Source organism: Eupeodes corollae, chromosome 1 (genome assembly GCF_945859685.1).
Source record: "Eupeodes corollae chromosome 1, idEupCoro1.1, whole genome shotgun sequence".
In the NCBI taxonomy this organism is placed as follows: domain Eukaryota; kingdom Metazoa; phylum Arthropoda; class Insecta; order Diptera; family Syrphidae; genus Eupeodes; species Eupeodes corollae.
The window spans coordinates 58,577,611-58,649,699 of NC_079147.1; the positions used below are offsets into that span (position 1 = coordinate 58,577,611).

A 72,089-nucleotide genomic window follows, 5' to 3' on the forward strand; every position below is an offset into this window, starting at 1 on the left:
TTTTTGGCCTTTTGATTTTTTTCTATCTTTTCCCTAAGTTCCTGATTTACTTTTATCCGATAATTTGACATCTTTTGATAATTTACTCTGGAACTTCTGTTAAAAAACATGTCAGATGGTTTTCTGCCAGTGACCGAGTGAATTGTATTGTTATATCGATCGACCGATATGTGTATCAGCTCCCTTAGCTTAAGTTCTTTATACTCGGCTCTCAAACATCGAAAAATTTCGAGAACTGTTGAATGAAATCTTTCAACTTGGCCGTTAACCTCGCTACGATTAACGGGTGTTTGGTACATCTTTATGTCGAGCATTTTGATAAAGTTAATTATTATGGGGCTGAGAAAACTTTTTTCATTGTCTGTAACTAATATCCTGGGGACTGTAAAATAGTGAAGTACTTTCATCACTTTGTCCCTTAGATATAGAGAGGACTTGTTCCTAATGTGGAATAATTTAGCAAACTTTGAAAACTTGTCGATACATGATATAAACTTTTCACCCTGGATTTCCATAATATCCATGTGCAATATCTCACAAGGATAAGAGGGAATAGGAGTAGGCTGAAACATAGGGGTCGCCGGATGTCGATCATACTTGTTTGTAAGGCAAATGTCACAGGACTTTACATAGCGTGTTATTAAGCTATTCATTTTCGGGAAGTAATATCTTTCAAGGAGTTGTTCCTTGTTCTCTCGAGCATTTCTATGAGCTCGCTTGTGTTCCTTACTAATGAGTTCCCACACTCGATTCTCGTCTGTGACATCTTCAACAATTCTTTGTGTCAGCCTAATCTTATAGCTGGAAAACGTTTCCAAATATACCTTTTGCAGAAGTTCCATACAAAGTTCAGGAATTTTAATGCCATTAACTATATTGGGCCTAAGTTTGGCTTTAAGGACAGCTGTTAGGGCAACGTTATCTAGATACGGAGTTGAGAAGTAGTGTCTTATGTAACCGGGATGTGGTTCCTCCATCGAATCAAGTTTATTATCTGAAACCCTGATAATAATCTGGTTTCGGAAAACATTCAATGGAGCTTCCACATGAGGAATCAGATCCGTTGAATCCTGCTCTGCACTGTGCATTGTTCCACTGGCCGACACAGTTGAAGCCGATTCGACATCTTGTGATCCTAAGGAGGAAACCTGTTCGAAAGCTGTATCAGTATCGGATCTACCATCAGCGAAATTTTGTTCGGAAGCTGTGTCTGTTGAAGATGTGTTCTGTAACGCATTCACTTCACATTCTGTTTCAGCTTTAGCTGAGACAGTCGAGTGGTCGTTTACAATATTAAGTCTCGATAGTGCATCTGCTACCACATTTGATTTTCCAGGCTTGTAAATTAATTCACAATTATATTCTTCTATCCTAGCTTTCCATCGCTTCAACTTTGCGTTGTAATTGCGATTACCCAAAGCATAGGTAAGAGGTTGGTGGTCAGTGAATATTTTAATTTGTTTTGCACCATATAAATAGGATCTCAGGTTATCCAGTGCCCAAACTATCGCCAACATTTCTTTCTCATTTGTGGCGTAGTTTTCTTCACTTGCGGTTAGTGATCTGGAAATAAAGGCAATTGGTCTTTCCTTACCTCCGTCTCCTTGGGACAAAACTGCTCCAATGGCTATGTTGGATGCGTCAGTAGTAAGAGAAAATGGTTTACTAAAATCTGGGAATGCAAGTACTTCAGCAGATGTGAGGAGCTCTTTTAGGTCATTAAACGCTTGTGTGGCTTTTTCATCAAGTTCTATTGATATTTTCCTTGATTGGTTGGCCTTGACTTGAGCGTTTTCGCCTCTTGTTAAATTGGTAAGGGGTTTAGCGACTTTGGCATAATCTCTAATAAATTTTCTGTAATATGAGGTTAATCCGAGAAACGATTTAAGCTCCTTCAAATTACTTGGAGGTTGTATGTTTCGGATAGCCTCAATTTTCTTTTTATCAGGTAATACACCATTGGCCGTTATAACATAGCCAAGAAACTCTACGGAAGTGTCCATGAAATGGGTTTTTTCAAGGTTCACTTTTAAGTGAGCTTCGTTAAGCCTTCCGAGGACCATGTCAAGGTTTTTTAAATGCTCTTCTTCATTCTTGCTAAAGACTATTATGTCATCGATATAGACATAACATATCTTTCCTATGAATGGTTTAAGGACATCATCAATTGTCCGTTGGAAAATAGCTGGCGCGTTCTTGAGTCCGAATGGCAATCTCAAGAACTCATACTTACCATTCATGGAGGAAAAGGCTGTTTTTTGAATGTCTGAGGGTTTCATTGGAATTTGGTGAAATCCTGACGTTAAGTCTAAAGTCGTGAAGTATTTAGCATTTCCTAGACTGGCGAGAGTGGCGTTTATATCCGGTATGGGATACGCGTCCGAAATAGTCACGCTATTAAGTCTTTTATAGTCGATGACCATTCGATATTGTTTTTCACCATTAGGTTTTGGTTTCTTAGGAACTACCCAGATTGGAGAATTGTAGGGACTTTTAGAGGGTCTTATAATCCCTTCCTCTAATAGGTTTTTAATTTCCTCCTCTACGACTTCCCTTAGGCATGTCGGATAAGGATAGCACTTCGTGTATATTGGTTCGTCCGTTCTTGTCCTAATTTCTGCTTGCACCGAAGTATCTATAACTTCATCAATGCTAATTGGTCCAAAGAGCGATTGGTGTTTGTCAATTAATTTGTGTAGTTCTTGCCTAACGTCGTCAGAAAGATCCTCATTAAAGACAGCGTTGATTTGTCTTGATAACTTTGCCTTGAGTGGAATCTTCAAGTTAGGTTTGATGGTAAGAATGTTGTTTTTCCTATCAATGACAGCTTCCAATTGCTTCAAAGAATCATCCCCAATGATACCATCGAAGGAATCAAGTCCAGGAAGAACAAAGAATTGGAGGACAGTATCATTCCCAATGTTAGAAAAAAATCTTCCCTCGACATATTTCGATACTTTGATACTGCCACCCGCGGATTTAACAGAAAAAGGTTTTTGTAATGATATAGAGGGCTGATCGATTTTGGAACTAATGAAGTTCTTGTTGGCCCCCGTATCAACAAGAAACTTCAACACTACTCCATCCTTTGTCACATACTCTAAGTATGGTACGCTAGATGGCCCTTTGTCATAAAATTTATTTCGTCAGAGGTAGCCTCCTCTGCGGAAGCAGAGTATTCTTCTAGGTCCTCACCATCTTCTACCTCAATATTATAGAGACGTTGCTGCTTGTTGGGGAAGTTGTCAGAGGCTGATCTACGCTTGAATGGGTTGCCTTGGAGCTTTTGGCGGTTGGCATAGTTGACCTGTTTGCTTTGAACGCTCCTATCGACTTCCATCTTTTCTGCAGGCTTTGGTCCGACTTTTGGTGGTTGGACATCTTCGTAATTCGATTGCCAAGCTAACCTGTTATTTCTCCCTATTTGGTTTTGCTGAGGCCTTTTGGGGGGAATATGGGGTCTGAATTCAAGACTCCTGAAATTTTGATTTATTGGAGACGTAATGCTATTCTGAAAGGTAGAGGAATGCACTGAATTGTTTCTATAATTGAGATTCTGTATTTCCAGGCAAGCAGAATATGCCTCTGGAAGAGTTCTCGGTCGTTGAATCATCAACATCCTCGAGATATCGCCGTTAAGGCCACGCACGAAAACATCCAGTGCCCTATTCCTATACGTTTCCACCAAGGCCCGTATAGTTTCTTCGCTATACGATTCAGTTTTTATTTTGTTAACCATCAAAGATAATTGGTGGTTAACAGCAGCATAAAAGTCGTCCAGCTTACTGCCCTTCTGAGCAAGTTGGTTCAACTGATGTTCGAGAGTCCTTAAGTCTCGCTTATCAGCATAATGCAATGATAGGCAGGATTTCATCTCGAGCCAGTCAGCGTCAAAAATATTATAACTTACTAAAGCGGCATCAGCAGGACCTCTGATTTTACCCCGAATGTGTTGTAAAATCGCACGGTAAAGCGGTTTTGATTTAACTATTTCATAGTCTTTAAGGATTCCCTCTACAGTATGTATCCATGATACATATTGAGTAGGATTTCCATTAAAGACCTGAAGTTCTTTAACGCAGTCAGGTAGCTTACTTATTTCCCTGAGATCAGCCTCTGTTTGAGGAGGACTAAGCTCAAAATGGCTAACAGCCGAAGAAGGTGCAGCTGAGGAGGCTGACGAATTTGTTTTTCCTTCGACAGCTTCGATTCTCCTCTCAAAGCTTTTCAATTGGGAAATCAAGCTACTGACTGCCCCAGTCAATTCAACAATTTGTTGGGCGACTTGATCCATAGTTTATGTTTTTATTTTAAAAATCTCTCTCAAAAAATAAAATAAGAATAAAAAAAATGTAAAATGTAGGCTTACCTTAACAGACACTAGGCACAGATTATGAAAGATTATTTTTCACCTTATTAAACTTCTTTTTTCTTTTATATCAAATAACTGCACACACTCACACTTGCACAATTAATAACAATTAATAAATTAAATATGATTATTCTTTTCAAATTAGGAATAATATATATATATCTTTTCTTTGAATAGCTTAATGCTTCAAGGATCACTTTTTCTATAGAATATAGATAAATTATGGGCTCTTTTTTCCCACTCACACAATTATCATAACTTCCTCGCTTTAGTCTTTAGTCTTTTAAAAGATATATATTTTTTGTTGAAATATTTTTCCTGAAAAAAAAGGGTTTAGATTTAGTACTCCCCTTAACCGACGGAATAGGGTTTCCAAGGAACCGTGTTGCGTGGGAGGTGTCGTTTGAATCCCGTTTAGCCGCAAGCAGCCTACTAATGGAACGATCACCATCACCGTCGTATCCTTTAGCCTTAACAGATATTCGCATGTTCCCATGTTTATGCGAAAAGTTTAGTTATTATCCAAAATGGTCAACTGTGTTCCCATGTTAACAGTGACGTTCACTCAAATAGAGCGTATTGGTAATGAACTAGGATCTACAGGCGAAAAGGATACAGTTTTGCAACGCGGTCCCTGCTCGGGCGCCAATTAACGAATCGCGGATTCGTATATGAAAAAAAAGCGAACGCCAACCCCTGAGGGGCTGGCCCAACGGTTCGACTTACGGGATAAATAAACGGTTATTAAATTTGACAATATATTTATTTAACGACTAATCAGGTCCGGGCTCACAATTGAACTGATTAACTTAAAACTAATTCCCTAAAATAACACCTAACGGCGTGCATCGATGATTGCTGCGTCAGCGACCTTGATACTCGTAGTGTCGGTGCATTCACCTCAATGCACCGTTGTCCAGAATATGATACCCACCAATCGTGGGAACTTATGAGAATATGCTGTTATGCTGAATTGGCAAATCATAGTCGCGCGTGTTGGCGCGAGGTGTTAACTGGGTCATATTCATGAACGCAATACGATGAGTTTTGAATTAAAGGGAATTCCAAAGAAAAAGCAAACAAATTATCTCCCAGGGGGGTCATGACCCCTACGACCCCCCTGGATCTGCCATTGCTTCTTCGAACACCATTGGAATGCTGAAAGAAGTAGACGGTACCGTGATAAGTTCGGTGAATGAGCATTTCCGAAAGTGAAAAGATCACTTTTCCTCGGTTTTAAACCGAGTGTTTGCGCAAAACACGTGCAGCCGATACCTTCTGAAGCGCTTGAAAAACTAGTCCCCGAATTCAGACCGCACCTCCCAGTAAAGATGACGTCGTTGCTGAACTTAAGAACAACAAAGCGGTAAGACTTGATGGAATTCCTGCAGAGCTTTTATAAGCAGCGCCAAATTCATCAAGCCAACTGCTTCATACGCTCATAAAAGAAGCCTAGACCACCGAAAGCTTCCCCCATGAGAAGAGGGGAATTATTGTCACCTTGAGGTCACACTCGATGCCGAACAAGCAGGATTCCGCACTCGATTCTCCTCTATTGATCATATCAACATCCTGCGGATCATTATTGAACACTGCGTTGAATATCGATCACCACTGCACCTGCTGTTCATCGACTTCGAGATGGCCTTTGATAGCGTTAACAGGGAGAATATATGGTTAGATTTGCGGAGGAGAGGCATCCCAGAAAAACTAATTGCTATTATTAAAACAATATGTGATGGATCCAAGTGTCAAGTTCTGCATGATGGTAGGTTGTCAGAAGACGCGTAGGCGTAGTAGAGGCCCTATGCCTCTAAAGGTTTTCCCAACGGACTCAACAGGTCTGAGAACCTAATCAAGTAAGTAAGTACGAGTATAATCATTGTGTTGTACAGTAAGTTTAAACAATTTTCACGAGGATCATTGGCGCCCCTCATTTCCGCTGATTGGTAGATGAAGTCATTCCCTCCTTACCCAACCCAAGGCGTACATTTTGCAGTGCGATTCTCTTGGTTCTAGAATTTTTTACTGTGTTTCGAACATCATCCTCTTTTCCTTTCATGTTTTATTCTTGTCCTCTTCAATTTCGCCTAAAAGTTCACCTAAAATTTAATTAGTCAACCCTTCACCAGTTTTGTCTTGCCCCTTCAAAAACCTGAAAAGTATTCCTCAATATTAAATCCATTTGTTTGTATTAATAAACAAAATTCTTATGAACTGTAAACATCATCACTAGTCATGGCATCATCATTGATCATTATTTCAATATTTTCACCCTTTGTCCATTTGAAGAGTTTGATTTCTAGAAAAAAAATTGGATGTTTTAACTCTCACCCAAGCATTTGCACAGCTTTGCTCGTATATCTTGTCCGACTTTGATTGTGATACTGGTGGCGTGAAGGTTAGTGCGTATGACTGTCATGCTAGAGGTCTTGGGTTCAACTCCTGTCTGTGCCATATAAAGTTTGTTCAAGGATACTGCCTATTGCGGGGAATTGACAAATCATCCAAGAACAATTCTTGTCATGAAAAGTGCTTTCTCAAATTAATACTCGCAAACAGGAATGATTGAGGCTGTTGTGCTATCTAATGTATGTACCCCTTCTTCTGTTTAACGGCCATTATCGAAAACGGAAAAGCCAGCGTTACCAAATTAAAACCGTATTGAATGATTTCCTATACATAATATTGGAACTTCTTAATTAAGTACTGAAAGAAAAAAATTAGTTTGTACATAATTTTCTTTATTTAACTTTATTTTTATTTTAAATTAAAACTAAATAACTATAATAAATTAACAGATAAACAAACTATAATTTGACGTAAATTAATTGAGCTTCTTATTAAATTTATCATTTATCAATATTCATGTCGTCATGGATTTGGCATGGATATGGAATGCTTGTATAAACTGGAATAAAAACAAACATTGAAATTAATTACAACTTTAAAACTGTACACATTGCATAAAGGTAAATTAAATATATGAGATAAAAGTCATTTTAAGACTATCTATTCAACAAATAGATGTTAACTGTCATAATTTAAAATTCTTTTGAAAATAAAAAGTATTGGTAGTTTTTATTTATGTGTTAAAGTATACTATTTGTATACTCACTTTACTATTTATAATGTTGAGTTTTGTGTACAAAAAGCATAAAACTTACCTTCATTAGCCGTTAGACAAGAATTAATACCATCCATAATGCACTGATTTCCAAAGGTTCTTGTTTTTCCTCCAAATTTCCGCCCACAAACTGGATCAAAATCGTAAGTGCAAATATAACTACAATCATTGCCCTCTTCTCCAGCCCAAACATCTGCTATCTGAAGAACAACGAAAACTAAAGCTACAAAAAGAACTAAGAACTTCATCTTCGATAAGGTTTAAATAGGTAGAACTGTGTGGCACTGAATGATAAAAACTTCAAGTGGCATAGGCTTTTATGTCTTGATCGAATGGAAGAAAAGATCTTTAAACTTGTCTGACGCAATTTTTAGTTAGTATTTAGTAACTGATATTTAATTTAATTATAAAGTTATTAAATGTAAGACAACAACAGTTTGGGACCATATGGATTTTTTTTTCAAAACCCCAGAAATTTGTTTTCATTAACAGATAAGGTAGTGTGAAAACAAAAAGAAACATTTTTAAAAGAAACCAAGCATAAGAAAAAAGTAATTCGGAAATATTTTTATTACTCGGATATTTTATAGATCGTTTTATTTTCGCAAGGTTACTCAGACTAGTTATTTGAAATATTAAAACACATCTATTAAATAGTTGTGTTTATTATAAGCTTAAAGATAATTATGTTTATTTTGTACAATTTGGAGAAACGATCTATGACATTGCTAATAATTTGAGAGCACAATTATTATATCAGGCTAACATTATAAGTTTAATTAGTTTTTAATGATGATCAGTAGCGGATGGTGTAAGCCTGAGCAGTATCATGTTTCCTTGGATAACATCTATTAATATGTACTTGACCTAGATTTTGTTCTATGAGAATCAAAAAGAAGAAAGTGTCAATCAATTTCCTAGTTCGACAAACTTCACAATTATTGTTGATTTAATTTAACCTTAAACTTTTATCGTTTTTCAAGGTGAAATTGTATCTCGTGTGTTTATAGAAACACAGTTTCTATATGAGAATAAGAAATAAATAAATAAAATAATGCTTTTTGGTTTATTTCAATTATTTTCCTCTTGGAAATGTACTCCAAGCCTTTTTTATTTCTTTCGTTGCCTTAGTAATTAACCAAGTGCACTACAAGAATGTTCAGTATTGAGTAATAGTCAACAACCTATTTGTACGGCTTAAGTCAAGCAACATCATCGTTCTGGAAAAAATAGTTGTGCAAAACTCAAGCTACGAAAGTCAATTTTTTGGGGTGATTTTTGATCCCGTCGGCATAGGTAGAGAGTGGAAGAGAAAATACAACGACGAACTGTACGGGATGTACGGTGACATTGATTAAGTCAGAAAAATAAATGTCCAACTGCTTAGATGGCCTGGTAATGTTGAGCGAATGGACATCAACGCTCTAGACCGAAAGTTCATCCCATACAATGCAGAAAAACGGCACAACAGAGAAAGACCGGCACTCAGGTAGGAGAGGACCATAACTTACTTGGCATGTGATAGCTAGGGACCAAGCTGACTGGAGACGCAAGTTGGCTAAAGTCCAAGCCCGTCCCTGGCTGTAGTACCACCTTAGTTAGCAAATTTAAGTGGCATAAACTTATATTGGTAGCACTATACCTCATAAAGAATAATAGCTTAGGACTTATGACTTAAAACACTATGGGGATTAAAGGGACCTAGAATTTGTAGGACGGACGTCTTAATTAAAAAATCACTTTTAATGTATAGAATCGAAAAGTGTGTGAGATTATTGAAGTTTTGGGCGGTGTTCGTTAACGTCGGATGAAGCCATTCAAATGTCATCCATGCTCCATGGGAACGCGAATTCCATCGTAACCCGAATGTCATATGGGTGAACTTATACAACCCAAAAGGCGTGATGATTTCAGTTTAAGGTATGTAGGAGGGGTTGATAGGTACCTGATGGAAAGTCTTCTGTAAATCTATTTTTGAGATGATAGTCTTACCGCTAAGTATGTTTGTGAAAAAGTGATGGAACGATTGCGAATAGCGGTGGGGAACTGTTATTGTGTTGAGACTCCTGTAGTCTCCATTCGGCCTCGACGAACAGTCTGCTATTCGTATCATATGAAGTGGGCTGGACCAATTGGATTTTGAGGGACTACATATCCCAGCACACCTAAGCAATTCGAACTCCTTTTTTTCTGCAGCCAGTTTGTCTGTCATTCGTTTCAATGAAGTGCAGAGCTTTAAAGTTGGCTGATGCTCCTGGAGTAATATTTGGAAAATTCAAAATGATGTCGGCGAATGCAAGTTTCGATGTATGAGCTGCGGAGATTGGTAATTGCTGGTAATTGGTAATTGCTGGTTTCGCAGCGGAATATTACTCTTTTACCAAATTGTCGATGGGTACAGCAGTCGTAGAACTGCTCGATGGAATGATCGCGTGTACGCTGGCTGAAAGTTCGAGGCTGACCTGCGCGTGGTGGAGTGAGTGTACGTTGTCGGGAAGGTCGTTGGTGCTTTGTCAACAATTTAGAAAATTCTTGCAATAAATAAGCGACTTCAGACGAGGTTGATGTCGTATCGGCGGAGGTGTGGTGGTGAGATGCAGGGTGCAACCGCATTAAGCTGTCGTTATTTGGCGTTTTTCATATAACGGTGTCGGTGATTCAAGTTTTTTTAAGTGGCAGACGGAAAGCCTATAAATCGAGTAGGACGGCTCCACCTAATGAGTCCTTAGCTGCCTGAACCATCTCGTAGTAGAGCTGGCTAGGTTTTTAGTCGCCGAGAGGCATATCGTGAAGTATTCGGAGTAGTCGTTTTTGCTGGCTGTCGGTAAAATAATTTATGATTTCAGTGCGAATGTATTTGTACTTCTCGATATGCTGGGCTGCATCAATTGTAGATCGAAGCTCGGTAAGCAAACCGTATCGAATCTGCGTCCATCGTGTGCAATACCTGCTCGGAAATAGAAATTCAACAAATAAAACGAATTGTCCACATCCGGCTCAACAACATCAACAGTTTGACTGTCACCGTTTTCAACTTGTTCATCGTCGGGTATCACGTCGAGATCGGGGGTAAAAGTAATTTATTTAAGAGATATGTTTTGAGAAGTGATCTCGTAGTCGGTTACTAATAAAGAAACAAACTGATTTGTAGTTTTTTCATTGCTTGAAGCTAAGCCACATTTGCATCTTCATTAAACATTTTTAGGCGTCTTCTATGGAATCTCGCAACTGAATTTTGGTTTTCCAGTTTTAGGTGGCTTTTGTCGACTCTCGACCGGCGGCGCAGCGTTGCCAGAATTATTCACCACAGACGTATAAAGCATATATTTAAGGATTCTCTTGCTTGGATAACTACTGTTACTTTATTCAGTAACCGCTTGGAAGCTATTTTTAGGACTCTATATTGTAATATTTTTTTCTTTTTTTGTATTCACAAGCACTCAAGGGGTTATTAGTGCCCTTTATATGTGCGAGCGTTAGGAAAATAGGGAAGGATTTAAAAGGAGATAACGGTGCACATTGGCATTGGTCTTAAAGTTCTGAACATCAAAATGGGAGGGAAAAACAGAGTTGGCCAAAGCATTCCACATTCTCGATGTGCTATTAAGGAAAGAATCTCTGTACTTGACAGTACGCCCGAAATTGAACTCAAGGGTAAACTGATGAGCATTCCTAGAAGTGCGAGTATTACGGCTGAATTGTTTAAGGGGCGGAATGCAACTGGCTAATTCGACAGAACATTGTTTGTAAAAATATCTATAAAATAACGAAAGGCATGAAACATTGCGACGGTGTTCTAGCGATGTAAATGTTTCGATTATAGTTCTGTCGCCTACCATTTTTAAAGCCCTTTTTTAAAGCCTTTTAAGAAAGATCAATGATCCATGTATCAAAATGAATTCTTCTTTTAAATTTGGTGAGTTATCTGTTGCTCATATTAATTTCGCATAAAAGTCAAAGTTTTACACTTCATACCTTTGTGTTAAACTGAATAAAATATTATACTCCCTCCATATGACACTTTTTGGGTTTTTTTATGTGTGTTTCTATAAAAATCAACAAAATATTAGAAAAAAGGCATTTTTCTCAAAGTGCTTTTTAGCCACAAAAAAGTATACGCACCACAAAATCAGCTTTATAAATAAAAAATAAAATAAATTTACTTATTGAGTAAATATTATTTTTTTAAATTTATTTTCAAAATATCAAATTTATTTATATTGTTTATTCCAAATGACTCATGGCCATTTTGTTTTGTTAACTCGTACTTATGTATGTATCTTTATAAAAGGCTGATTGCCTTTACCTGAAACATTCGCAATATTGCAGAGTTCAAGAAAACTAAGCAATATGAAATTTGTATCTATTTTTCTTGTATTGGTCCTTGTAGGCATCCAATTGGCATACAATTCCGCTTTAGACGTGGAAGAATGTATGAATAGAGTTTCGTGTATTTTGCAAAATTCTCCAATTTGTGGAGTTAATATCAGCGGCCAAAAAATGTTTTCAAGTCCGTGTGCTATGGAAGCTGAAAATTCTTGTCTTCCACAAAATGAACGTAAGTACTTTTGTTTTTTTTTTTTAAATATAATATTTATTTCTCTATTACAGAATACAAGAGGTGTAATAATTAAATTGAATACAAAATGAGACTTCTTTGACTTTTGAGAATCTGTTTTTCATTACATTTAAAATTATTTTTGTTTGGTATTTTTAAAGTCTAAAAGTAATAAAATAAAGGGAAGTTATTTTGTTTTTTATGTCATTTAAGCATCAGTCGTCAATGCTTTTGAATATAGAACCAATAAATGAAATGCTTCAGAAAGAATTGTGAAGTATTATTTTACCTCAATTCCAATATCGATGCATTGAACTTACAAGTCTAAGAAAAGCCTCTAAGATCTTAAGGAATATATCAGTGAATCAAAAGCAGCTTTAAGGGCTTTGAACAGTATCACGCACAACATGGCTGTTAAAATATTGAACTTAAGAGGTTGTTATTCACGGTTATATATATTTCCCTAGTGTGTCCTTAAAATAGACGTATTATATCGTCGCTATAACCATAGTCCCACTCATTATAGTTCTTTAGTTTTTCTTTTTAAGTTCCGAAAAAATACTTATGAGTCACCAACAAATATATTGAAGAACTTCTTAAAACTGGCAGAATGGCTTTTGTAGCAATAAGCCTATCATATCAAACATACCTTACCGGGTGAGTGGACTTGATATTTCAAAGGTTTGCATCAAGCTCTTTTATTGATAGTATTGATGAATCTCTTTTCTTCATTGGATTATAAGGAACCTTTCTTAACTTGCGATACAAAAGTTGGATGGGTCTGATGTTCACTGGTCTCCATATTGCTCCCGGTTCTGTTCTTTTTGTTCATAAACGATTTCTTTTCTGGGACCTCGAACACAGTTTATTGTTTCGATGATGAAAGTACCATAAGGTGATGATATTAATTTTAGAGCATAGATACTGCGTGTAGCAAAGTGGCTAAGTGGTTGGTACGGGAAATTAGTTGTTTAAATCCCATTAAAAGTGCATCGGTGAAAAATTCTCTACAGTTTTGTAAAAATATACAAAACCTAGTTTTAAGACCGGGTGAAAAGATGTTTTCGTATGATGTTGTGTCTCTTTTTCCGAGTGTGCCTGTTGATGAAGCTATTAAGGCATTAGATGATTATCTTATAGAAAATAATGTGCCAAGTGAAAAAAGATCTGTTTATACAAAAGCTGCCAACATGTGTATGAACCATAGTTTTTTCCAGTTTCGCAGTGAATATTTTAAGTCAACAAAAGGTACAAGTATTGGTAACCCACTAAGCCCCTTCATTGCTGAAATTTATATGGCAAAGCTTGAAATGAAATTGAAAGCTGAAGGTAGTTTACCAGAAGTTTTTTATCGGTATGTGGATGACATTTTTACAATTTTAAAAGAGTCAGAAAGTGATAATTTTTTAAATCTTTTAAATAATCAATGCGAATCAATAAAATTCACAAGTGAAAAAGAAGTGGATCAAAAACTAGCCTTTTTAGACTTGGAACTGACAAGAAAGTTGGACAAAATTGATGTGGCAATATACCATAAGCCAACTAGTACAAACAGAATAATAACTAGTGATTCTTATTGCCCTATTCAACATAAACACGCGTCGTTTCATTCCATGGCACATCGTATTGTCAATCTCCCACTATCTATAGTAAATTTTAAAAAAGAATATGAGTACATACTTGATGTAGCTATTTTAAATGGTTATTCCAAGACTCTTGTGGATTCCATTATAAAAAAGCATTCAATGAAAGTGTACCAAAATGAAAAATCAACTTTGTTTAAGAAAAATTGTTTGGATTCCAGGAATGAAATGAAAAGAGAAGTCTTTAATTATGTTCCAGAAATAATGAACAAATTTAAAAACCGTTTAAATAAACATAACATTTCACCAGTGTTCTCTAATAGCCAAAAATTAAAAAACATTTTTGCATCTACAAAAGATAAAGTTGACCAAGAACAAAAATCGGGAATTTACGCTATTGAATGTGGAGTTTGCAAACGACGTTACATTGGACAAACAAAAAGAAGCTTGAATATAAGATTTAAAGAACATTGCAATTGCATCAAAAAGAAAAAACAAAAACAATCGGCTTTTGCCGATCATGTAATTGCGGAAGGTCATGGTTCTGATGAGAGAGAGCACATCATAACATTACTAAAAAATGTAAACAACTTTAATAGACTTGATGCTTATGAAAGCTATTTTATTGAAAAAGAAAACAACAATTTGAATGTGGATGGAGGAGACATTCAATCACCTTTGTTCTCTCTTGTATAGTTTTTACTTACAAAAAATGTAACTGTTTCTTCTTCGCTCTGGATTTACCAAAACTAATAATTGTTTGGGTCAATTGAGTTAGTGCTGATGATGAGCGCCACTGAAGCGTCCGAAATGCATTCACGTGTAAGTCATTTATAATTAATGTTTAATTTGTTTTTTTCGTTAATTTGACTAAATCGTTTGTGTGAAACAATAAGGTGTTTATTTGTAATTTTTGTTCGCAAAGTTATATGTTTCCACGAAGTTCGGATATAATGTCGTTTTTGACAAAAATGTTTGAATGTATAAAGTATTTTGGATTTTTTTGGTAAAGGAAGAAATTTCTGATCTTTTCTCATTTGGCTGTAATCATGTATCCTAAAAGGCCTTCATTTGTCAAGAACTTTTGTACAAACCATATATTTGGACAGGTTACATTATTAAGCGAATTAGTCTTTTGGACGAAATCCAGAAAAGGGTTTGAAAATGATACACAATATAACTATGAACGAATTTCTTATACATCGCTTTAATACGCATTCAATGTTCCATTACGTTTATTGTTTTATCGATATTTTTCAAAAACAATATGTTATGGAATTAGAGACTTGCAATGGACAATACTGCAATTTGAATTGTTTCTTCAGGAATGTCAATCAGTTTACCTTTGACGAACTAGGAACTATTAGAGGTATAATGTAGGCTTCCAAATCACAGGCACCCGTATACTTTTCCTACTACATTCAACTAAACACTTTGATTTTATTGGCTTTTACAGTAAACTGGTAATTTCAGCCCATAAGCTGTATGACAACATCTTCAATTAATACTAGTTCACAAGAAATGTAAAGCTGCACATCACCGGAATACATGTGCAAATTAGCTTCTCAAATAATTTGAGTAAGATCATTTCCGAATATTGTAACAAGCTGTGGACCCAATATAGATTCCTGAGGAACTCCATTTCATAAATGTTTGAACTTTGGTCCAGAATCTTAATTTAAAAACACTTATTCATGTTTTTTTTTGTTGATTTTTATTACGTCCGATTTTTCCATAAAACTGACGATGGTAGATCTATCAAGTCTTTTGGAGTAATATAATTCTTTAGCTCGTTGTATTTTGGAATTAACTTTTTTACGAAGTGGTCTGTCCCTACAGCGCCGTCCCTCGGAATTGGATTTGAAAACCTTCCGAGCTATAGCGTTGATGTCCATTCGCTCTACATGGCCCAGCCATCTTAGTTGTTGGACTTTAATTCTGTTTACCAGATCAGTGTCGCTGTACAACCCCTTCAGTTCGTCGTTGAATCTTCTCCTCCATTATCCATCTATGCAGCAGGATCAAAAATCATCCTAAGAATTTTTCTCTCAAAGCATCCTACTACGCTCTCATCTTTTTTCGACGCGATGGTTTTAGATGCTCGAGAGAAGACTTTATTACACAATTGCCTTCTAAGTGCAAAGAAGCAGCGATTTGCAAGAGTTATTCTTCGTTTGATTTCAACGCTGGTGTCGTTGTTTGAGTTTATAGCAGTGCCTAGGTGGACTAAGTCCTCAACAAACTCAAAGTTATAGCTGTCCGTGGTTACGTTTTGTCCGAGTCGTCGTTGTTCAATGTCCTTTTTTGATGACAGCATATACTTGGTCTTGTCCTCATTGACCACTTAACCCATCTTCTCCGCTTCCGTCACCATGATCAAAAACGCTCCACTGACATCACGCTTTGATCTTCCAATTATGTCAATATCATTTGTGTATCTGAGTAATTGGATGGAACTTTGGAAGATTGTGCCTCTAGTGTTAACGGTTGAGTTTTGCACAATTCTTTCCAGAACGATGTTGAAGAAGTCGCATGACAGTGCATCGCCTTGTCTAAAACCTTTGTTGAAATCAAATGCTTTGGTGAGATCTTTTCCTAGTTCGATAGAGCAGCGTGCATTCTCCATCGTCATTCTGCACAAACGGATAAGTTTAACAGAAATGCCAAAACTAGACATTGTTCTGTAGAGCTCTTCCCTATAGATGCAGTCATACGAAGCTTTAAAATCGATAAAGAGATGATAGGTATCGATTTGAAGCTCCTGGGTTTTATCCAAGATCTGCCGTGATTTGAATATTTGGTCAATGGTGGACTTTCCTCGTCTGAACCCACACTGACCAGGACCTATCAGGTTGTTGACGAACGACTTCGGCCGTTCAAATAACACGGCAGAGAGGATCTTATAGGCAATATTAAGGAAACAGATGATTTTGTGGTTGGCGCAATTAAGAGGGACTCCTTTCTTATGTATTGGGCAACTATGCTGAGATTTCACTCATCGGGCATGCTTTCTTCCGACCATATTTGCAGATAAATTGCTTTAAATAGTTTGACAGCGATGCCATCAGCTCCAGCAGTTTTGTTGACCTTTAGTATCGATATAGCTATCTTCACTTCGTCGAGGTCGCGTAGGCGGAAATGTTGACCTGCGTCGCCTAGGTTGAGTGGTTCTATCTGCCTTACAGCGGAGTTCGGTTCTTCATCGCCATTATATAATTTGGAGAAGTGGTCTTTCCATATTCTCAACATCGACTGCGGTTCTACTTCGATGTTCCTCTAATCGTCCTTACAGGCTTCGGTTCGCGGCTGGTACCGTTAAGAGTTTTTTTTTACAATTTGGTAAAATTTACGAACCTCATTCCTATCGTGACATCTTTCTATCTCCTCGGACGCGCGCTTTTCATGCTCCCTTTTTCATCTAAGAAGCCGTAGTTTCTTTCTCCTCTACTGTTTGATGAACTCAAGAACAGCTCCTTATGTGCAGCGCCGTTTTGTATCCTTAGCTGCGTGTGCTTGCCGGCATTCGTCTTCAAGCCAGTGGTTTCGCTGTGAAAGGAGATTACTGGAATATATAGTTGATGAAAATGTCTAACATTAGCACGGTCACTTACAGAAAGTAGGATGATTTGGCTTTCCAACATTCAATTGACATAGATTAGTTGAGAGCATAAATAGGGTTTCAATGTATAAAGTTTTAAGGTTCCTACAGTACTCCCACCAAAGTATTTTTTCTTCTATTCAATTTTTAAAAAGCAATATTCAATATCATCTCCAGGAGAGGATGAAACAACTTCTGTCGTATATTTTTTGTTTCTGATGTATAGCGACTCCGCCTTCTGAAAAAGTTTAGGCAAGGTTAACTAGGACGAATGCATAGTCTGTCGTGATACCACATTAATCTAAAGATCTTCCTTACTCCTTAAACAGTTGGTTGGCATTTCTTAGATAACTAGGACCATTATTGATGTAGTTAAAGTCTTCCTGACACATTTCTTTTTTACTGAAATAAAAAAATAGATTTTAGCGATTGGTTCATGCAGGATTATGCACCTTGCCACACAACAAATCATGCTAGAAGCCGTTGGTCAGCCTCACTCTATGCCCTGTCATTTGGATTCGTAGCTACGATATGACTTTTTTCGTAGAACCGTTAAAGACAGATGGATGTTATGCCAACAATCCGGAAACGATTCAAACCACTTGAGGCCAATATCATCCAAGCGATCTCCAAGCTACAGCCCAAAACCATCAACATGTTCTTTGAAAATTGTATATTGACAGAGAGTGCTCCTCCAATACCAGGCCAAAACGTGATTGTTAAATTGGATTTTTAAAAAGAAACTTCTTTTTGGCCCAGTCTTTACAAAAGAAAACGGGCATTCTTACTCCATCTTATAAATTCCCAACTTTACATTCTTCAAAAATAGTATTTTATTTCATGTAGGCTTTTAAGGTATTTTTGCCAGAAAAAAACCGCATACCCCAGCAACATATCAAACTTATTGATACACCACCATCACCATAACCCTAACCATCAGCATCACCTTTATGCACTGCACTCGCCTCGAACTGGCAGGACTGTATTATTATTTTCGAAACAAACAATTCATCTCATTGTCTGGCATTGCATATACAAAATTCTGAATGGATTCGACTCGACCTCAGGTTTTATTGTCATTCCCGACGATTCCCGTTGCAACGAAATTCAAAGCTCCCTAAGGAGTTATTTCTTGATTAAATCTACCAGAACAAAGCATTTTCTCTGCAATTTGCAATCCTACTTGATGGTGGCGTGAGTGCGGTGGCCTAGCCAGTGCAGCACCACCACACCGCACTCCGGGAACTCAGAGGCAAGTTTTGGTCTAAAGGTAGGTAAGGTACTACACTTCCATTTCCATTACCATTTCCTTACCATATGAGTTGGTCTGTGATGTTCTCTGTCGGGAGTGAGCGTGAGGCTGCCGGGCTGGCATGGCGGCCTGCCGTTCCGACCACCAACAGAATGAATCAAAGCAATAATATGAATGAGGCATGGCGCATGCCACATCACATGGGTTTTTCATTGGTAAATTATTATTGTTTCTGATGAAGGAGTCCCAACTCATCCTTCCTTCATCATCATCATCACATCACATCACACATCATCCGCATCCAGGTGAGTGCTGATGTTTTGTTGGAATTAAGCATTCGAATTCAACTGAAAAGTAAATTTTTGTTCATAAACGAATATGGAATATTATGAATATTATTATCAACAGAAAAAGCGTTGTCCGTCGTCCGTTTGTCCGGCTGGGCACGGCGTCCGTCGTTGTGCTTCATGTGAATCAGCCGTCAGCCGTCAGACGTCAGGCGTTACTCGTCCTTCCTAAAGCTTTCATCATATAAATATAATACAATGCCATCAATGCATCAAGAGCATTAACAATTGTGGTAAGAGAATTTATTTGGCCATCATCATCTGTGGCCATCGCCAGGTCCAGGCAAGCTGCTAAAGCTATATTGCCTTATATTATTTTACCTACCATACATATAGTATAGGAATTATATAAGTGGGTGGTGGTCCTGCTGTTGGTCAGCCTCACTTGGCTGGAAGCCTTTTGATCTTTTGTTCTTCTTATGTCATTGTTAACTCTCTTATAGTGCGATGTATTGTTCCGAAACGTTCATTGTTCTGTTCTCAAAATGATGAACAACTTTATGAATATTATGTTAGTTGTCATGGGTGAAATGAATTTTGTAATAAAATGTGGTCGTCTTTTTTGTGAAAGGTGCAGGAGGTAGGATATGTTTTATTAAAATTGTCTAAGATAATACGCAAAAGATGAAATTATTGTAGAGTTTAAAATAATAGACGTATCCTTAACAATATAGTAAATAGCTCTCTTTTCATTGAAAGCATGTTTCATAAAGGTAGTCAAAATATGCAAAAGTGCATTACCAAAATGTTAGGATAAATGTTAAAAATCTGTTCCTAACTTTAATGCCTTTTTGTTGGGAAATCTTAAACCTTTTCAATTGAAAATTGTGATTTGCTCGAATACTTGCTTCCTTAAGGTATTTGGTTTCAGAGTTTAGGTTTGATGTAAGATATCTTGGATTTAATATTGGAAAAATCCCTGCTTGAATAAGGAACTTGAGCAGCAATTTGTCATTTTTGTTGCTCATTAACTCTCGCCATTTTCCATAGTTAAATCTTTTAATGTCGAAGGCGCACTCTATCGGTCGGCATGGATCGCTATACAGAAAAAGGACAAGCGTTTGGCGTTGATCTCACCGATGAATTTGACGTGAAGAAAGGTTTTATTAAAGGCGATGCACTGTTGTGTGACTTCTTCAGAATTATGCAATACTCAACCGTCAACTGTGGAGAATCCATCCAATTACTCGGATGCGACGTAAATATTGACATAATTGGAAGATGAAAGCGTGATGTCAATGGTGGTTTTTGTCAAGGAGGGCAAGACCAAGTATATGCTGTCCTCAAAAAAAGACATTGAACAACGACGTCTTGGACAAACCCTCGCCATGGACAGCTATAACTTTGAGGTAGTTGAGGGCTTTGTCTATTTATGCACCGCTATACACACCCCACCGCCGAAATCAAACGAATAATAACTCTTACAAATCGCTGCTTCTTTGGACTTGGAAGGCAATTTAGAAGTTAAGTCCTCTCTGGAGCACCTAGAGTCACCATCTATAAGACGCTCATCATCCCGGTTCATATTTACGGCGCTAAGGCTTGAAAACTTGTGAAAAAAAGATGAAAGCGTGAGGTGATTTTTGGTTCCGTCTGCATAGATGGAGAGTGTAGGAGAAGAAACACAGACGAAATGTATGGTTTATACAGCGACTTAAGCACTATTCACATGAGCACGACCAACGACCAACGAATGAACGAATATTCGTCGATTTTGACATTTCTTTCACATAAAAGTTTTTAATTCGTCGCGAATGAAGTTTGACAAGCCAACCACCATTCACCACCGAAACCAAAACAAGAATGATTTTTTTATTAAATTTGTTTTCTTAAATTTATTAATATATGATATTGAAAAGTAAAAGTATGCATCATAAATTAAATAGAAACCATATCGCTATCGATTTGTTAAGAATTTGTGTGGAAAAATGTCTTCAAACGTATATATAATTAGCAAAGCCTATAATATTAATAAGCTAAAGAAGGTTCAGAGAACAGCTTGCGTGGGCACCACAGGGGCCATGCGTACTTGCCCAACGGACGCCTTAAACGTTATTTTGGATATTCTACCAATCGACCTTTTTATTAAATACATAGTTTCCTGCAGCACTATTATAGGCTGAAGGAATCAAATAGCTGGTTGTCAAAACCTTATGGTCACAGCAACACTACGAAATTGATTCCCTCAGATATTATCTCGGTAGACACTGACTACTGCACTTCTACTTTGAACCTTAGTAAGGGTTTTAAGGTTATTTACCCATCGAGAGAAGATTGGGAGGATGACATCGTGTCGATAGGTTTCGACACAACCATCTTTACTGACGGCTCAAAGGTGGAGTGCGGAGTTGGTTCTGGGATCTTTTCTGAGTCCCTAAATGTAGCCAAATCCTTTAGGCTTCCTGACTTTAATAGCGTTTTTCAGGCTGAACTGCTGGCAATGAGGGAGGCATGTAAGATGCTTAAACAAAACCCAAACCAAAACCGAAATGTGGCTATCTTCACAGACAGTCAGGCAGCTGTCAAAGCCATTAACTCTGCCATATCCTCATCTAAATTGGTCCAGCAATGTCGCGATGAGCTTGCGAACCTGAATATTAACCTCGGTGTCACCCTGATCTGGGTTCCGGGCCATAGTGGTATCGTGGGAAATGAACGGGCTGACGAGGTAGCCAGGCAAGGATCGGCCCTTCATAGCTCACTTGCGGAAATGGTTAACATTCCTCTTGGTGCTACGAAGGGTAAAATCGTTTCTATCTACCAAATTGAATCAAACCGAAGGTGGAGCAATTTACCCAACTGCATTATATCTAGGAAGATATGGACCACCTATAACAAAACCCGTACAAACGATCTTCTATGCATGCCAAGGCAAGACATAGCCAGTATTGTTGCGGTTTCTACCGGACATTGGCCTATAGGTGTTCATGCAGAGAATTTGGGTATCTCTTACAACACCTATTGCCGTAGCTGTAGTGACCAAAGAGAAAGTGAAACCATAATTCATTTCCTCTGCAAATGTCCTGCTTTGACAAACACCAGAATGAAATGCTTTGGAAAAGCATTCTTTCAAGAACTTGATGAGCTATCTGAGACAAAGATTAGAGACCTAATCTTTTTTCTGAATGCGACAAAATGGCTCTAACATAATCGCTATGAAGCTTCTCTATCAATCTATCCCTTTCAATCAAAGGTCAAACGAGTTTTTGGTATCAAAACGGCGCACTACAGCGCTATTTGGATCTCAGGCTAGGTTGCCTTGAGATCGCCATTTCTACCTACCTACCTATATAAATTCAAATTTTGTAATTCATTCGTCGTTCGTTGGTCGCGCTCATGTGAATACTACTTTAGATTGCTGCGTCATGTAGAGTGAATGTACATCAACGCTTTAGCCCGTTTTCAATTCAGAGGTTGGGAAGTCTACGACTCCTCAGTTGGCGAACACAGGTGGGAGAGAACCTAAACCAATTCGACCAGAAACTGGAGACAGGTATGTATCTAGGGACCGAGTTGGATAGAGGCGTATGTTGGTTGAGGCATAGTTCCATCCTGACTGTAGTGTAGTAAGTTATTTCTGTGTAGAAGTACATTTTCGCGCGTTCCTCGCAGGGCTGAAAACATCAAGAGAGTCCGTGAATTTTTAGTCTGGGGCGCAGAGACACACGTCTTCTTTGAGTCTCAAGAGGCAACAAGTGCGTACAATTTTAGACGAAGATTAAAAATTTCATTCGAAAAAACTCAAGGTGAAAAAATACCGACAGACAATGTTTCGAAAATGGGCAGATGGTGAAAACAGTTTGGATAATGTTTTAATGATACGCAAAACTTCAGGTATTGGGCTGAGGATAGCCAAGTCTTAAATAAAGATAGATAGATTATTGAATTAAAGTAAAATTTACATTACACACAAAAAATGTTTACAAAAATCATTATAGCTTGGCAATTGCCGCCTGCCAGATTGACAACAAAACACAATTAAGGAAAAAAGCCATCAATACAATTACATTTAAATATTAAAAAAGGTATTTAAATTTATAATTTTTTTGCTATAAACAGTTCAATATAGATGACAAATAATTTAAACAAAACATTGAATATAAACACAATCAAAATTTTTCGTTCATTATAGTTCATAAGCAGTAGTACCCGTAGCATGATGGTTAGTGCGTTGGACTGTCATGCAAGGGGTCTGGGGTTCAATCCCTGCCTGTGCCACCTTAATTTAAAAAGATTATTTTTAGCGAGTACTGCCTCTTGCGAGGAATTGACAAATCCTTCAAGAGTAATTCTTGTCATGAAAAAGTGCTTTCTCAAATCTAGCCGTTCGGAATCGGCCTAAAATTGTAGGTCCCTTCCATTCCTGACAACAGTACTCGCACACAGGAATGGTTGAGAGTTGTAAGTCACTAGGCCCTGGTTCACAACGGACTGTTGCGCCACCCCATTTGATTTTGATAGTTCATAAGCGGAGTTTTGCAAAATTCGTAAAGATTGACAACATTAATTTCATTCAATAAACTTATCACTTGATCTTCCTATAGAAAGTCTTCCTGAATACATTCCTTCTGATTTCTCTAAGAATGGGGCATTTTCCCAAGAAGTGGAAAGTATCCTCTTTTTCGGATTGGTTGCACATATTACACTTTAGGGGTAAATCAAGTCTTTGTGGAATGAAATTTAAATGTATTAGTTCACTACGTAGTTTGACCATTATAGAATTCACACTGCCATTATTGGAATTCTTAAAAAAGTTGTTCTCTGCAAGGTTATTATATAATCTGCAGTAAGCTGTTCTGTACAAGGAATATATTCAGCCCTACATTTCTCATTTAGCTTTAAAATGACTTCATACAAGATGTTTTTAGCTGTTATTAAATCCTTAATTGTTTCCAGGTCATATTAATAACAGATTTTACCTTAACCAATTTCTCCTTTAAGTATCCATATTTAAATTATTTTAACAATAATGCCATGATATTTGTATTCTCGCACACATTCAATATTTTCGCAATTATAGATCCATTTTTCATTTGATGCATTACGTCCACCACCACTTTTAATAACCATAACCTTCGATTTATCTATATTTACTATTAAATTCCATAGCGGACAATACTGGTAAGCCCTGTTAACAGTACTTTAAAATCGATAAATAATACATACAGTTTTTTTTTGTTTTAAGAAATTCTTTGCCAAGCCTCTGAATATAAAAGTGGTATCTGTTGCTGAATATCCTGCTCTAAATTCAGCCTGCAACTTCCTGAACAAGTTTCCATTCTCAATCCAACTAACAAGACGCTTATGCATCATCGTTGTAAATATCTTGTAAGATGCATTTAAAAAGGAAATCCCTCTGGAATTAGCTGCATCAAATAAGGATCCTTTTTTGGTGGATTGGATATATAATAGCATCTCGAAATTCATCTGGCTACAATTCTCGCTCCAAAACTGTATTAAAAAGTTTTATAAGGTGCTCTTTGAGAACGGCAGTCCCATATTTAAAAAAATCCACTCGAATACCATTCGATCCGGCTGATTTTCCATCTTTAAGCGTGTATAGCGTTTCTTTGTCGGAGTTTTTACAGGATTTAAAAGATCCTTGAAATGGGAAAGCATTACATTAGAAGACAGTTTTGTGGGGATGGTAAAACGTTTTCCATTCAGCTAACTAGCCAGTTTGCAAAAATCAGCGGAGCTTTTACAAGGTGCTCATCATCGGCCTGCTTGTTTTTCAGCGTATAATTTTGTTTTAGTCTTACAAAGCTCTTTAAACTTCTTATTGGCCTCTATGTAAAAACGCTTAAATAATCATTTCTACGAGTTTGTGGCCTTTTTATTTATTTATTTTGTTTGAGCATTTAGAGTATTTTTATAATATATATAATAGTTTTAACAGTTCAAACAAATCTAAATCTGAAAACATATTACTCTCAAAAACAAATAATGCTTAGTTGATCTTATACTTAATCAAGCAGAAAAGATCCGTGATCAAAACAAGATCCTATGCTTAGCTCTATTTTCCATCAAGGTTTGTCACACTCCTTCATGAATACAGCAAAAGGCTAACAGTAGACTGGATTCAGTAGATAAACATCGGAACTTTTATTTTCCTACTCTAGTAAAACGTTAAAACATAGTAAAATAAAATTTATTTCAAAACATGGTTCTAACATTTTATGAAATCGTTAAAAAATTCTGGGCAATAGTAAATAAAAGTAATAAAAGTACCCTTAGCGTGATGGTTAGTGCGTTGGACTGTCATGCAAGGGGTCTTGGATTCAATCCCTGCCTGTGCCACCTAACTTTTTCACAGGTACTACCTCTTGCGAGGAACTGGCAAATCCTCCAAGAGTAATTCTTGTCATGAAAAAGTGTTGGTCTCTTCCATCCCTGACAACATTACTGGCACACAGGAATGGTTGAGAGTTGTAAGTAACTAGGCCCTGGTTCTTCATGAACACCTAATTTATTTATAATAGTAATAAAAATAATAAATCTCGAAATTGACATATGTGTTTAAATTGTATTAATTAATTCCTCAAACCATGAATTATGTATGTTAAACAATTCAAAACAACATATAAAGAAAGTAATATGATGTTTTCTTTGAAGTTATTACTTACGTATCAGCAGCCAGAGCAGTCATTTGTAGTGCGCCCTTCCTCCAGTGTCGCAACTCTCGACTTGTGTATTGTACGATAGTCTATTTCCGCCCATCGCTCCCCTAAAAAAACCAGTCATTTCAATTCCTAACCGAAATAGGAAATAATATATTTTCTATACCTACACAAAAAAAAAAAACAATAAATAAAATAAAAATAAAAAGATGACATTGATGTGGAAAGGGATTTCTTCCACGTCGTCGATTCACTCTTTTATAGATAGATAGATAGATATTGATGCTTTTGACCATTACCAGGATAATAAATCATGCGTAAAAATCAAAGCAAATTTTAAGAAACAATAAAGCCCAGGTTTTCAATGCTGGTAGGATACACACTAGTCTACCTATACCTACCTACCCAACAAGTATTTATGTTTTCGCTTTTAAGATGTTATGATATGAGGTCCTTTTACTAAGTTTACTGAAAAAAAAGGATATTTTCAATGAATGTGTTTAAGCGTGTGTGTTAAGAGTTCAAAGGTATCGGTAATAGTATTGTTTTGTATTAGTTATGTTATGAGTTGGGTATGAAGATACGTATAATATAAATAGTTACAATTAATCTTTTTTAGGGATTTGTTAGACATCGACGTTAAAATTCAGTTTCCTCCAATGCGATTTCTTCATAAGTGTCTCCGCCGCTCGTAGACAAGTTACATATTGAAATATTTGTTCTTAATCTATGGATCTGGAATTTCGTTCTAAAAATACAAAAAAATGATAATTAAATGCTCGAGTCGTTTCCGGATTTTTGCCTTAACGTCGGTTCTTCATGGTTTCACACAAAAAAGCCAAGAAGTCTGCTAACTTAATTTGTTAATTTGCTCCATCTTACATGAAAAACAATGTTTCAAATTCATTAAAAAAATTCATTTCTATTCGCTATTTTCATAAAGAATACTCTAGAGATATGAACAGTTGCATTCCTCCCCTCAAATAATTCAACCGGAATACCTGTTTGCTCATTAGTTTATCCTTGAGCACAATTTCAGGCGTACTGTTAAGTACGGGTATTCTTTATTTAGCCACACTACACGAATGTGGCAAAGTTGTTTGCAACTTCATTTTTTGAGAAAAATGTTCAAATCATGCCATTATTTTGGAAACCGTTTAAAACTGTTATTGTCTCGAAAATAACATACGGGTTCTTGAAGCCTCTGGATGCGGTAAATATACGAGAATGTACTTCGTAAGAATTGATGAATTTGTTCCCTTTATCTCGTTATCTGATTTAATTAGCTCCAAGGCACCTCGTTTAAACGAATTGTTTGAATTCCACTCAGGCTAGTGCGTGAAATATTGAGCTGTTGAGATCGATTGTGAATTGAGTTTATTGTTGTTGGCTTTGTAACGAAAGGTACAATGACGGCACTCTCTAGAACTTGCAAAAAATGCACATGATTTGAGTTTCACAGCACTTACCAGTACTTACCAATCCATTTAATTGCCATTGATTCAAATGTAAATGTTTCGATATTGTTTCTCAATATGTTCAAATATGAGAATGTATCCATCGTACCACTTATTCTTAGCAACGGGCCCACATCAAACCAAGAAAACTCTCCTCAAACCATCATCACAGTGCGTCGAATGTATGGAGATGGTGGACAAAAATCCGTTTTCCGAAACATAAGTTTTTTGAAAATAAGTCTTGAAAATTCATAAGAAAGACAAATTTAATGAACACCAACAATTTAAAGTGATAAAGTAGGATCAGATCGAAGCAGCAAAACAGTCATTAAGTCTTCGCTTGCAAACTTTCGGGATGATTTTCTAGTGTGAGCTAGGCGGTCCTTTAGATATTTTTGTATGGCTTGCTTCTAGGGCTTTTTCTAAAAGTTGACCAAAAATTAAATTATATCCAGGTAATGAATTAAAAGCTTATGAACACCGACTGGCATAAAATACCAACTATAAAGTTGAAGATAGAGATCTCTTATTTCATCGAGCAGAAAATTAAGAAGCCAAGACTCTTAAAATAATGGAGAACTTTTTTTATAAGCCGTTCATTAAGTCCAGTGATATTTGCAGTAGTCTCTGAATCTTAAAAAAAACGTCTTGCAGTGTTTCCATCATTTGTTGATCCGAATCCTGGCTTAGGCTTATCAACGATAAAACCGATTCTAAATTTGAATGATTCCTGGATATATTTTTTTCTTTGGGCATATATAATTTTATTTTCTGAGTCACGCACTTGCCAGGTTTTGAAACGAATCCTGTAAGAAATGTGCAACAAACATTCAAAGCATATTATCCAAGGGTGAAGGGTGGATAAACCAAAACGTTAGTTTTCATCTTTTGTAGGCTTCTGGTTTTTATTACCGTACTTTAGGAGTTGCACCGCAAATATAGCGTTGTGCTGAAGAATTTGTGTTTATTAGACTCCCCATCTTGAACAAGCTTTTAACATTCTTTCATAAACATACATTGTCTGGGTCTACAACTGCAATAGGAAGTCGAAAAAGAACGGAGATTTTTCCATAGCTCAATACGAGTATTGTCCTCGACAAATTTTGAAGCGCAGAACACTGTTAGAAAAAGAAATTTGTTTTTCTTTTGTGAATCAGTAAGGACTTGTTTGTACGGACTATGCCCAGAACTTCCGTCGAAGCCCTACTTGCAGATTAACGTGGCAGTTGTTTCATGTTGTATTTGGGAAATGTCTGCTATACTTTCCCCAGTTTTATTTAAAGTCGTTTCTGTTGCTTCCCTCTTGCTGGGAAGCTGGGAATACTATCTATTCTACCTTTTTTGGTTTTGTGTGTTTTTTCGGTCTTGCGCGACTGCTTCCAGGTTGATCGGCAGAAACCCTACTGTCGACAGTAATTAAAATACCCGAAGAAAGAGTGAAGTCACTTTTTAACCACACGTTATGCTGATTGAAAAGTAAAGCACGGCTTCTTGAGCATTGTTTCCAATACCTTTCAATATTTAAGTCAAACTTAAACTTTTAATTTAATTTGACTTTTTGGTTCAAATCATTTTTATTTGAACTGCAACAGTTTGCTATATTTAATTTATTTAAATTAAAGTTTGTAACAACTGTAATTCTAAAGCTTTGAAGAAGAGAATCCATTTCTCAAAAATTTCTTAATTTTTTGAGGTTTGATTTTGTCCTACCAAAATTTAATTATTTTAAATGTTAGAAAAAATTAGCAATGAAAGTTATTTTATTTTATAAAGTACAATAGTAGAGCATTACAATGACATAAAATAAACATAAATAGTCGCTTTCAAGCTGCTCTCGAGAGCGATCTCGCAAGTGGACATAGCCTGGAGAGTAGCTCGAGGAGAGTTGACTAATTACTATCTATATTCGATCTTTCTTAAAGTCCCTTACAAATGGAGACATGTGTTTACCACTATCCGAGATAAGCTCGTGGAATACCAACACAGTTCTTATTTACTAGGAGCTGTCGAGAATAAACATGACAAAGCAATGAATATTGGAGGAAACCAATCTGCTGTATGAATCAACATTTAAAAATAACAAATAACATTTATTTAGCATGTTCTTGTGGAACTCCAAATCATTGGAGCTTTAAATCTTATATTTCCTTTTTTTATTTTTGTCAACCTATCTCCTTCGTTTTTGTCCTTCTTCAAAGTATACTTTGCATTGTAGGCTTTACCTCTAGAGCGATGTCCTAATGTTTTTCTACAGGTCCTTGATGTTTTTCTTAGATAATAGCGGCTTTTTCTTGCTAATGCATCCAAGTATTTGAGCATTATTGAGTCGCCTTCTCGAAATGTTTAAGTTGAATTTTTCATTGATTTCTGTAACGATGATTTAAATGAGTCGATAATCCTATCAACACGCGTAGATCTTTTTCGAAGAGGGGTCTTTAGAATTTTATTTTTTACTTTTAACTGGGATTCAGCTTTAACCGAATCATTTGCTTTGCACACCATTCTCGTTTAAAATTTTATCAATTTCGAAATATGGGTTTCAGACCATATTTTAAATCAACCTTCATAATATTCATAAAACAATCAAAGTGAAGAAGTTTTTTGCGTTGTTTGTCCATTCCTAACTAAGCTGTAAAAGACATAAAAAGGCAACAACGAAAACCCGTAAGTCATAACTAATTGTTGTTTCAATTGCTGCCAATATAACACAACAAAACAAATATTCAAAAAACATTTACTGTGACTTAAATTTTTGTTTCAATGTTTGTGCTATTTCTCTGTCCAAGGCTGTTTGTGTGGAGTCAAATTTGTCAAATAAAAAATAGTTTTAGAGTAATTTGCACAACGGTATATTTAACCCTATCTCTTCCCCTCAGAAAAAACGCAAACATTTTGCGTTTTTTTAAATTTTCGGTGTTTGAGAATTTTTTGAACACAACCATGCTCTTCGATCTTAAAGCCAATAAATTAACTACAATTTGAACCGAACATTTGTGTTGTGTCTGAAGATGCAACAGTTTTCAGAATACAAAAAATCGACGAATTAATACTAATATATCAAAAATAGACAATTTGCCATTAGGTATAACTCTGGAGTGAAAAGATTGGACCAAAGAGGAAAACAATGCTATATCCCCTGTTTTAAAAAATTGAACTTACCTCCAAGTAGTCTTTTCAATCCTAATGGAATTGTATCTTCACCATAAATACCAATAAGCACTTACCGTACTTAATTTTGACAAGAAATAAAAACCTAAACACGAAACTACTTTTGAAAGTTGTTAAAAATTGATTGTAGACTTGTTAAGGATTAAAAATAGGGCCTTCAAACTTATTTCGATAAAATTTAGTGTTTATCTCGAGTTTAGTGACAAGAAAGAAAAATATTGGCTTAAGTCCTTTTTTGTCTTACACTAAATTACTGTCTAATGACAGTAGTTTGTATCTTAAAGATTAGCCCATTCTTGACTTTGAACGAAGTGAAAAATTTTTTAAATTGTTTCATAATTTGTCTCGATTTAAAACACAATGTTCCTAGAAACTATAAATCCATCAAATTTCTTCAACATAAATCCAGTTTTTTAGAATTGTACATAAGATGAACAAACAGATTGGTTTATGGAATCCGAGACCACTTAACTCTAAGTGGTTTCTACTTTTCTAAAACAAAAACTTATCGTTTTAAAATTGATGCTAATCCTATTCCAAAACCTAACACTCTAAAATAAAATGAGTCTATTTAGTTTTTAAGTGGAAACGTTCTTTCTTTATGTACAAAAGCACAACAAAAAGGCAATGAATTAATTGAAACAAGAAAAGAAAACATTTAATGCTTTTTTCCCCAAGTTCTTTTTCTGTCTTTTCTTATGTGCCCCTTGCAAAATACAAGACTCCTGAGTATAAGGATAAAGCTTTTTTTCAAGAAGTATTCAATTCACCCAACAACAAGTACTTTATTAAATCTAACCTATAGCTTCTTGTTCTTAGGTACTTCTATGTGAACAAGAACATAAAACATTTCGCTACCACCATATACATACATTCAAAAATATCTATGTACATCTACATATCTACGCCTTGAGAGCACTTTATTATATGTTCAAAAAAAAAAAAAAATAAGTAAAAGATTCAACTTTTCGAGTGAACACAAATCGCCTCCCATGGATTCACATGCGTTTTGGTGAAATTCCATTTAAAGTTAGCGAAAACTGCCGCAGGCGTTCATTTAATTTGTTCTATAAACAAAAGTTTTTCCCTACGCGAATACGCGAAATAATATGCGGGTATTTTTTTGTTTAAACTTAATTTTGTATTTTGTTTTGTTTGTTGCTCCTGTTTTTTTTTTTTGTATATTTTTTGTCTATATAACCTCCTGTCTTTTGTTTATGGCAGTGTTCATGTTTTTCGTCCTTTTGTTTCTATATTTAAAATAGCTTAAAATTCAATGTAACCTTTTGTACTTTATCTACCCTCACAATCTATGTACCTTACCTACTGAACTTATATACAAAAAAAACTGAATTATCTTCATAGAGATACAGAGGTGGCAAACCTTTGTGCGTTATGAATAAAATAGATAAAATCTGCATTATTATTTGAGAGTATTGAGTTCTTTTAAAAGTCATAATTGACACATTAGGCGTCCATTTTAGTTTTAGAACTCATATACATTATGTCGATAAGCATCTACGGCTTGTTAAAAAAGAAAATACTTAGTTTGATTACTAATATAAATAAACTTAATGAAAAATTGATTTCTTCTCCACCGCCACAGGTCCCGCAAATTTGACCTTCAATTACTTCAATTGCTCTTACTGACCAACGCGACAGTAATGAGCCTAGTTTTGAATTTTCTGCAGTAGATAGTGCTGATGTAGTCGAAAGTGTTCTTTCCATTTAGTCAAAAGCTGTTGGGCTCGATATACATCCGACCTTTTTGTGTATGATATTGCCAGTTGTATTGCCATATATCACTTTTGGTTTCAATACTATTTTGACGTATTCGATAAACCCTAAATCAAGAAAAGTTGCTAAAATCATTCCACTTCCCAAAAACGCTGAAAGAGATGAATGTACACTTATTTAGGTATTGCCATTTTTGTCGAAAAGTTTTGAAAGGATCAAAAGCAAATTAACGTTCTTCTATCTACTAACTAACTGCTCAGCCCTTATCAAACTAGACTCCGGAAGAAACACAGCTGTGTTACCGCACGTTTATTTCCTTATGATTTTGGATTTCGTTGATATAAGAAGATATCTGATTTTTTTACCTCGCACTTACTAGACATGCCTTTCGAAAAATATATAGAACTTTGTAGTTTAAATTTGCTTTCCGACATATTTATCGCACAACAACCACATTATTGTTTTGACAGAGTAAAAAGGGCAAACTTTACCAGATTTCATCAGCTAATTATCCCTCCTTTCTCATATTTAACATCGGAACGTCAAATTTTTATTTACCTCATAGTATAAAACAAAATCCGAAAGCAACAATCATAAAGATATTACTTAGATCTCGTTTTTCAATATGAACATTTTTAATAATCATTGAATTTTTGTATCTTATGAGCATTTTTTTGTAAAATACGCCTGAAGCTACTTTATAAGATTTCAAATCTTACTGTTGTTAAGCAATTACGATAGTTAAATAAAATACAAAATATCGGTACTTAGATTTTCAGCTGAATTCAAAGGTATAAACTTTCCAGAAGACTAATAACCTTCGTTTTTCTTTCACTTGATTTATTTACATTGAAAATGCCTAATTTGACTATGCTGTTCGTTTTTTAAACCATCCATTATCAAAAATAACACTTCACTTCAAATAACAGCTGAGTGTAGTGTCAAATGTCAGTGCTTACGGTTTGAAACCACAAGTTACAGTGTTGGACAAAGTTTCCTTACTGGCAATAAAATTGCAATTTTAGAATTGATTTGTATGGCCTTGATTCAAATCCGACTTTAAATGAATGCCAGGTTTTTATTTTCTTTAAAATCTGAACAAAAAACGTATAAAAGGCTTTTTGAGACCGTTCCAAATGGTATTTTTCCAAATCTATACATTGAAGTGCTGACATGTTCTTCAATTGGAAGATTTGTATAGCTTTTTAATTTCAATCCAAATGAATTTTGTAAACTTATATTAAAAAAAAATAAGATTGACCAAATACATATTTAATGATTTATTAGTGCTGTTTTTTGTTTACTCAAACTATTTGCGAACGCGAAGTTAGAAGTTCAGGTGGCGGGTGCCTCCGTATTTTTTTTGTACAGACAATGCTACGAGAAGCATACTTGTGAAGTTCTATTGCCAACTTTAGCTTGTTCAGATTCCTCAATAAGATTAATATTTTCATCATTTAAGTAGTTCGGTAATTGCAAGACCAAATTTTAGTTTTGTTTGTTGCAGAAATATTCCTGAAAATTTCTTTTTGAAGGACTAGGTTAGAGTTAAAATTTTGTTTGTAGTTAGATTTTGGAATATAAATTTGAGGGAACCATGTTTTAAAAATAAGTTGCTTTGTGTAAAGCTTCTTTAAAGCATAGAAATAGGCAATATGGTTACACACAATACCAACTAAATGAGTACAATAAATAGGTTTGAGTAACTTTTTTTTATTTCATTTATTTATAAAATGTAATCTATGGTAGCATTTATTATATTGAAAAACAAAAACATTTACATAAAACTCATTCATTTGTTTTCATTATTAGCAGCATTTTTACTAAACATACCCTTCAAACAATAATAAGTAAACTTGAACTTTGGTAACTAAACATTTTTAAGGAATGAATGAAAATTGTATTTTGCGTTAAACTGTGGGAATTCACTAAAAGAAAGTTCTGTACGTCAACAATAAACATTCATGTCGATTACATGATCTATTGAATGAGTTGTGCATGGATTCAGACCGATTTTTTGAAGTTTTCATTTTGTGATAAAAGTCAAAATTTGCATTTTATTTGTTCTGATTTTATTCAACAAGTTCGCTATAATCGTTCTGATTTTTTTTTTAAATATTTGTGTTCCTTTGAAGCATAATTTTTTTGGAATTGAAAAATAGTTGCAAGCTTAAATCATTAAAAACAAACTATAAATATATTTGGATTAATTAAATTGATACAGATTTTAATTACTTGCAAAAACAATATTAGAATTCAATAAATTGCGCTCGCACCCTTAACTTCATGGTTCTTCGAACGCATCTTTGATACAATAATCCGAAGTTAGTTATGAAATTTAAAGAATTTCGTAGTGATTCATGTAAATGAGCAACAAGGTTCTATCTCTCATAGACCTAGCAGTAAAATAGATTGGTATTAATTCAAGAAGCGATGGACATTTTATTTGGTAGCATAGCAGGTCTTTAACAACAACTATACTAAGAATTGTTTTTCTTGATTTTAAAGACTTTATTTCGAGTCATTGGAATCTAGCCTCATAACTAGGATAAAAGGTTCAATCCATTATTTTAAATGTATATTTCGTGAATCGTCTTTGAATTTCTCATTCTGATTGTAATGAACTTTAAAAATAGGACTCCAAATAAAATCCGCTTATTTCAAAATTGATCTCACAAGAGATGTAAACAAGGATAATAGTACGAAAGGATTTCTAAAATCTTTTTCACTACGAACTGGCCTTAGGAATCAAATAATCAAAATACATTTAAAAAGAAAGTTGGCAATCAAGAATAACTCCTAAGTTTTTAATTGAAACCCTGTCTAAAGCCATTAATTCAATTGCATAACAGAATAATAAAATGTGAGATTTCCTGGAAAAAGAGATTGCGTTACACTTTTTCATATTCAACTTGAGGTTATTAATTTGGCACCAATTTTATGGGAAATAATTGTCAAGCTGTATAAGTTGATAATCATCCCAACTCGAAACTTTTGAAAATATTTTCAGATCACAGCATATAATAAAAATTCAAAGTATTTAAAGTTCGAGACAATATCATGAACGAACATTATGAAAAGGAGTGAACCCAGGTGGCTACCATGGGGGGCACCTGATGTGTACTGAATTTCCATTTTACGGTAGACTTTTCAATGTTTGGTAGACAAATTTGTAACTACCTTTTCAATAAACAATTAACAAACATCCGTACTTTCGTAGGAACGCAAGGTCGGACGAGAACTTCGCCGCGGTCAGTGACTTCGCAGACTTCAACTTGTATAATTTTGCGCTGGGACTTGGGCCTACACCCGTACAAAATCTAACTGACCCAGGAGCTCAAATTTCATGAGCATAGACAACGCCGTTTGTTCGCTGACTGGGCTTCGAATCTTTTAGAAGGGACCCCAATTTTTCCCAAAAACCCACTTTAATGACGAGTCACATGTTTGGATGAATAGCTGTGTTAACAAGCAAAATAGTCGTATATAGTACGACACCAACCCATGCGAGGTTCACCAGGTGATAATACTAATGGATCCTCAAAAAGTAACCGTTTGGTGTGGATTTTGGGCCGGTGGTTTAATGGTCCGTACTTTTTTGAAAACGACGTTAGTCAGGCGGTCCGTCAACAGCGAGCACTACATAACTATGATAACTAATTTCTCATGGCCATAATTGAACCATATGCGCTTAGCCGACATGTGGTTCCAGCGCGGCGGGATGGTGCTACATGCCACACGGAAAACGCCACGATTGACATTTTGCATGAACGTTTTGTTGTAAGGTTATCTCTCGCAAAGTGATGTGAATTGATCACCAAGGTCATGCGATTCGACCCTGCTAGACTTTTTCCTGTATATTTTCTTGAAGCGGCATGTCTATTCAAATAAACTACAACTGACCGATCTCTCAAAGGTGCATATAAGACAGGATATCACACAGCTACCGTAAGAAAGCATACATCAAATAAAAAAAAGACGCTGGAATGCGACCCACACTGATAACTTCCCATCCCGTCTGTCGATTTGTCTTGCTTAAAAGTTTGTCTATATGTAGGTACTCGTATCATTTTTTACCAAATTTGCGTACTATTTTTTATGAAAAAAACGGACTGTTGGATTTTTATATAAAAATTACTGAATATCGAAAACAATATTTTCTGTGAAATAAAATAAGTTTGAAGTCAATATTTTTAATTTTTGAAAAGCTATTTGAGTCGAAAGTAAATTTTTACCAAATTTTAGTGTTGTTTTTTTTTAGAGTTTTATTTTTGTAAAAAAAACTGTCAATTTGATTTTTTTCAAAATTTAATCGAATTACGAAAACAATATTTCTTATAAGATAAAAGTAGTTTAAAGCCAGTATCTACAATTTTTGAAAAGATATTTGAGTCTAAAATCAATTTTTACCAACTTTTGTTAATTTTTTTCGGTTTTTAATTTTTTGGACAAAAACTGTCAATTCGATTTTTTTTTCAAAATTTTACTGAATGTTGACAACAATATTTTTTTAAAGATAAAAGTAAATTAAAGCCAATATCTCAAAGTTTTGAAAAGATATTTGAGTCGAAAATCTATGTTTACCTACCAACTTTTATTATTTTTTTTTTTAGGTTTTTGTAAAAGAACTGTCAATTCGGTTTTTCTCAACATTTTCAGAATGTTCAGAACAATATTTCCTATAAGATAAAATTAGTTTGAAGCCCAAATTTTAAGTTTTTGAAAAGATATTTGAATTGATATTCAATTTTTACCAACTTTGAGTAATGTTTTTTTTGGATTTTTATTTCTTATAAAAAAAACTGTCAATTCGATTTTTCTCAAAATTTTTATCAGATGTCAAAAACATTATTCTTCGTTGCACAAACATGTTTTGGAGATGAAATCATATTTTAGTCGTAAAATTTTGGAGGTGACAATTTTTTTTTTCAGTTTTTTTTGATTTATAAAAAAAAACGTTAAATGGATTTTTTTCAAAAAATATACTTCTTTGATATCACGTTACAATATATAATATACAGTTTAATTTAAGTCTCTAGCGTCATTGGTTCGTGAGACATTTAGTGTTAACCAAAAATTTCATTGTTTTTTTAACTCAAAATCAAATGGGGTGGCGCAACAGTCCGTTGTGAACCAGGGCCTAGTGACTTACAACTCTCAACCATTCCTGTGTGCGAGTACTGTTGTCAGGAATGGAAGGGACCTACAATTTTGGGCCGAAACCGAACGGCTAGTTTGAGAAAGCACTTTTTCATGACAAGAATTACTCTTGAAGGATTTGTCAATTCCTCGCAAGAGGCAGTACCCGCGAAAATTATTTTTTTTAAATTAAGGTGGCACAGGCAGGGATTGAACCCAGACCCTTTACATGACAGTCCAACGCACTAACCATCATGCTACGGGTAATATTGTTTTTTTAACTGCTATGGTAAAAAAACCACCCACGAAATTTTCTTGTCAGCCCTTTCTGCATCTTTTTTCATTATTTTCAATATAACAAAAAGTATTGGTCATACGGACGTACAAACGTACGTACACACGCATGCACAGACATCTTATATTTCGACTATACTGACCTTGAAACGTCGAGGAATGTCAAAATTTTCAATTTGACAAATCGGACCCGTTACAATAACTTCCGATGGAAATTTAAAACTATTTTTTTTAAAACCTCACACACAGCTTGTTTATTCCATTTCATCATCCATCTACCCACCCTTATTGGAAAACCCTTTACTTTGACATCATTACATTACATCAGAAAAATGTTGACAAATCCTCAAAGCTTAGGTCCAAAATACGCACCAAGCTAATGAAGCACCTTTTAGTCAAATTTTCTTTAGCGATGATGCTTATTTCTGGTTTAACGGTTTTGTAAACAGGCAATAACGTGGTTTTTAAGCGGCTACAGTCCTGATATTAAACTCTTAATTCTCCATTTTGTTGGTTAGTTAACAAGCTGAAGACGTCCTCTATTAATTTGGATTTAAATCCTTCAGCGCTATTTCGTTATTTCTTATGTTAATCACTTGGAGAATTGGACAACCAAATACAACTTTTGGAGACCCAAAACACCTTAAAAATGGAACTGTCAGGTCTTTTGAACACATTTGATATATCAAAAAGTATTCCGTAAAATTAAATGCCATGAATGTTGTAACCTAAGAAAGTAAAAAAATTGGTCACCCATTACAGTAATATAACTTTTAGTAAGCTTCACTAAACTACTGTCTTCAGTAGTAGTCGTTACTTAACTAAAACTAGTTCGGGTAACTTAACTTACGTCTGATATAGCAAATATCCCTTTACCACAATCTACTACTAACTTACTTTCTTAAGGTGGCGCTACATTCTTGGAAGTATTGGTGACTTAAGATGCTCGAGAGAAGACTTTACCACTCAATTGCCTTATAAGACCAAAAAAGCACCGATTTGCAAGAGTTTTTCTTCGGTTGATTTCAGCGCTGGTGTAGTTTTCTGAGTTTATAGCGGTGCCTGGGTGGACTAAGTCCTCAACTATCTCAGAGTTATAGCTGTGCATGGTGACTTTTGGTCCAAGAGTTCGAAATTCAATGTCCTTTGTTTATGAAAGCATATACGTATCATCAATGACTGCTTATCAGCTTTCGTCGTAATGCTTGAAAAAGTGTCATTAACATCAGACTTTGATCTTCCAAATATGTCAATATTATCAGCATATCTGAACAAATAGACGGACCTTCGGTAGATTGTGCCTTTTGATAGTGCAGCGTGAATTCTCTATGGTCATTTTCCAGAAACGGACAAATTTGACAGGGATACCAAGTAGACAGAATTAGAATTTTGAAAATTGGTTCAAAGTTCCTTTGTTTTTTGTTTTAAATTCCTGGTCTAGACAGAATTAGAATTTTGAAAATTGGTTCGAAGTTCCTTTGTTTTTTTTTAAATTCCTGGTCTAAAACCACACATATTTTTACAGGCTGTGTGCCACAACGAACACATAATACGGCAGAAAGAATTTTATACAGGATGTTTAGGAGATTGATGACTCTGTAGTTTGCGCAGTGCAGAGGGTCTCCTTTCTTGAGGATTCAGCACAATCTAAGACAGAAAATATCAATTAAAAACAGTCGTAGATAGCAGAAAACACCAAATGACATTGTGTTGCAGTGGAAATAATTATAAACAAATCATAAAATTGAAAGGTTGAAAAAAAAAAAGAAAAAATTTTAAGACACATGAAATATATTTCTAGGAAATGCAACAGGGTAATTCGAGTAATCAAGGTGTAAGCTTTATGTTGCAAAACCTCCGCCGACATTTAGCATTTTATTTGTAAGGCTATTTCCACAAAAATGACTTGCTAGAGAAGATTGAAACCACAATAGCGTACAAATCTACATTGTTGGCTTAGTTGCAACTAAATTCAGTTTAAATACTTTTTCGCTTCTGATACACGCCCTTTAGGGACATTCTAACTGTGGGCCTTAATATCCAAAACAACATTACCTAAAAATGGAAGCAATTTTTTCTGAAACAATTCCAAGTAGGTATCAAGTTCTAAAATTACATAGAACTTAATACCTAACAATTGTTTCACTGAGTAAATTCATTATGAAAAAAGGTTTCCTACCACTATTTCCTAGTCGAATCCTTTTTTGTACTTTTGAGTATTTTTGTGTTGTTTTGATTTACATCAACTACTATAAAGTTTTGGATGGTTTGGATAATGTTTGATTTTATTGCCAATGGCATTTAATAGTTTCATAAATGTTCGCAGAGCCATACAAAATAAAATTAAACAATAAAAAAAATAAGGATCTACTCTTGTATAGGTATCCAAATAGCATTGAACGAACAAGGATAATGCAATTAAAAATTTTAAATTGATTTTCTGGTATAGTTCTGTGTTTTGTTCTGGCAAAAAGTAAATATGTACCTGTGTTAATTTTCGTTTATTTCCTTAGGACTTTGGAAAATTCAAAAGGATGTAAAACAATATTGCATTGTTCCTATTTAAAATGTTTGGTTACAAAATGTTGATTTCAAAGGAATAAACCACCTAAACTATATTGTTCTGTTTCAAATAAGGAAATGTTTCACTAGTTTCAACATTTTCGAATGCAAATTCGGGTGAATTTTACACTGATAAAAAAGACATGAATTATTAAGAAAAAGAAATGTGCCCCATAAAGCTTTCAAAAGTTGGGGTAGATTTTTAAACTTGTTGATAAAGGGTGATTTTTTTGAGGTTAGGATTTTCATGCATTAGTATTTGACAGATCACACGGGATTTCAGACATGGTGTCAATGAGAAAGATGCTCAGTATGCTTTGACATTTCATCATGAATAGACTTACTAACGAGCAACGCTTGCAAATCATTGAATTTTGTTACCAAAATCAGTGTTCGGTTCGAAATGTGTTTCGCGCTTTACGTCCGATTTATGGTCTACATAATCGACAAAGTGAGCAATTAATTAATGCGATTGTGACCAAGTTTCGCACTCAGTTTACTATATTGGACATTAAACCAACCACACGAATGCGTACAGTGCGTACAGAAGAGAATATTTAGTCTGTTTCTGAGAGTGTTGCTGAAGACCGTGAAATGTCGATTCGTCGCCGTTCGCAGCAATTGGGTTTGTGTTATTCGACCACATGGAAGATTTTACGCAAAGATCTTGGTGTAAAACCGTATAAAATACAGCTCGTGCAAGAACTGAAGCCGAACGATCTGCCACAACGTCGAATTTTCAGTGAATGGGCCCTAGAAAAGTTGACAGAAAATCCGCTTTTTTATCGATAAATTTTGTTCAGCGATGAGGCTCATTTCTGGTTGAATGGCTACGTAAATAAGCAAAATTGCCGCATTTGGAGTGAAGAGCAACCAGAAGCCGTTCAAGAACTGCCCATGCATCCCGAAAAATGCAATGTTTGGTGTGGTTTGTACGCTGGTGGAATCATTGGACCGTATTTTTTCAAAGATGCTGTTGGACGCAACGTTACGGTGAATGGCGATCGCTATCGTTCAATGCTAACAAACTTTTTGTTGCCAAAAATGGAAGAACTGAACTTGGTTGACATGTGGTTTCAACAAGATGGCGCTACATGCCACACAGCTCGCGATTCTATGGCCATTTTGAGGGAAAACTTCGGAGAACAATTCATCTCAAGGAATGGACCGGTAAGTTGGCCACCAAGATCATGCGATTTGACGCCTTTAGACTATTTTTTGTGGGGCTACGTCAAGTCTAAAGTCTACACAAATAAGCCAGCAACTATTCCAGCTTTGGAAGACAACATTTCCGAAGAAATTCGGGCTATTCCGGCCGAAATGCTCGAAAAAGTTACCCAAAATTGGACTTTCCGAATGGACCACCTAAGACGCAGCCGCGGTCAAAATTTAAATGAAATTGTCATGGACCAATCTAACGTTTCAAATAAAGAATCGATGAGATTTTGCAAATTTTATGCGTTTTTTTTTTTAAAGTTCTCAACCTCTTAAAAAATCACCTTTTACATTTTTTTTCAAAAATAAAGGCAAGTCCTTGTTTTCAAAATCAAATTTTATAGTTTAGGACTGTTCTGAATTTTGTTTAAGAAAGTCATAGCCTTACCTATCCACCTTACCGACAACTCTTCTTATTTTTCTAAATATTTTCTAAAAAGTTTGTTTTCAGGAAAAGGGGGATCTAGACTTAAAGTTTGTTTATTATTTTCTTCTCAGTGTAGAAATGGAATAACATTGAAATTAAATTATTCGTTGATAGGTTTGGAAATGTAAGATTTGGTTAGGTAAGCCAGCACATTTAAATATATAAATATATGGCTTGAAGCCATATCATTTATTTTAAAATAGGCTCATTTTGATATTGTTACATGTAAATTAATGTGGTTGTTTAAGTAATTATTACTTAAATTACAATTTCCACAATGTGAGCTGTATTTAATAAAGTTGATTAGAAAATTTGGTTTATTTTACAGTAACTGTGCGGTTTTTTCTGAGAAGTGTAGCAGTTTTTAGGCGTATTGAAACAAATTACAAAATAGCAAAGTTTTACACGTGTGAAGGATTTAATTGAATGCTTGTTATAAGGATACAATTTCCTAAATAGGTGGGTTCTCTGTTTCGATTATACTTTTTTCGTAATAGATAAAATAACAAAAAGAGTATTTTATTAGAATATTCTCAAGGCCTCGGAATCAAAACCTACCAAAGCCGAAGGGAGTTGAAAGTTGTATATTACGATATTGGTGATGAAATTTGAATTAAAAGGAAGAACCAAAAATACAAATTAAAATGAGTTCATCAGATTGAGTACTCTACATCACAGACAACAAAGGGATTGAGTTCACAAGCTGATAAGCAAGTGTAAATTGGCTTGTTTTTAAAAGTAAGATCTTCTTATTGAGGTGCGTGGTTAAAAAACTTGGTAAATGACGTATCTGTTTATATATCACTAATGTTTCCCATGTCCTTGCAGTGCGAAATTCCTTCTCGTTAAAGAGCCAACAATAAAAAATGTTGCTCAGCTGTGAGCCACATTGCTAACTTTGCCATTGATAACCTTAAAAAAATAAAAATTATAGGTTTTTGTAAGAAGCCAAACTAATATTTAAGAGCTTTGCAAAATATGCAATAAAGATTTTAGTGAAGTCTTTTTCTGTCGAGATATTATAGATGCTGAACTAATTAAGTAAATTGTATTTTGAAGGTTTTTCGTATTCGTAATCGACCGATTGTCTGCAAATTGCAATTATTGGGAAATATTTGAACTGGTACGGTATCTTACATTCGTGTTGTGCGGTTAAAAAAGAATCTCTGTACTTAACAGAACGTCCGTAAATAGGGTTAAGAGTAAACTGATAAGCATTTACAGATGTAGATGTATTGCGGTTTATTTTTTTGAGGGAAGAAATGCAACTTTCTATTTCATTAGACCATTATTTAGTTAAATAGCGAAAAGGACTAGATGCATCATGACGGTGATCAAGAATTGCAAATGTTTTAGTCGCCTATCATTTTAAGAGATCTTTGAATTCTGTCTGGTGAAAAAGATAAACTTTTCCGACAAAAACATCTTTGGAGTTCTAGCGGCATTTATATCTATCGGGTATTTGACACCACATTGGACATTTCTTTCAAAATCAGAATTAAATCCATTTACGAATAACAAGGATGTGAAGTAAATAAATAAAAGAAGGTGAGGATACTGTCTTCAGCGAAACAATTTGGTGAATTAGAAGTTTCAGACAAAAGACCGTTTTTTTAAAACAGGAAGAGAAAACGGAACCTCACCGTTTATTTTGTGAATATCAGATTTGAATCCGTAAGACCAAACTCTAAACTAATATTGACTAGAACTTAAAATAAAAAAAAAGAGGCTGGGATGCGACCCACACTGATAACTTCCCATCCCGTCTGTCGATTTGTCTTGTTTAAAAGTTTGTCTATATGTACTCGTATCAATTTTTACCAAATTTGCGTACTTTTTTTGTAGATTTTATTTTTTATGAAAAAACGGACTGTTGGATTTTTATATAAAAATCATTGAATATTGAAAACAATATTTTTGAAAAGATATTTGTATCGAAAATCAATTTTTACCAACTTTTGTTAAAATTTTTTAGGTTTTAATTTTTTTGTAAAAAAACTGTCAATTCGATTTTATTCAAAATTTTACTGAATGTTGACAACAATATTTTTTGAAAGATAAAAGTAAATTTGAGCCAATATCTCAAAGTTTTGAAAAGATATTTGAGTCGAAAATCAATTTTTACCAACTTTTATTATTTTTTTTCTTAGGTTTTTATTTTTGGTAAAAAAACTATCAATTCGATTTTTTTCAAAATTTAATCGAATATTGAAAATTTTAGCCTAAATTAGCCTAAATTTTAAGTTTTTGAAGAGATATTTGAATCGATATTCAATTTTTACCAACTTTGAGTAATGTTTTTTTTAGATTTTTATTTTTTATAAAAAAAACTGTCAATTCGATGTTTCTCAAAATTTTACCAGATTTCAAAAACATTGTTCTTCGTTGCTCAAAATTGTTTTGAAGATGAAATTATGTTTTAGTCGTTAAATTTTGGAGGTGACACATTTTTTTTTCAGTTTTTTTGATTTATTAAAAAAACCGTTAGATAGATTTTTTTCAAAAAATATACTTCTTTGAGATCACGTTATAATTTATTATATAAAATTAATTTCAAGTCTCTAGAGTTTTTGGTTCGTAAGATATTTCGGGTTAACCAAAATTTTCACCTTTTTTTTTAAACTGCTATGGTAAAAAAACCACCCACGCAATTTTCTTGAGAGCCCTTTCTGCATCTTTTTGCCTTATTGTCTGTATAACAAAATTTATTTGACAACGATATCTTTTCTGGTTCTTGAGCTATGGACAACTAAAGAAACGTCGCGAACGTACGTACACACGCACGCAGAGACATCTTTCTAAAAATCTTTTATTTGGACTCTAGGGACCTTGAAACGTCGAGAAATGTCAAAATTTTTAATTTGTCAAATTGGACCCATTACAAAAACTTCCTATGGGAAGTTAAAAAAGAGGCTGCGATGCGACCGCACTGACAACTTTCCATCCCGTCTGTCGATTTGTCTTGCTAAAAAGGTTTGTAGGTTTTCATGTTTTGTTAAAAAAGTTTTCAGTTAAATTATTCTAAAAAATATAAAAATAACCAACAATAGTTTGCATATCATGCAATATTTTGATTTCAAAATCTATTTTTGTTAACGAGGTTTTGAGTCGCTAACCAATTTTTATTAATTTTAGTAGCATCTCTTAAACGTATTTTATATAAACAAATACAAATTGGATGAATGAAATTAATTTGAAGTCAATTTTTCCTATTATTCAGGAGATATTGAGAACCGAACATCAATTTTTGCCAGTTTTGCGTATTATTTTTCGTAGATTTATTAAAAAAAACGTTAATTCGTTTTTTCTCAAAATTTTACTAAATGTTGAAAACAATGTTTTTCAGAAGATAAAATTAGTTTAAAGACAATATCTCAAAGTTTTGAAAAGTTATTTGAATAGAAAATCGATTTTTAATAACTTTTATTAATTTTTTTAGGTTTTTAAAATAACTGTCTATTCGATTTTTCTCAAAATTTTACCAAATATTAGAAACGTTTTTTTTTCGTCGCACAGTATTGTTTTGGAGATAAAGTAATTTGTTATTCGGAAAATTTTCGAGGTAACAATATTTTTTCAGCTTTTTTTAAAAAAAATTGTTAAATGGATTTTTTTCCAAAATTATATTTGTTTGGTATTACGTTAAAACACATAATATACAATTTAATTCTTGTCTCTAGCGTTATTGGTTCGTGACATATTTTAAGTTACCCAAAATGTTTTTTTTTTAAACTGCTATGGTAAAAAATCCACCCCTGCAATTTTCTTAAGAGACCTTTATGCATTATTATCTGTATAACTTTATTTAAAGTCGAGGGACCTTGAAACGTCGAGAAATGTCAAAATTTTCAATTCTATTAATCGGACCCATTCCTATGGCAAGTTAATAACAAAAAAAAAATATTTCACATCCATACGTTTAAAAATGTTTTTTTTTTTAATCAAGTATTTTAGAATATGATATAAATTTAAGAGATCAGTTACTTAATTCCAGAAATAATTTATTGGAACAAAAAACTTATGATTTATACAAACAAAAATGATTTATATTAAGTTAGTAAAAGGTACTTGATAATTTTTTTTCAATATTATCTCAAATAGTATTTTTATGTTGTGTATTTTATCCTCTCAGGATACATTCAAGAGGTTTTCTCATAAAAAGTTAAGGTCAGTGCATAGTTTTACTGTGGTTGTATCAAATTTTGGGATCTACCGCGTAGGAGTTCAAACGGTGATATGTAACACTCAGGGTCCGAGTTATCATTAATAAAATTTGAATCTACATAACTCTTTGAAGAACGGATTTGGATGGTTAGAAGTAGATTTTATTTTGTTTCTTAAATGAGTCTAAGGCATTTAAAATCTTAAAATTGTTCTATCGAACTTTTCTAACTCTTTTGCTGCCGTTGCGGAAATTGTGAACCAGGTACTACAACAATACGAGATTGTCTTGTAAATTGTCTTTGTAAATAGCAGCAATTATTTCAGCTTTATTCAATACGTTTCGTGCATATTTGTTAGATTTTAATTTTTTTTTTTAAATCCTAAATAATTTATGCCTGTTTTTAATGAAACTATCTTGTCTTCAATACACAAAGATAACTTCTTGCTTTCTTTTACAGCCTTACGATGTCCTTTTTCATATGAAGTTCTAAAACAGATTACTCCACAATTTCCAGCTTTTATATTCAAACCCCAAGCCTTCGATTCTGTGAGTAAACTAGATAAGGCGACTTGTATTGCATTGTTTGACTTAATACCAGCAGCTAAAAGTTTTGTATCGTGTGCGTACAGACGTTTTTTGGGCTCGGAATTTAAATTGCAAAATGGCGTATCATGTACAAATATATTAAATAATGTTGGCCCAAGTAAAGTTCCAGGAACAACTCCAATAAGGACTGGGAAAGAATTTGAAAACTCCGATGGAATGGCAATGATTATTCTTAAAAAGCATCTGATGAAGTTTAAGATAAAACCCTAATGACAAATAGCGTCGAATGCAGCATTTAAATCGATATTCAGGACAAAGTTATGAATTGTTTTATCATTAAGCAAAAGTCATCTACTTTTGAAGGTAGTTCATTATTTAAATTTAAATTATAAGACGGTGTTCGGTCTGCAAAAACATCAATATATGTACATGTCCCTGAATGCACTGAGCTTACTCTCAACATCGACTTGTTCGTGTCCATTGATAATCCAAACATTCTTGCCAAGCATAGACACACCATATATATATGGTGTGTCTATGCTTGGCAACTTCTGTTACAAATACTTTCCTTTCTGACATTGTATCAATCTCCTTAAAAGCCTGCGAAGAAGGTGTAATTGAATCCGTACGACTATATCTTAATTTCAGAAAATTTCTAGCCCAACGGAGAAGAAAAGTGTATATTTGTCATCTATGTTACCTTCTATTAGACGAAATTGACAGCTATTGTAGCTGAAGCGTCAATATATTGCATTTATCTAATTATTAAAGGATTTCTTCGACTTGATAGTCATTCGCCTTTTCTAATTATTTCTCAGAGTGATGACATTTGTCAGTGAAGGACAAAATATGTACCTACAAGAAATGTTCTGATATAGTCCTATTTTGTTGGACTTTACATTTAGTAGTTGGATGGATATCCTAGTTCCTCCGGAGTATACCAAGCTCAATTTATTCACGACATCTGTTTTAGAGCAGACTTCATTCTCTTCATGATTTTAGATTCTCTAATATCATCTTTCCTCACATGTAGGACCAATGATTCTTCGTAAGATATTCCTTTCGAACTCGGCTGAGAGATCGGGACACCTTTGCTGATTTGAAATTGTGGGTTTAAGAAACTCTGACACTTTGTACACAGTAGAGAAAATTCCCATAAGAACACTACAACTTTTGTGTGCCTTAAAAACTGATTGCGGAGATTTTTACTTTACAGAATCTCTTCATGCAGCGTGGAAGAATTTTAAGTGCGGAAGAAATGTCAAAAATCACTGCATGCAACAATTGTGGTCTTTCTGATCGTGAAATCGCTAGAAAAATAGGGAGATCCATTACAATTATTATTATTAATAATAATTATTATTAATAATTATTATTAATAATAACTTTTTCAAGCTCGGTGAAGTAATGGAAGATTGCTAACCACGCGTAAAATAAAAAGCCTACAACACTACAAGCGTCGTGAAGCATGAAGCCATTAGAAACAAGCTGTTTGCTGTTTGCCAAGAATGACAAACCTCTTCAAACAGAAGTAAGAATGATTCGCTACTTCGGTTGCGAAAGCATTATGTTTTGGGCAGACTACAATTGCATTCGTGCCGGGAAGAATACAATTGCATTGGTAACTCAGAAATGTATGTAAGAAGAAGTTATGGTTGATGAGCTAAAAAGTTATGCAGAGCTGAATTTATATTCCAGCAGGATAACGCTCATATCTACTTCTCCCGAAGGATGAGAGAATGGTTTAAGAGGAAACAAATATCATTTCTTGATTGGCCTATTTAAACCCCATAGATTAGATTAGATAGATTTTTATTGCCAGTTTGCGCAGTACATATACAGTTTTTTAACGTCAGCTTCGTTCAACAATGATACAATTTCAATTTTGGTCAAAAAACCCGTTCCAAGAACATTTCTCCTGATGTTTTTAAGAATTGGACATTTACCCATGAAGTGAAATACATACATCTTCTCACACTTGTAGATGACGTAAGGAGCATAATACTGGTAAATCCTTCCTATGTGGAACGAAGTCCAGAGGTAAGAGTTCACCACTCAGCTTTACCGTCATCGAATCTATCTTACGCTGTATTCCTCCAGGAAATAGTTTTTTGCCTCCAATTTGTGATAAGGTTTGCTGTAAACTGCTCTGTGCAGAGACCCAGTTACTTCATTAAGGCATTTTCCTCATAACATATTATCCTCCTTTGCAATTAGGTGGTACAGTGATTCTTTTTATTGATTGAAATCAAAGTTATCTATGTTAAGGTCCATGTCACACTCCCTAGCAGGTTTCATCCATTCCGCTACCATCGTGACCTCTATCTAAAAGTTTAAATTGCCAATATATTCGGTAACCGGTAATTATCCATATTCATGATTTTGAGAACATAATCAATCTGCATTCGAAGTTTTCGTGCAAAGAGTGGCTGCAGTTCCGTTTCCAACATAACTATATAGTTCGGCGTATTTGACGTTGACGAACTTAGAAGCGTAACAATCTTTCCACATCTTCATGTTGCTTCGTTCCCCACACTTGAGCTGCATAGAATAAGATTTATTCTGATCCTGCCTTAAAAACAGTGTACTTACTGATGTGTGCGATATTTCTGTTTGAGAAACACCTACTCCAAGATATGCTGATGGCGGCTTTTGTAAGCTTTTCTCTCAGATGCGTTTCTTTATTTAAATTTTTTGTCAAAATCAATCCAAGGTATTTGAACACTTTGACAATCTCTATATTTTCACCATTGTAGTTCTATTTTTCATAAAGGCAGTTTATACCTTCTCCGTTCTTGAAAATCATGATCTTGGACTTTTCCATGTTTACTATTAGGTTTCATATTTGACAGTACTCAAAAATCCGATTTATCTTAAGCTGAAGTGATTCTGAAGATGACTTGAGAACCACAATATCATCCGCAAACAAGAGTGTCTTAATTAGTTCTCCCGTGTGTTCGATACCAGCAGGTAAGAAATCGACTAAGTCTTCGATAAATAGAGCGCATAGACTTGGACTCATCGTACTACCTTGTCTAACATCTGATTCAGTTCTGAACTAATACGACCTTTCTGTACCATTCCAAGCTGCTGCATTAGTATCCATGAACAGGCTTTGCAGGACTTTTCCAAACTTTATCGACATTCCTATACCAAAAAACTTACAGAAAAGAGCTTGCCTATTCACCGTGTCAAATGTAGACTTAAAATTCTCGAAAAACACGTATAATTACTTCCTTCTTCTTATAAATGAATCCGCAATGTTTTTCAGAACAAAGATATGATCGATTGTTGAGCAACAGGTTCTTAGCCTGCCTGAGATTCTCTCAACAGCTTATTTTCTTCAATCCATTTATTGAGCCGTGTTTGGAGAACAGCTGTAAATATTTTATAACAGGAATTTAAAAAAGATATTCCTCGATATTTCGACATCTCAGACCAGGTTCCTTCCTTTGGATCGGAAAAATTATTGATTCCCTAAATTTTTGAAGAATCATACCTGTTCCCAATTCCTCGTTGTAAGCTGCAGTAAGTTTGCTTATTAGCTCAACGGTTCCATACTTAAAAAATATCGCTGGTATCCTGTTGGTGCCTGCCGATTTTCCATCCATCATTTTGTTCATTGCGGCATCTACTTTTTGGTTGGTTATACCTGCGTCCAGTACCTCATTATAAACACTGCGAAATGAAAGTTGTTTCCTTCATGAATCGCGGGTTAAGCCAATTTTTAAAATGGTCTGCCAAAAGCAAGATGCTTAACTTGGGATGGATTTTAAAAGTTTTACCATTCAAATTGTTTACCAAGTTCCAAAAGTCCTTCGAGCTCATTCAATTCGATAACTGTCTAGCTCCTGTCTCAAAGTATTTTTTTTTTGGAACACAAGGTCTTGTAAAAGGCGTTTGCTTGAAGATATTGTCTTTTAAAGGGTTCATTGCTTGAGCGACGATAAGCTTTGAACATTCAAATGATAATTTTCTGGCCTTTTTATACTCTATCAAACCAGGGCGCTATAAAGGTATATTGTGCTTTCCTAATACTGCACAACTTTGTCGGATCATGACCTCTTCTTACTGACTCAGGTTATATTGCTGATAACTTTTGAAGGAAATGTTAAGATTTATTTGGTATTGAACTCTCTTTTTTGGTTCCACTTAAGTTCTGGTATGAGTCTCATACGGTTTGAGTCCTCAGTTGCCCTCGAAAGTCCACAAGTCACAACTAATGTAAAGTGATCCGAAAAGGACACATTTTGAACTCAATTATTCGGTCGTTCCAATTACCACTGTAATCAATTTTCGAACTTCCCTTAGCGTTGCAGACTGTATCTTTGGACTTACGCTCTATCTCTCTAGTTCGGTTTTCGTTTCCAGCTTCATTACCAATTCTTGCATTCAAATCTTCAACCACAATGAAAACCGGCGGCAATTAAACAACGTTCAAGAGCTTCGAGATGCAATATTTTGACAATGGACTACAATTACAACCGCGAAACTGGAAAAGCTTGTGGAATTCTTGCCAAGACGAATGATATTGGTGGTAAGAGCAAGTGGTGGCTCTATAAAATATTGATTTAATCAATATCAATTTTATGATCACCAATTTACCGTTGTTTTTAATAAAACGTATATAATTGTTTTTATGGGAATTTCCTCCTTTTATTTGAGTGTTTTATGATAATAATTTTTGTTTCATTTTGTTCAAATTCAAAAAAAAAAATAAATTATTCTTAACAACTTTCAGTACATTTTTTATTTCATGGAAGTGAATTGATATGTTGAATGCAACGAAAAAAATCCAAAGCCTAAATGTGAAGAGTTAAAATTACTGTCAGGAGATTAGAATCGCTCTTGGTATTGAACTTCCAACAGGATGTGTTGATGGGATCTTTAACTTAGTGTTAAAAAGCATGTACAATTATAAGAGTGTTGTTTCAGAAAAAAAAAACAAAGCTTTTATAAGAAATTAATTACACATTAATTAAGTTTTTTTTTGTACTGCATGCAAGATATGAATAATACACTTTAATCAATTTAAAACTGTTTACTAACCCTTATAAGTATATCATTAATTTAAAAACCAACTTTATTTTCGCGATAAAATACTAAAACTGTATAATATAAACTCAAATACCGACACTCCAACAACAGGCCCCTATAAAAACAATCAACTTCCTAAAAGGCAGTTAATTTAACTTTGTTTGCACTTTTACAAAAATTAATTAACCCTCACTCAACCCCCAACATATGTATGAAGTCAATTTAAATTGAAAACCGTTATTTTTCCACACAATCAAGCAAATAATTTGAGCATCTAATTAAATTGTCAAGCCTTTTTGTATACTTTAGACTTTTAGAGTGTATGCACAGCACATATTGCCGGATATTAAATTCTACCAAAGGATTTTTGATATAGCCAAAATCTAAATGTAATACGGGAAACCATAAAAAGAAAAAAGGACACACAACAAACGACAACTTCCGTCAGCTCAAAATCCGGTGCTTTCATGATTATTGTGTTCCGGATCCGATCTGATCCGAATGGTTGGTTGGATGTCTGTCAACACATATATCTATTTTATATGATATCCCCCCCTCTCTTTCGATTAACATAATAGCGACCCCATGCATGCATTGGACTTGTATAACAACAAAGCTGAAGGACTCTGAGGGCATTGTTGCACTTAGTCACCTTTGCCATTCCTACATCTGCATTTATCAGGACTTTGTGCGTGGGAGGCTACAATCAACCCTCTAAACGCATAGATCTAGTTAGGAAGGTAGACTCATATACAGATACATTTGTAGCTCAAGTTGGCTCTAATTAATTATATTTCATTTGCATACACACATTGCGGGTATAGAGGAAGTTCTGGTGGTGATACGAGATACGAGGCAAAAGGACGTTCTCTTGGAATACTTTTGCCAAAATCCTTCCATAAATACGGAACAAGAGAAATGATGCTATATATTGCCACCAACAATATAACGCCAACGTAACGCTCGCCGTATAAAGCAACATATCGCAGCTGAAAGGATTCCCGGTTTATTGTATAAGGTATTTACTATTTTAATTAACCGTAACTAAATATTCACATAGAAAGGATTATAGTTTAGGCATATTGGTCACAGTAATAATAATTGGTAAACTTTGTTCGGAATAATTTAATCTCATTAGAATGCAATAGCGCGGACGAGATGAGGACGATTTTGAAATGTGAGTTCGGTGGGCGGCGCGGAGTGCATCATCATTAGGGTTGATATTAAATGTTGTATGAGGGTAAGGGGGAGGAATCCCTATAGAAACTATATATAACAAAATGGCAAACGTCGAAGTTCGAGAGTAAGAGTGAATGAGATAGAGTTCGTTGGTTTGGACATTTAAAACCCGAGTTTGTAAAGTGTGTAGGTATGTACATAACTATAAATACATCAGGACCATCCAGGATAATCAATACCTAATGTATGTATGTAAATATTTAGACATACTCCTAACCCTTACGTGCAATAATAATTTATTACTTAATTGTTGACGTGGTAGATTTGACATATAACCACAGCAGAGGGGGTTAAATTTAACTTATATACTGCTGTTTACACTCCGCATCGTTTGAAAGCGGCCAGGGATACAAATTATTGAATTCCCTAAAATATTGGATCTTTATATAAAAATGAATTGCTGTTCGTAAGTCTCGCTTGAATTCGATAATGGCTGGACCGATTTGATTAACCTTTGATTGAATTATTCGTGGAAGTCCAAAGAATGCTTTAGAGGTGAATATGAAAATTTGAAATTGCTCGAATATGCATTAAACCGGGAGTTGCGAAGAGACCAACAGTTTGACATGAAAACAATTTGCTGAAACAGTTCGTACAAATGTTGCAAAATCAAATCAACAGCAAAGAATTGCGTATGCCACTTTGATAGAGACTGTGAACAGTGGATCTGGTAGAATTTATTCCCTTGAAGTTCCCGAAAAAACCGGACAAAATGTTTTACTTTCATTGCTTTTGAGAAGGATCAGATCGCGAAATGATATAGCTCTTGCGTTGGCTTTATTTGTAACAGCTGCTACTCTGCGGGTGAACTGCAGGCATTAGGCAGAACGTTGAGATATCATCTTGGCAACCAAAATATTTTTGGTGGAGCCATGATTCTGTTGTCGTGATTATCGTCAGAAAAATACAGTTTATTAGAAAGCTTTATGAGCTTCATGAGGTAGTGCGTACCATTGAGAAGACAATTCATTATTTAAGGCCTCACTCTTGCTTGCTACCTTTCTAAACGTAGACAGTGCTTTCAAAAACATTCGATCAGCGTATTACTTACTCACTTAGGCGTAGAGGTTTTTATTCAAGAATGGAAAAATAAGATGAAAAACTGCGATATTTACTATGTTGACTTCTACCGAGGAAACCAACAGTGTTTATTTGAATGCAGCCTTGTGATTGGAACCAGACTTAGACAACAAGTCTTAAGCTATAGGTGCATCAACGAGCGTCTCATAACCATCTGCATCAAGTCTAAATTTGGAAACATTAGCCTAATATGAGTACACGCCCCCACAGATGAGAAGGATGACAACAACAAAGATATGTAAATCGAGCTCTTAGACAAAACATATCAGCAGTATCCCAGTTACGACATTATAATTGTCCTGGGCGAGTTTTGCTAAGCAGGGAAGGGAAGACATTTTTCGTGGAATAATCGGGAAAAACAAACTACATGACAACACTCCCGATAACGGATTCACGCTCATCGATTTTGCTATGGGGCGAAACGTCATATTAGCCACAAAGAAACTTGAACTTGTCCAGATCAATCTACCGTCAACCAGATCGTCCATATTGCGATCAAAGCTAGACACGCTTCCAGCATTTATGGATTTCCGAACTTTCCGAGGAGCTAACATCGACTCGGACCACTACCTAGTTGTAGCCAAGGTAGCAGTTTGGGTTTCCGACTCAAGGCAAAACATATGAAGAAGATACAAAGTCGAACGGATACAACTACAAGAGATAGCCAAATTCTTTTTCGACCGAGTTACAAGTCACATTTCTCAACGTTCTCTGCCGCCAACACAATGTATCGAGAACCAGTGCAATCAGAGAAGCCGCCTATGGCGTGTTGGAGCCCCTGGTTTGATGACGACTGTAGGCAGGTAAACGCAGCCAAACATCAGGCACACAAATGGGCACTGCATAGAAGGACGAGAGCTGCTCATGCATGAGCTCTATGAGCAGAAGAGGCAAGAGAAACACCGAGTTCTTAGAAGGAAAAAGAGAGAGCATGAGAAGCGGGCGGTGGAAGATGTTAACAGGTTTAAAAGCAGGAATGAAGCTCGAAAGTTTTATGTGAAACGAAATTCACAATGGAACCTAAATAATGTTTGACCAATTCTGTAAAAAGGAGACCCTATAAATTGCACCAACTATAGAGCCATCAGTGTCTACTTGAAATCGCTAGGAAGATCTTATCTGCCGTAATATATGAAAGTCTAAAGCTCATCGTCAACAACCTGATAGGCCCTTATCAGTGTGGTATTAGACCAGTAAAGTCCATAGTCGATCAAATATTTATATTACGGCAGATTCTTGAAAAACCCAAAAACTTCCATCCATATTTTCATCGATTTTAAAGCCCCATATGACAGTATCAACAGGCGCGAGGTGTATAGAGTCATGTCTAGTTTTGGCATCCCTGCCAAAATCGTCCGTTTGTCCAGGATGACCATGGAGAATTCACGCTGCTCCATTAAGGTTGGAAACAACTTAACAGAACCTTTCGATGTCAAAAAAGGTTTTAGACAAGGTGATGCGCTGTCATGTGTTTTGTTTAACATCGTGCTTGAAAGAATAGTGCAGAGCTCAAACGGCCTCCACCCTACCTCGACTGAATGGTGAAATCTTGTCTTTATCCTCTAGCACGAAATATCTGGGAGGCATTCTAGATCCCAAACTAAACTAGAAAGTAAACATTGAAGAACGGGTTAAGAAGGCCCGCATTGTCTTTTGGTAAAAAGTGAGGTCGGCATTAGGAAATGATGTTTTGGACGTACACATCCGTTGTAACTCCTATTTTGTCTTATGGACTGATTTTGTGGCGGCCTGCACTTGACAAGAAATACAACATCGTTAAACTTAGGAGTTTTCATTGAAAAGTTAACAGACCTACAGATACAATATGTAGTATCGTGAAGTACTCTACCGCTCAAAGAATCAAACTGTTGATTTTCCAGACGGTATGGCAACATAGTGCTACAAACGCCGACAACTTCACCCCTGTCTTGAACCTCAATAAAGATGTTGAAGTCCTCTTTCCTGAAAGCAGACAGGATTTGTAGGATGGCACAATTTCAAAAGACTTCGATGTCACTATCTTTACTGACGGGTTATAGATTGAGTATGGTGTTCGATGGGGAATCTTTTGTGAATCTTTAAATCTGTCTTTTCGGCTACCTGATTGGTCTAATATGCTTTAAGTGAAAATATTCCTCTTGGAGCTATGAAAGGCAAAATTTCATAAATTTTTCTGCAACTGCAGATGTAACAGTCTAAAAGAGTGTCACTATTTTTTCATTTTATCATTCAAGTTAAACTATGATTCACTTTGTCCTGCTCTGGCTAGTTCTAGAATGTTAAGCTTAGGAAAGACAATCCTTTAAGATCTTTATGAACTTTCAAACATAAAAATCAAATACTATTATTCTCTTTTGTTTGTTTTAAGTTTATTTCATGCAGAAGCTTGGGTCTTATATTTCTCGATGGAGGCAGTACTAAGTCTGCTAGGACAACTAGTAAAGAATACAAATGTTTTGCTATTTATAAGAAAACTTATTTTAAAAATATGTATTACTTAAATATGACAAACAATTTTTCATTTTCTTCAAAACATGGCCTTACTCAAATGACTTAGGGTGTTCATGTGGGGTATGAATGCAATTGGCAATAGATGGTTAAAGTTTTCGAATATCTCTTTTTTGTTGGTACTTAAAATGGTTTCCATGGTAACTTAAATAAATAAACTATTCTATTACGGAAGTGATCTGAATTTTAGATAAAATATATGTATGTGTATATGGATGCGTAAATAAATAATGGTTAAATAGTTTGATGTTTTATTTACTACACCAAAATGACATACCCATAATCCTTTACATATTCAAATGGGTTTTTGGTGGGTCATAATAGTAGCAGCAGAGGTAAGCCAACATAAATTGCAGAATAATTAATTTATCTAAAAACAATGAGATGTTGTTGATTTGACTATAAATGTTTGCACTCTAATAATAATTTTGTTTGCGTTGCTATTTTATAAATTTTGATTCCGGGGGAGGAGGAAATAATAAAAATGTGAAGGTAAGTATTTACATTCATGTAATTTTGCTTGTTTTTTGGAACCTACTCTTAATGCAATAGAATAAAAAATATACCAGAATAAAGTTCGTAGGTTAGCAAATCAATTTTAACCGATTGAATATATATTCGGTGGATAATTTGGCGTTAGAAAGATTTATAGACCAATTATTACTTTAATGTATTTTCCTGGCTGATACCAGTATAAAACAGGCCAAACTAAAGTTTTCTAAAAATGATCGCAGGATTTGCTGAAATAACCTTAATACAACTCCAGCCCAAAATGAAACGGAAAGAAGGCTCAGGAGTACTGACGATAAACAAAGGAAATATTAGAAAAGAACCTGGTTGTGGATTTTACGTAACTCCACCCAAGGATTATTTAAGGGTTCTTATATAGATGCCAATAAGACGTTTAAAAAGCTTTGTAGACTAAAAAGAAGTTATACGCTGAAACGCAAGCATTCCAATTAGCATCTATGTTGCTGAATAGAAAATGGTTTTACTATCCACACAAAACTTTCTTCAAAATTAATGTATACCCATCTCAAATCCTGAAAGACCGCCTACTATGTGGCACTTCGCACCGTCTGGATTCATAGTTGACTCTTTGGACTGTACATTTACAGTAAGCGAACTCGAAGAAACGCTTGAGACGCCTTAAGATGGAAAAGCAGCTGGTTTTTAAGTATGGTACTGTCATGCTTAAAGAGCACCTTTTGAAACTTTTTAATTCAGTTTTGAAGAGAGACCCAAAACTTGCTGGGAGAGTTCCAGACTGGATTCAGACCAGGATATTCAGCAATCGATAGCATTCTTGTATTCAAGAGCTTAAAAAAGAGAATTTATTGGAACAAAGGAAAAACTGTATGTATTTTTGTATCGATTTCTGTAAGCTTTGTAGTCTTGGATTATCATTGAAGTTTGGTCGCATTCTTCAAAACTTATATAGAGGAACCAGAGCGTTAGTATTCGTTTGCGGATTAAGGGCAATGCTGTTTGCAGATGCTCCGGAAACGTAAAAGCACGTGGGTTTACCAGTATTTCCAGCAGTGGAATTTAATAGTTAATATCGATAAATCGAAGGTTATGATCATTAAAAGTGGAGGTGGACGTAATGGATCAAACAAAAAATCTCAAAAACATTGAATGTGTGCGTGACTACAAATACTTTGAATATGGAAAAACACTTGAAGGAGAAATACGAGTAGGTAAAGGCGAAAACTGCTTTTATTATGACACGGAAACAATTCTTCATGAACAAGTGCATAACGCAAAGTAGCAAGTTTAAAGCCTTTAAAACAGTTGAACGATTTGCTATTTTACAAATCGTGAAATAGAAAAATTTAATTTAATTTTCAGGAAAAATTCTATTTCTTTAAACGAATTATATTTTTGTAACCAACTTTTTTAGTTATAAATGCAAGAACGAACGATGGTAAAAATTACTTTCAGATAGAATGAAAACGACCTGTTTGTGTAACGTGACTTGATATCAATAATCTTCTTTTTTGTTTTTACTTAAAATGTAACATCCGTTTTTAGTTCCATATGATGACATTAATAAGTATGGCGAACCTTGGTATTAAGGCGGTATATTTAAAATATAAATTTTTGAAAAGGCTAGTAGCTTATTCGTTACAACTAATATTAGGTATTTTAATTCATTTTATTGTTACGTTTTTATCAATGAATGTGTTGGGCTTCAACAGCAGTTGCTGGGGGAATACTTTTATATGGATTGCAGATATGTATGAATAAAAGCGATACAAGATCTTAATTTATATTAATACACTCATCGAGAATTTATTAGCCGCTAAAAACATCTTGTATGAAGTCGTTTTAAAGGTTGATAAGAAATGTAATTTACATACATACATATTGCTTAAGCGTCTAATTCCTTGTACAGAACAACTAAGAGCAGATTATTATTATTATTATAATTTTAATGAAAACATGATAAAATTGTACTAACACTAGTTTAATAAAGCGTTATCTAACAAGGCTTTTGGCCATTTGAAAAAATTCAAGTTTTAAATTAAATATTCTAAGTTAATCTTAACTAAAATTACGTGAAAAAGTTTTATATTACCTTTATATATAATTGATAAAAGTTCTGTTAAGGGTTTTCCGGATGTATTCCTTGATATTATGTCGATGTAGTCGCATTGTAGCATATGAATATTGGTGAGTGGTGTGGTGGGCGTACAAACTTGAAATAATTTTTGATCCAAGATAAAAGTATGTGGCTAGAATAAAGTGCTCACTCTGCGTTTAGGTTGATCTTGGAATAGTGATGACGATACTCAAGCCAAGAGATTTTTAAGTTAGATCTCATCGTCGCATTGCAGTGTTTTTTAAATTCTTTGGAATTGGAAAAATAGAAATTGAAAAGTGGCCTTTTTTGAGCCTTTTTGGCTACAAGGCCAGCGAGATCGTTACCAGCGATGTCCATGTGTCCTGGAACCCAGGCAATTTTATGGTTTTTCCTTTTTTCAGTAAGTTTGTCACGTATGACAAGAATTATAGTAGAATAGTTGTTGATGTTTTTGCTATCATTAATGATTGATAAACTGTCAGTGAAAATAACAGTTTTTTGTTTTTGTCGGATTCGATAGCCTTAAGTAGTGCAAATGCTTCGGCTGTAAAGATTGATGAGGGGTTTTGCAGTAACCCTTTATTGATAATTCAGCCTTTTCATTGATCTGGGGGAGTACTCTTTTGATTATCCCAGTTAACTAGCTAAAAAGGATATCAAATATCTTCTTCGCTTTATTAAAAGCTCAAAATGGTTCGACTAGTTAGAAGTAATTCTCTAGATTCATGTGGTATCACAACGGGCCTTTCTCTTGGCCTAAGTGTGTGGATTTTTTTTAATCCGCAGCCACGTTAACCTAACCTAACCTAACCTAACTGTGGAGACCTGTACCACAACACGACCAGGAGAGTGGATAAGAAAGAGGAAACATAAGAAGATTATCTGTTGTGAGCATATGAGAAGAACCGGTTCGGCTTTAGAACAAGATCAATATTTGTTATCAGTTCAGTTGTCAATTAGGAGTCGGGGAGTAAAGATCACATAATTAAAAAAGTATTTTGAAACTAAAACAAGTGTGTTACAGTTATTGATATCTAGGGTCTATACACTAACCATTGACAACTGCGAAAGATTTTCCGTCTCTGGTCTTAGGGGCATCAGAAAATAAAAAAGAGGCATAGATGCGACCCACACTGATAACTTCCCATCCCGTCTGTCGATTTGTCTTGCTTAAAAGTTTATCTATATGTACTCGTATCAATTTTTAGCAAATTTGCGTATTTTTTTTTGTAGATTTTATTTTTTATGAAAAAATGGACTGTTGGATTTTTATATAAAAATCACTAAATATTGAAAACAATATTTTCTGTGAAATAAAATAACTTTGAAGCCAATATTTTTAATTTTTGAAAAGCTATTTGAGCCGAAAGTAAATTTTTACCAAGTTTTAGTATTGTTTTTTTTTAGAGTTTTATTTTTTTGTAAAAAAAGCTGTCAATTAGAATTTATTAAAATTTTTACCAAATGTTGAAAACAATATCTATATATATAAAAATCAATGCCACTTTTCGTTGTAATGTTATAACTCAAAAATGTCTTTACCGATTTGGCTAATGTTGGTCTTGAATTATTCGTGGAAGTCCAGAGAAGGTTTGTACGTAGAGAAAATTTTAAAAAAATCTTAGAAAGGTGTAAAATCAACATCTTTCTATACTCCCATATACAAACAATTTGTACTAATACTTAAAGAAATCCCGATTTGTTAATTACCTTGGAAATGTAAAACGAAGCTGTAATATTAATTGAAGATATGTGTCTAACGATTGTTAACCGCACCAAATCGTGATAATACATGATTTTTTTGATCGTGAATTGCAGTAGTTCAATTTTAATGATTTACATACGTTTATTTGTACAATCGAATATAATAATAACTTTCATTGTATCATTGATTTTAGCGACTATTAGATCGGAACAGAAAATTGCATTGGCACTTGCATCTTCGTGAATTCTGCTACATTATTAGAAGGTGGTCCGACCACTACTCTGCATTAAAATTGCCATTGAATGTACGGGTGATTGAAACTCCAACTTGCTTCTTCGAGAATTCGAGTGGAATCTACAGATGAGTTGATTGAATATGTTTCTCCGAATATTCTTCAGAATTACAGAAATTATGATTGGTTGAGAGAACGCACCATTAAAGCATTCATGTAAATGTCAATAATGTCAATAATTATTTAATTCAAGCGAAAAAGTTATTGCCAAATTTAATTGAAGCTACAATTTAAACTGGTAAATCAAAAGGAGAAGTGTGTTTTATACCGAGTATCCCTATGATTCCATCTGATATGCCATTTGAATTCAAAAGATTACAATATCGTTTATCATTTACGATGTTCATAAATAAGGCCCAAGGGCAAACACTTGGCGTTTGTGGTGTCAATTTGGAGGAATCATGTTTTTGACATGCCCAACTTTATATTGCCTGTTCCAGAGTCGGTACCCCCAACTGTTTATTTATTTATGCTCAAAATAAAAAAACTAAAAATATTGTTTATCCAACTGTCTTAGACTAACCCACTCTTTTTTATTTTTTAGTTTTTACTCTTTACTGATAAATATAATATAAACAATATATCATTTGGACTTTTAAATAGCTAGCAATTAATAATAATTTTTTTTTTTACTCATACGTTGCGAAGCACGTACCGAGCCGCTAGTTTCTTATAATATTTAAAATTTTTGAAGAGATATTTGAGTCGAAAATCAATTTTTACCAACTTTTATACATTTTTTTTGGGGTTTTTATTTTTTTGTAAAAAAACTGTCCATTCGATTTTTCTCAACATTTTTCAAAATGTTGAAAACAATATTTCTTATAAGATACAATAAGTTTGAAGCCCAAATTTCAAGTTCTTGAAAAGATATTTGAATCGATATTCAATTTTTACCAACTTTGAGTAATGTTTTTTTAGTTTTTTATTGTTTATAAAAAAAACTGTCAAATTGATTTTTCTCAAAATCTTATCAGATGTCAAAAACATTATTTTTCGTTGCACAAAATTGTTTTAGAGATTAAATCATATTTCAGTCGTAAAATTTTGTATTGTACCGTTGTATTGATTTTTTTTTTAAATATACCTGTTTGGTATCACGTTACAATATATTATTTAAAATTTATTTCAAGTCTCTAGCATATTTGGTTCGTAAGATATTTAGGGTTAACCAAATTTTTCACCTATGGAGGACGAAAAAAACTTCGCGAACGTACGGACGTACGTACACACGCACGCACAGACATCTTTCTAAAAATCTTTTATTTCGACTCTAGGGACTTTGAAACGTCGAGAAATGTCAAAATTTTCAATTTGACAAATCGGACCCATTACAATAACTTCCTAAGGGAAGTTAAAAATTGACATTCCTGTTTCTTACATTCTGATGTTTCTTGAACTTAGATAAGTAGTTAAAAATAGGAAAGATGGCTTCGTAATGGATGATAGGTGTGTCAAGTTTAGGTGCATGATTGATAGCACTTTAAATAGCTGAGGGGTATTTTGGTATTTTTGTCCTTCTTAATATCTTAACAGCATCGTCTTGGATTGGTGATGAGAACGGTAAGTTGATTTTTTGTAAAATTTGCCATGTAAGGAGATTGATTCTATCGAATAAGTTTGCAAGTCCAGTATCAACTGCAATGTTTTTAATCGGTGTTGTACGGAAGCGCCAATGCTGGTTCCAAATGCTGCATGATATGGTGTAGAGATATGATTCAAAGCTGATTTAGAACATTTTCCATAAATAGGAAGCCCATAATCAATTTAAGAAGGATAGAATTAATGAATTAGTAGATATTAATATTGCAGTTAAATTTTTTTGAACTTAAAAGTTTATCAAGTTAACCCTGGTAGTAAGGCATTTCTTAATACATAAACAATGTTCCTTAAATCAATAATTAGAATCAAATAATAATAGGAAGGAAGTTATTGCAAAGGGTCCGATTTGTCAAATTGAAAATTTTGACATTTCTCGACGTTTAAAGGTTTGAAAAAAAGGATTTTTTTTTTTGAGATTAAATCATTTCCTTGCACAGAACAGCTTTTTTCATGATTCAAATAATGTCCCTATGACCTCTATGATGGTCAGACTACGAAGTGAAGTAATTGATTTAAACTACATTCCTGATTTACGGCTGTAAAAATAATATGTGCAACCTAACAGAAAGAGAGGATACCATCCATTTCTTGAGAAAAAACCCCAATTCTATAGAGAAATAAGAAGGAATGTATCAGAGAAGAGTTTTTTTATAAGAAGATAACTTGATCTTCCAAGTTAAATGAATGAAAATAATGATGTCAAACTTTATGAATTTCGCAATTATATAAGTAAATAATCTTTTTAATTATTTAAAAAACTTTATTTTTAATTTGTGCAGCGCTTTCGCTGATTCGAATACAATTGACAAATTTATTCTTAAATCTAGAGCTTAAATACTGTTTTCCCTGCTGATGGTTACCACAGGTAACATCGCGAACGTGATGGAATTTGGCAATGTCGGAAAATATTGTTGCAATGCTGTTCCCACGAACGATGTTGTTTTTCCGACTCGTTGGCATTTTCAGACAACTCATGTGGGGTGTTAGTTTTTATCTTTGCTATGACATTGTTGTCGTTAACTTATGTATATATTGAGGGCTTTTTATATTAATTACGTTTTGTTGTCAATCAGACAGATGTCAAGCTCCCTGATATAATGATTTGTGTAAACTAATTTGTGATATAATGTAAATTTTACCGTAACTCTATCTTTCTGTCTACACAGGACTTTTACACACATAAATTGCGTGTTTTTTTAAGGCTTGAGAATTTGAAATAATAATAATAGATGTTAGAATGTTCTTTTTTTTCAAGTTGGTTTTTTAGGTGATGTTAATTGTAGCAATCAAGTTTCCACGAAATTGATGTTTTAAATAAATGTATAAGGAAACAAGGACCGATGTGCCACCAGCGCCTAAGCCATATCAAAAGGACAATAACGGTTAATGTAAGGGTGATTCTTTAATGGCTTGATGATTTTCTCCGCTTCATATATGGCAATTTTTCTTTTTGACGGAGCTATTGAGTCATAACTCAGCTATACATTAGCAAGCACAATTTTTCTGATGAAGTTTTCTAGTTGCTAGAATTTTTATATTCTCTTAAAGTAAATTTCTACAGTTTAAAAGCTTTGTGTAAACATATAAATGTAATATAGGGACTGTTACCGACATTGCTTTATCTGATAAAAATTGTTCTATCAAAATATTTAAAATGTAGATCTAGTTTTTCTCGTCATTGATGTAATTAAAAAATCAAAAAAAAAGGTTAACATAATTTTCATACATTAGCGACACAGAATTATTTAAAACACAAGGCAAATCAAAAGTAAATGAAATAAACAGCAATAAACCGAGGTGACTCCCTTGAGGTACACCAGAATTGCGATTAAATTGAAATGCAGGGTTGCTCCTGAACATAAAGCTGTGAAATCTATCTTGAGGATATAATAACAAAACGGTCGTTAAGTCAACTTAAACTTAACTAATTAAAAAGAATTTGATGATTTAATTTTTAAAATCCTTGGCTGAAGTCTGTAAAGGAGCAATCGATTTAAGAGTGTTTTTTTAATGGATATACAATTATTTAGCAGATAATAGTAATAAATTAATGAATGTTGGTTTTCTTCTACAAACTTATGTTGATTTTCACTCTGTCGAAAAAGTAGAACGTCAAACGCTCGGATATCAGTCTTACTTACTTACTTAAGGTGGCGCTACAGTCCAAAGTGAATTAGGGCCTCACCCAGCACACTTCTTCATCTAGCTCGGTCCTTAGCTAGATGTCTCCAGTTTCGCTCTTCAAGTTGGGTAAGGTCACTTTCCACTTGATCAGACGTCTTCCTCTACTGCGCTGTTCAGTGGGTGTGGATTGGAATACTTTCCTGGCTGAACCATAGATTTCCATGCGCTCTACGTGACCCAGTCATCTTAGTCGTTGGACTTTTACCCTTCTGGCTAAGTCTACATCGCTGTACAGCCCGTACAGCTCGTCCTTCCATCTTCTCCTCCACTCCCCTTCTATACATACGGGACCGTAGATCACAAGAAGAACTTTTCCCTCGAAACGACTCAAGGTGCTCTTTCTTAGTTTCTTAGTTCTTCCGATTATGTCAATTTCTCAGATATGGTAGTAATTGGACAGACAGACAGACAGATAGTGACTCTAGTTGACGTGTGAGCTCTGCACTATTCTTTCAAGTACGATGTTAAAAAAATCACATGACAGCGCATCACCTTGTCTAAAACCATTTTTAAGGTTCTGTTAAGTTGTTTCCAACCTTTATGGAGCAGCGTGAATTCTTTATGGTCATCCTGCACAAACAGACAAGTTTGGCAGGAATGCCAAAATTAGACATGGCTCTATACAGCTCGAACCTGTATATGCTGTCATATGCGGCCTTGAACTCGATGAAAAGATGGTGGGTATTAATTTGGTGTTCTGCCGTAATGTGAAGATTTAATCGACTGTGGACTTTCCTGGTCTAAAACCACACTGATAAGTACGTACCTATCAGGTTGTTGACAATGAGGTTTAGACGTTCACCGTAATATGGCAGAGAAGATTTTGTGAACGATTTTAAGAAGACTTATTCCTCTATAGTTGGTGCAGTATAAAGGGTCTCTTTTTTTCAGAATCGCTCAAACAATACTGAGGTTCCATTCATATATCGGATATGTTTTATTCCGACCATATCTTACAGATAAGTTAGTGCAAGTTTCGGTGTTCCTATCGTCGCTTCTGCTCATAGAGCTCATGAGCAGCTGTCGTCCTTTTATGCAACGCCGCTTTGCGTGCCTGTTGTTTAGCTGCATTTGCCTGCCGACATTCCTTATCAAACCAGGCGTTCCGTATTGGTGGTTTCTTGAAACCCAAAACGTCAGAGGCGGCTTCTCATTGCATCTTATAGGGCTTCTACGACTTATTCAGAGCCCAGGCCTGTATGGAGCTGTTTATCCGGCTCCCTGTCCTTGGAGTTATACTAAGGATCTGGACCTCCAGGTTGTGGGTTGTGCCGTCGGCGTCGGGGTGACTTCCTGACCACGTAAAAACATCATAGTTGCGAAGCACCAACAAGCCTCGGATACGGGGGGATATCAGTCATTTGAATAAATATCCATCCATGATCCTTTAAAAAATTTTAATTCTTTTTAAATATCTTAATGAAAACTAGACACAATTTTTGTAATGCATTTCTAAATCCAACTGTGTCAAATTGCGTTTGCTTTGAAATACCAATCACGTTCATTTTGAAATCTCTTTTAGTTGAAGTTAGAAAAACAAATCATAGAAAATCAACCAAAAGAATGTCAAAAAAACACATTTCCACATCTTTCTCCCTTTAGGTAATTTCCAGTACCAATAAATATGTATGTACAAAATCAACTTATTTTCCTCAACAATCACTTAAAATCACCATAAAATTAAACCAATATTGATCTTTTTTGTTTCAAAATACCATTGGAGAAAAGTAGACCTAAAGGTACATGCTACATACTGCAAGTTCAACTTTATGTACAAAGCCAAACCTAATTGCATTTTGTTGAAGGACATACCTTGCAAGCGGCTTTCCAAAGAGTATACACTTTTAAAGTGCCACTTCAAAAACTACCTACGAGTATATGTACGAGGAGAGAGAATCAATTTTTCAATTTTCATTTTTTTTCTCAAATTTTATGAACAAGTTACTGTTAACTTAAAAACCACTATATAATATATTTAAATTTCAAAAAACTTCGTCAGCAAGTGCGCACACTACATAAACACACCAGATTTGACACAAAGGTATGCAAATAAGTAAACATTGCACATTTCGGCCAATTACCATACGTTGATGAGGCCAACGAGTCAACAACTTAATGTATGCGCGTTGAGTAAACATTGGGTATAAAATATATATATGTAAATGTTATAGACGTATCCTTGGACAATATAAACTACACATTCAACAGGACTACTCAACAAGTCCTCTTGTTGGTAATGGCAAAACATTCGAGTTGTCGATGATATGTTGGCATGTTGGCCTGGTCTGGTCTTTTCTGGTCGAGGCTATAGCTAGATACAAAAGTGGTGTGGCACCATGCTCTACCATAACTAACCCCAAAGGCCACTAGTTGCCGACGACGCATTTTCATATTTTATAGAACTACTGAGGTCGATTTCTATATACGCACTTTTTATTTACCTATTTCTTCGGGGTCCCGTATTGGAGTCGTAAAAAGTTTTCTAAGTCAAATTTTGTGTAAGCCTTCATTTATAATACTACTTTCGAAATTTGTAACTAGACATATGTTGGGGCTTCAGGTGATTGAAAAAAGGTAGTATTTAAAAAGAGTAGTATCCAACACTTAAAGTACCCCAGTCCTCAGGCCATTCCAATCCAATTTAATGCGAGTAAGATCGAAGGACAATATGAGTCCATTTAAGCCTTCTCGCCTATGTATCCTACTATGGCTGTCTAGTAGTAGTTTGTGAAGAAATCACTGATGTCCACACAGTGTGGCTATGCAAACGAAAGGCAGTTACCCTGTACAATCCTCCTATCACGATATATTCCGGGTTCCGTATAGCGGATAGTAGAGATGGTACCTATGGCGTATACGTAACTATTTCATGTTTATATATATTTAATGCACCTGACCTGGATCCTTGTTTGTTATGCTTCATAAAAATGTGTATGCATGCAAAGTGTACTCATGGGTTAATTTAATTAATTATGGTGCAAGCTTATCATACCTCAAATAAACAGCTAAAGTGGTGAATCGCTTTTTGTTGCGGTTCCCATAGTTCCTGATGTACATACATGTATATTTTTGTAGCTATGTGTATAGGTTTACTTGTGTATAAGGATTTAAGTAAATTTTCCTCGTATCATTTTTTGGGTTTAAATTTTATATTTGCATCTCTATGGGAATGGTGCTTGCCGGGAACTGTTGACCATGCAGCAGTATGGGTTGGTCGGTTCCAAATTGGGTTAACAATTTATTATACAAAAAAGGATTACCATCAGATAAATCAGAGCGACCAAGAGGGGGTACACAAATTGGATTGGGGTTCGTCTTTTTTATTTTTTGGAAATATTTTCTCTTATTTAACAAATTATGTAACTTAATACTGAAATTTCCTGTTAATTTTTTATATATTCAGGAGGGTCTTAAACCCACTTGTGTTTTCGTTTTTCTTTTTTTTTTAATCTTGTGTAAATGTGGAAAAAAATATGTTGAGGTAATCAAGTTGTTATTGAATTAAGTATGAAAGGATTTCGGGGAAATGTTACTTTTGAAAAAATATTGCAGATTAATTTCTTACTATAGTTTTAATATCATACGGCATCTATTTCATTTTATTTCATTTTAATTCATTTAGTTTAATTTAATTTTATTATTTTATTTTATTTTAAGTTTCGAAAAATGTGTTTAATTATATTTTTGATTAAAGGATATTCCTGCATAGTAAAGTTCTATTTTGAAAACAGCGTATGTTTGAAACCAAAAAATTATATCGAAGGACAACAATCTTGAATGACACCGATATCGAAAAATAGGAACAAAATGAAAAAGCAAAGCTGACCTGATACAATTTACGATTAAAACTAAAATACCAGCCTTTACTCTACTCCGACTTAGCTATCAAATCCTTTTAATGCTAATGTTTATTAGTCATTCTAGATCCCAAACTTAACTGAAAATTAAACACGGTTAGGAAAGCTTGCATTGCATTTCACGCACGTTGATAAACTTTTGGTAAAAATTTAGGTCTTCAATCGGAAATGATTTATTTTGTGGTTGCACAAAGCCTTTGTACGTTCTTTTTTACCTTATAGGTAAGTTGTTGGTAGTCAGTGCTTAACAAGAAATACAACATCAAGAAATTAAGGAAATGAATAGCTAGAATGTCGGCAATAGATATTCTAAGTGTTATTCTGCATCTCCTGCTAGTACACCTACACATTAAATATTTTGTATTGTGCAGCACGCCAAGGCTTAAAAAATCAAACTGTTTGTTTTCAGGGCCTTTTGATCATGTCATAGCTAACAAACTGATTCAAGAGCCAGACACCGACTATTGAACAACTGTTTAAAAAAATCAGTTTTTTTTCTCAATTCCCGATGAACCATAGTTTCTTAATAATCAGAAGCAACAAAATAATAGAACCAAGAAAATTCTTGGGCCAAAAAATACCAATTTAATAGTAACTTGATGTACGAATGCGAAAATTCAAAATTCAGTATAGATATTTTCAAATTTTTGCAACTGAGATTTCTTTTCAAGATTCATGGTTTTACAGAATTTGTGGTAAGTTTTAAATATAAACCTAGTTTTGTAAACCTACAAATTAAAAAAGAAAAATTGTGAAGAAATTTGAATAGAATTACTCATGTCCTAATGCCTGAGAATTAAAGAATTTCACTTCTTTCTCTTACTTCATTTTTTTCAACAATAGAATTACTCGGCAAATAATCAGCAATGTGCATGTACTTCCCTGATAAATACTGCACCTCAATGTCTTTATTTGGAAACAGAATTTTTTTCAATTTATGTTTTAAAACTTCTACGCAGTTTGTATGGCTCTTAAGCCAAACAAATTCAGCATCTTTTCGTAATAATTGCCTTAATGGAGCTCTGATCTCAGATAGTTCCGGAATGAAGAGTTTCCTGCTTCGTATGTTTGGAATAATTTTCTCAAAAACAACCAAAGATAAGTTTTTACATTTCAACCCATTTTTATTTAATTTATCGGAAATAGAAAAAAATCTTTTTTCTTTCTAAAAATCAGCATCTCTAATTCTCCTTCTATAATCTAGAGCACTTTTTGTGTATCTGTATAGAACATCCCAAACACGGTCGCCATTTAGCACACCCATCAAATCCTCTTTTTCAAGCGTCCTTTCTCCAAAGAACGATATACGAATTGCATTTAAAACTGGGCACACTGCAATAAAATGGTAAAGGTGCTCCCTCTCCTCACGGTTGCATAGATCGCACAATATAGCCAGCTCATGACGGTGTGGCATGTAGCTAATATTTATAAGTTCATAAAAAAAGTATGTGTTTCCTTGTAAATTATATTAAATGCTGCTGTAGTGAAGCCTGTGTAATGAAGACTGAGCTTCATTAACGTATCTGTTTTATAGGTACGGGCCAGATTGTTTCATAATGCTCTGAAATTTTCTCCTCAGAGTAATTGCTCCTTCATTAGCATACAAATTGAGGTCGCATCCGTAACAATTTGCAAGTTCTTGCCATTCCTTAACGCAGTTTGGGTTGTTTGCTAGAAGATGCTTCATTACAATTTTTGGTAAGCGCCTTTCTTCCATTCCCATAACTTTTACTATATAGTCAAAGTGCAGCTTTAGCGTTACCAAAGTAAGAGGTGAACATCCTGTTTCTATATGGATCATATTAATTGGCATATTAATGGCAAGTCTAAATATACGCTTTATGCAGTAACGTTGCAACTTTTCGCCTTGATCAAAGTTGGCATATCCCCAAACTTGTGAGGCATACAAAAGTATAAACTGGGAAGATGATTGTATGATTTTTTGCTTTGAGCTTTGGGATACATATTTATTTTGAATGCATGTACTCCAAGCTGAATTTATTGAGCATTTTGCTTCCGATAATTTGTTTTTTAGATGTTTTTAAATACTTAAATTAGATGTTATTAAAACACCGAGATACTTGTACTCTCTAACAACTTCGATAGGGTCCCCTTGGTAAGTCCAGGTTTCGTTTCTCGAGAATTGCCCTCCACCGTTTCTAAAAACCAGAACTTTGGTTTTTTCTAAATTTATCGTTAGATTCCAGGCTTTGCAGTACTTTTCAAGTTTGTTGATCTTCAGTTGCATACTATTAACTGTATCGGCTAGGAAGACAATATCGTCAGCATACATAAGACCTGGTATTGTTATACGCCTAACTTCCACTCCACCCTCAATTTCATCCGTTATATCGTTGAGGGACAGTATATAAAGTAGCGTGCTCAAAACACTACCATGTTTCACACGCATCGACGTTGGAAATTTATCAGACAAGAAGAATCCATCCCATATTATTGTTCTCGTACATAGCTCTTATTATATTAAACAATTTGCTGCTTACCCCCAAACTGTAGAGTTTAAAAAAGATTGCCTCCCGTGAAATGGAATCAAAAGCTGATTTGAAATCTACGAACAAACCATAAGGTTTTTTATGTTTTTGAAGATTTGATCCACTGTGGAATAATTCTCTCTAAAGCCAGCTTGTTTTCAATCTATTTCGTTAGCCTGCTGAAAATTAGAGGTGTAAACAATTTGGATACAGAGTTAAGGAAGGATATCCCCCTATAATTAGCTTGATTTGTAAAATCTCCTTCTTTATGAAGCGGAAGTGGAAAGTTTGCATTCTTGAAAAGTCGATTAAACTCATTTGTAAGGGCTTGGGCGAATTCAGTACAAAATTGTTTATAAAATTCGAAAGGCACTCCATCTTCTCCTAGTGCTTTATTATATTTGGCGTTCTTGATGACTTGAATAACTTCAGCCAGTTCAAATGGTACATCTAGATACTCATCGATAATTTGGGGTTCTGCGTAGTGGATACTGGGTGATGTTTGTGGCATGTTCAAAAGTGCTCTAAAGTGTATGTGTAATTCTTGGGCTTGAAGACTATTTGAAATCTGATTTTTTCTTCCGTTTAAAAGTTTTACTGCTTTCCAAAAGTCTGACGAAGATCGGGAACAGTTTACCTTTGCAATATTATGTTGCTCATGCGCTATTCTTTTAGCATGACAGATACTTTTAAAGTTTTTGTTTGCTTTGCCGTAGAGGTTTTTAAAAATATCTGTATTATATTTTCTAAGCAATTTAAGACAAGCAAATGATTTCGATCTCACCTTCATGCATTCATTGTCGAACCACTTTTGTTTTTTTGTTCATTCCTTCCACGATATTGTGTAGGATACTTTGCTGATTTTTTGTCAACTGATCTATACTCGGAGTTTCCCCGACTATATACAGATGGAGAAGTTCGAACTTTAAATTTGTTTGGTAGGAGTTCAACATTTTTTCATTCCAGTATAACTTCGGCAAGGGAGTAAGCTCTTTTGTGTTAATCATGTTTCCATTAGTTGCTAATACAAATTTTACTTCCAAGAGCATATGGTCCGAAAAAATCTGTTTTCCTATTCTGAAGTCCGAAAGGAGGTCGTGCCAACCTCCAGTAGCAAAGCAGTAATCTATAACAGAACACGATGTTCCTCTTAAAAACGTGTATTCACCAGAAACATTTCCATCACAACTTCCGTTAAAAACTTGGTAGTCGAAGGAATCTATAAGCTCGATTATTTTATATCCTTTGTTATCAAATAACTCAAATTTGGATTGACGATTGGCATATTAAAGTGCAGAGTTTGTTCCAGATATACAATTTTTTTTGAGAAAGTCCTATTCGG

General features: G+C 34.7%; 1 protein-coding gene and 1 long non-coding RNA gene across 2 annotated transcripts; one reads left to right on the plus strand and one right to left on the minus strand.

The window, feature by feature from the left end:
• Positions 1–7,197: 7,197 nt before the first annotated feature.
• On the minus strand, positions 7,198–7,761 carry LOC129942899 (vasotab-TY1-like). Its single transcript, XM_056052063.1, has 2 exons — positions 7,540–7,761; positions 7,198–7,283 (listed from the first exon to the last, which is right to left on the minus strand). Exons 1-2 carry the CDS (start codon positions 7,745–7,747, stop codon positions 7,225–7,227), a joined length of 267 nt encoding a protein of 88 aa, XP_055908038.1. The 5' UTR covers positions 7,748–7,761; the 3' UTR covers positions 7,198–7,224.
• A 4,145-nt stretch (positions 7,762–11,906) lies between these two features.
• On the plus strand, positions 11,907–12,278 carry LOC129954210 (uncharacterized). The gene is made up of 2 exons (XR_008782662.1): positions 11,907–12,057; positions 12,111–12,278. It is a non-coding gene; the product is annotated as an uncharacterized LOC129954210 (long non-coding RNA).
• Positions 12,279–72,089: the final 59,811 nt, after the last annotated feature.

Coding starts and splice junctions, on each gene's coding strand:
- LOC129942899 (XM_056052063.1), bottom strand. CDS start 7,747: ATGAAGTTCTTAGTTCTTTTTGTAGCTTTAGTTTTCGTTGTTCTTCAG. Junction 7,284..7,539: donor TTGTCTAACGGCTAATGAAG/GTAAGTTTTATG, acceptor TTTTTATTCCAG/TTTATACAAGCATTCCATAT.